Source organism: Hydractinia symbiolongicarpus, chromosome 2 (assembly GCF_029227915.1).
Source record: "Hydractinia symbiolongicarpus strain clone_291-10 chromosome 2, HSymV2.1, whole genome shotgun sequence".
Lineage (NCBI taxonomy): Eukaryota > Metazoa > Cnidaria > Hydrozoa > Anthoathecata > Hydractiniidae > Hydractinia > Hydractinia symbiolongicarpus.
This window is the reverse complement of record NC_079876.1, coordinates 11497553-11558275: the sequence shown is the minus strand read 5'-3', so window position 1 is coordinate 11558275 and position 60723 is coordinate 11497553. Positions and strand designations below refer to the sequence as shown.

At 33.1% G+C, this 60723-nt stretch overlaps 6 protein-coding genes and 1 long non-coding RNA gene across 9 annotated transcripts; 4 read left to right on the top strand and 3 right to left on the bottom strand.

The window, feature by feature from the left end:
- The first annotated feature begins 265 nt into the window (after positions 1 to 265).
- LOC130629767 (zinc metalloproteinase nas-36-like) lies at positions 266 to 3875 on the top strand. The gene is made up of 7 exons (XM_057443106.1): positions 266 to 353; positions 429 to 606; positions 1088 to 1192; positions 1820 to 1850; positions 2071 to 2201; positions 2299 to 2507; positions 3028 to 3875. Exons 1-7 carry the CDS (start codon positions 266 to 268, stop codon positions 3516 to 3518), a joined length of 1233 nt encoding a protein of 410 aa, XP_057299089.1. The 3' UTR covers positions 3519 to 3875.
- A 4768-nt stretch (positions 3876 to 8643) lies between these two features.
- On the top strand, positions 8644 to 11683 carry LOC130629412 (uncharacterized). The gene is made up of 5 exons (XM_057442592.1): positions 8644 to 10080; positions 10223 to 10350; positions 10425 to 10611; positions 10834 to 11028; positions 11200 to 11683. The coding sequence occupies exons 1-5, from the start codon at positions 9345 to 9347 to the stop codon at positions 11517 to 11519; spliced, it is 1566 nt and encodes a 521-aa protein (XP_057298575.1). The 5' UTR covers positions 8644 to 9344; the 3' UTR covers positions 11520 to 11683.
- Positions 11684 to 12093: 410 nt separating this feature from the next.
- LOC130629413 (uncharacterized) lies at positions 12094 to 13077 on the top strand. The gene is made up of 3 exons (XM_057442593.1): positions 12094 to 12234; positions 12352 to 12419; positions 12553 to 13077. The coding sequence occupies exons 2-3, from the start codon at positions 12389 to 12391 to the stop codon at positions 13071 to 13073; spliced, it is 552 nt and encodes a 183-aa protein (XP_057298576.1). The 5' UTR covers positions 12094 to 12234; positions 12352 to 12388; the 3' UTR covers positions 13074 to 13077.
- A 4-nt stretch (positions 13078 to 13081) lies between these two features.
- On the bottom strand, positions 13082 to 14416 carry LOC130629414 (zinc finger protein 18-like). Its single transcript, XM_057442594.1, has 4 exons — positions 14195 to 14416; positions 13885 to 13949; positions 13688 to 13798; positions 13082 to 13458 (listed from the first exon to the last, which is right to left on the bottom strand). Exons 3-4 carry the CDS (start codon positions 13787 to 13789, stop codon positions 13084 to 13086), a joined length of 477 nt encoding a protein of 158 aa, XP_057298577.1. The 5' UTR covers positions 13790 to 13798; positions 13885 to 13949; positions 14195 to 14416; the 3' UTR covers positions 13082 to 13083.
- Positions 14417 to 27361: 12945 nt separating this feature from the next.
- Positions 27362 to 39204, bottom strand: LOC130629411 (uncharacterized). 3 transcript variants are annotated; one of them, XM_057442590.1, is made up of 8 exons: positions 39049 to 39204; positions 37130 to 37157; positions 35783 to 36036; positions 33259 to 35695; positions 32765 to 33036; positions 29614 to 30095; positions 29176 to 29235; positions 27362 to 29073 (listed from the first exon to the last, which is right to left on the bottom strand). In XM_057442590.1, exons 2-7 carry the CDS (start codon positions 37141 to 37143, stop codon positions 29218 to 29220), a joined length of 3477 nt encoding a protein of 1158 aa, XP_057298573.1. In that variant the 5' UTR covers positions 37144 to 37157; positions 39049 to 39204; the 3' UTR covers positions 27362 to 29073; positions 29176 to 29217. The 3 variants fall into 3 exon arrangements, 2 of the variants coding, with proteins under 2 accessions (XP_057298573.1, XP_057298574.1); XM_057442591.1 differs by having other exon boundaries at positions 39044 to 39172; XR_008981958.1 differs by lacking the exons at positions 27362 to 29073; positions 29176 to 29235 and having other exon boundaries at positions 29911 to 30095; positions 31069 to 33036.
- A 7198-nt stretch (positions 39205 to 46402) lies between these two features.
- LOC130629410 (uncharacterized) lies at positions 46403 to 49003 on the bottom strand. The gene is made up of 2 exons (XR_008981957.1): positions 48762 to 49003; positions 46403 to 47667 (listed from the first exon to the last, which is right to left on the bottom strand). It is a non-coding gene; the product is annotated as an uncharacterized LOC130629410 (long non-coding RNA).
- Positions 49004 to 58830: 9827 nt separating this feature from the next.
- On the top strand, positions 58831 to 59718 carry LOC130629766 (blue-sensitive opsin-like). Its single transcript, XM_057443104.1, has one exon. The coding sequence runs from the start codon at positions 58831 to 58833 to the stop codon at positions 59716 to 59718; it is 888 nt and encodes a 295-aa protein (XP_057299087.1).
- The last annotated feature ends 1005 nt before the right edge of the window (positions 59719 to 60723 follow it).

Sequence of the window (60723 nt, the reverse complement as noted above, 5' to 3'; positions counted from 1 at the left end):
TACTTCTTTCTGTTGCTGTAGAAATAAAATAACACAAGTTTGACTTGAATAACACAAAGAGTTTATTAATATTACATATGGGAGATACGATGTTAATGGGCGTGGTCTTTCCTATCTAGACTAGCACGCATAACAATTACTAGAAATTTTAATGTTATTCGAAAATTTCAAAGTCGAATTGTCGTACAAATTTTCCTCATTATTATTTGAAAATTCTTTGTAACATTTTAGATGAAGGTTAACCTCAGAACAGAAAAAAGGGATCATGGATATCAATCAGAAGAGGGCCGCAAGAAAAACAGGCTTATGGACACAAAACACTATCTGCTACAAAATTGACCAAAAAAAATTGCGTAAGTACGACATTTTAAAAATGTAAACAATGAAAAAAAAGTTATGTTAAACTATTCAATAAAATTTTATTTCAGCCAAACACATGAGGAGAATCATAAAACAAGCAATAAAACATATTAAAACGGCATTGGAAAACTGTATAGAATTTATTAACTTGAGAAATAATAAAACATTGGAAGAAAGAATTAGTAAGGAAAAGTATCATGGTGGACCAGTCCCTCATATCTTCTTCACAAGAGGAGAAAAGAAAGGGTAAGTTGTCACATTTTTATTGTCAAAAAAATTTAAAAGAAAAACCTAATTTCTCTGTCTTTGTTGGAAGTTTTACAATCTCACAGGAAGTTAGTAAATGCTGAATCCTTCAATGAGTGCTTGTCTATCTGAAACGCCCTATTTTTATATAGGGAACTTTTTAAAGACTCCCTTATGTACAGCATTTACTAACTTATGTACCTACTTTAAATGGTGAAAACAAAATAAACTTTTTAAATGGCGCTGAGCTAATGTTATTATTAAGGACTTAATAATAATATTAGCTCAGCGGCTGTGTGTTTATGTATTTATACAATCTGGTCGGAGAATTCCAGCCAGTTCTTAATCATCTTCTGTTTTATTGTCTAGTATCCTTTTTTATATCTCTTTGTTTGTAATTCAAACTTTATAAACTAACAAGTGCCTCCCACTTTTAAGCCGTTTTCCCCCATAAAATAAGTGCCTTTGACATTTTGTAAAGAATGTACCGTGTTTTACCAGTTTTTATAGATATTTTAGAGGATTGGAGAGGAAAGAATAGGGAAAGAAAAAGAACTCTTTTGATTCTATTAAAATACAGCGCGAGGTTCTAGCAGATGACTGTATAGAAACTTAATTTGAAATTTTGGCAGTTGAGTGATTAAATTATTCGTAAATTGAAATCCGTAGTTATGATTGGTTTTGAGTAAACAATTACAGAATTCTCTGGTTGGTTAACTTCTGAATGAAAAAGTTTGCTGCTAAAGTGTTAAATTAAACTGGTCATTAGCCCGTGGAAAATCCACGGGTTTGCCCGTCCTTTTCATACCGCATTGCGTGCTTCTCGCTATTGCGCAGCTAAGCTACCTTTTGGCGTGACAGACAGACAGATGTATTCGGGTATTATAATATAGATGTTATGCAATAAAATAAAGTTGATCGGGCTTTTATTCAGTTTTGCTTTTTTTTCCTCAAAATCATCTTTCTAAAAAGTACACTTTTTGATGAAATGTGTTTGTTACTTTCTCCTAAACTCTTTTAATCTGTGTTGAACGAGTTTAATCTTCTACAGATAAAACACGTCCAACCTGTAACAAAATATCACTTTATTGTGAGCATGTTTCTTTAAAAGTTTAATTAATATCCTCGCACAAAATTTATCTTGAAACACTTAAATACTCTAGAAATACCTGTTTTATATATATCATTACTTTTGCGTAACTTTTATGATTAGTTGTAAACAGAATTTGCAATTTTATTGTGATGTATAATTATGTTGTTATTACAAACGCATAATTAGCAAACAAACAAACGTGCTACAGACCTTTGCTAACAAAAAGAAGAAAGTTTATATCTCGTTTCAAAACAACTTTCTGGAATTGGAACTTATTTTCAGTATATTTTCCATACAAATTTTAATCGACAGTGATGTCTCAGAACGAGATTTTACAGAATAAAGAAAGTCCACATTAAAGGACATTTTAGAACTTGGTCAATGTTTTGCTAAAAAGCACCTCGCAAACTGATTCGTTTGAAATTAAAAATAATAGAATGTGCAATACATTAAAAGGATACAGAAATGAAGTAGTTTTCCCTTACATTTTCTTTCCTCCGAGGTAAAAAGAAATTAAAATATGGTTTTGATGAAAGTTCCATTTTTATATTATCTATTACGAAGTTAATTTTAAACCTGCTATCCATGCTTTGATGTAGCGGGTGTTGGTCTTACATTGGAAGAGTTGAGAGTGAAGATAAAGTTCCTGGTCAACAAATTCTACATGCTGACGAGGGTTGCGAAGATAGTATATTACATGAGATCGCTCATGCTGTTGGATTTTGGCATGAACAGAGCAGACCAGATCGCGACAAATATGTGACAGTCATGGAAAGAAACATCATGGACGGTCAAAAAATACAATTCGGTAATAGGTTATGATATATTATTTTTGTTTACTAAATTCTCAACAAGTGCCTAAATTTTACTAGCGCATTCGGTTCAATTTTACCAGCGTTAAAAATTTTTACGAGGAAAAAAGTGCAAGATTAAGGACATAGACTTTAACATTTAAAAGCTAAAAAAAGACTCTTGCGACCAAGTTGTTTCTTAAAAAATACTTAATGGAGAAAAGAAAATAACATCAATTTTTGTTGCTTTCTCAGATACATAGATCTCCTTATATGGTCAACAAGGCAATTGTTTTTGTTTAGTAACTTTTTCCACTGGTCGCTACTTTTATTGTCGCTGATTATTGAGCACCCAAAGGATTACTACTTGATCGACAGAAAAATTTAAAAATTTCGCTATTTGAAAATTATCTGTAATGCTGCTAAAAATATATTTACGCGATTCTTTTAATCTCAAATGAATGTGAGTAAATGAGAAAAAAATAATATCAACAGTTTCAAATCTTTCCATCCCTAAATAAATCTTTTTCTGATTAGAACCAGAGTCTAAAGAATATGTTGACAGCATGGGTTATGCTTATGACTTTGAGTCAATTACACATTATGGCAAGTATTTTTTTTCGAAAAATGAAAGGAAAACAATAAAGCCAAAAAGGAAATATCGTAAGTTCGCGAAAAAAATGGGGCAAAGATCTTATCTGAGCTTAATAGACCTTGCCCAGATGAAAGCGATGTACAAATGTAACAAGATTCCAAGTGTGGAAAGCAAAAAAGTGTGTGTTAGCAAGAAAACTAAAGGTCGTGATTACAGAGGTAAGTTAGACTACACAGAACATGGAGTTATGTGCCAAGCTTGGCACCATCAATATCCACACTCCCATAATTATACTTGCAAAATGAAAAGAGAAGGGCTTGGAAGACACAACCATTGTCGCAACCCTTTTGGTCAGAAAGAACGGCCATGGTGTTTTACGACATTAACTGGTACTGTATGGCAGTACTGCGATTTAAAGCTTTGCGACGATTAACAATCCGTATACCGGAAGAAAAATGTGAAAACTGTTTATTTTTACTTGCTAGTAATAATTTACGGAAATATTATTTTATTTTATTTTATTTTATTGTAAGTAGGATTGTGCAAGAATGATAAGAAAAACCAAAATGAATTTTTTACTTACGTCCTTGTAAAGCTAACACACTGGTCAAATATGCACAACTCTCTCACAAAGATTCCGCCCTCCTGCTTTCTTGTAACAACTCTTCTTCGCATCGGGGCATGGTTACTTATTTTGTTTCATAATAATCTGTTAGGCACCTGTATGCCAAACATTTAGTTCCATACCTCTTAAAGCTTCAGATATTAGCAATTACTCAAAACTACCCCTAAATACCAAAGATAGGATAATGCCGATGTTAGGACAAAAGTGTGACGATCATTTTCCTGCAAATGCCCGCTGAATTTGACGGGTCATCTCAAAAACTTCCGATGTTAGGACAATTACGTCAAAATCATCGAGCACGTCCGTTAAATTAACGATATTTCGCTAAATCGCTAAATAGCAAAAAAATCCTCGCCAAATCCCACCGTGTTGTCCTATATCCCCCGAGCCCTGTGTCCCTCCATACCATGCTATACTATTCCTCTATGTGTCTATAAGGGCCCCTAGCGTATGTAGTAATACCATCAATGATGATTCTTTTGTCATCATCTGCATTGAGAGCGAGTTTATTTGTTTTTACGGTGTGAATATCATGCTTCATACTGTCGGGGAAACACAAAATCCATTCCCACCTCAGGAATGGATAATTGTCAAATAGCTATCGAAATGCATACCATATGCCAAAGGCCATTGTCATAGCCATCACAAGAGCGATCTTCTCATCCTCATGCGCGGTAGTATCTTTGCGGTAAGACTCAGGAATATGCTTATCGGTAATATGTTTATCAGGAATATGTTTATCAGGAATATGCTTATCGGGAATCTTTTTATCAGGAATCTTTTTATGTGATTCAGCTGTTTTTTCGGTCGCATTGACTTTTCGATTTATCCCAATCGTCAGATTTTCACCCGATATTAAAATCTTGTTGTTGTAACGTACCACCCCTGTTTTAATTTTGAGATTCATGTCACTGGGTAACATATAAATGCCCTGTCCAACTGAATAATCAACTTTGCTTCAAGCGTAATTTAAGGTATCCTGATTACGTTTAATGTCATCTTGAATATCAAATCTACGGTTAACAATGTCTTCAAATTTGTTCATAAAAACTCTTCGAGCTGTCAAAGCGCTTGAATTATTACCTAAGATAGAAGAACGGGCTGAGGCCTGCGAACTAAGAACAAGATAAGCATATGCTCTGACACTGTCTGAAATTTTTACAACACCTATTTTTGTAAAGCCCTCAGATTTTTCAATGTTCCATCGCGTAACGGAGTCGTCCGTAAAATAACTCAGACCTGGCGTTGGATAGTTTTTACGTCTTTTTTGATACGAGCTGAAAAAATATTGACCTCTGTATTTCATAGGATCAGAATCGACGCCATATTCACTACAGATTTTAAGAAATTCTTCGTTTGAATAAGGATTGTAATATTGATTAAAACTATCTTCAAAAGGCAGAGGTGTCTGAAAGCGCTTAATGATTCGTCTAATGTGATAATAGACATGAAAACGATATACTGATCTAATCATAGGGCGACCCTCTTTCAGGTGTTCAGAACCGACTCCACAAGCACTTGAAGCACACCAAGTGACAAAATTGAGTTGGGTTTGCCATAATTTAAATGGTTGTTTTTGCCAAATTTTCATACGTTGTTCGTTTTGAACCATTACGTAATTAGTAAAAGTATTGGGAAGGAACCATCCCCAGAGACAACGATCGTTTGTTTGTATAAATTTTTCCCATTCAATATCTGAAGGTCTTGTCCTCCATTTAGCTTTTAAGCCGCATTGGGATTGTATTTAAAAATGCTATCCATTCTTTTTACCTTAAATAATGCTACTCTCTAATATAAGAATGTATATCACAATAAATGACGTAAATAGTGAAAAGACAATCTATTTGTCTTACCCCATCCAAAACTTGGATGGGTCTAAGGAAATTGAAGTCGTTGAGATTTTTGCAGACAATGTTACGTATGAAATAACCGCACCCTTGAATCTGACTCCGTCTGCTGGTGGGGGGAAAGCAGAGAAACTAATACCTAGACGGGAATACACGAGCAGGGAATTGAATGCCTTTTTAGCAGGTAATGTCACCCTCACCCCATTAATCAAAGACCCTCGAGTAATCAAAACAAATAGGCTGGCCGACATAACAGAACTCCATTTCCATCTGAATGAATTGGACAATACAAACAATCTTAAAAATGGTGGACCTAGTGACGACCTGCTCACATATCATTTATCTGGGTATGACGATGTCACACGTTTTGAACCGAGAAACCTACAATATAAAAAACTCAAGAATGGTATCTTTCAATCACTTACGTTGAAAATCACCGATCAAAATGGTGATCCGATGAAGGATGGTCTGGAACCAACCATTGTTTTTTACATTCGCTAACTGAGATAAAAGTAAAATAAAAGTAAAATAAAAGTGAGTAAAGTAAAATAAAATAAAAGTAATAACAAACTAAACATTAAAACATGGAATACGAAAAAAAGTTAAATCCTGAACGTTAACTTAGAATCGCTCGCGGTGTAAAAGGCTCACGTCAAAAAGTAATTGTCACAAACAATCCAAGTGAGATTGATCAAAACCAGTTATTGTTGGTTAGGTTTCCTAATTTGGGTAGTGATGATGTTATTATCCCTGGAACGTCGAAACTAAGTTTTGACATTGAACTCGAGTCAAAAGCCGACACAAAAAGAACATTGGTCTCTAATATTGGAAGAGCGATTGTTAAAAAGTTGGCTGTCAAGTTTGAGAGTGGCGAGATTTTGAGCAGTGATGACTTTGATCTTTTTGGGTGCTACAGAGATTTATGGCTAACCAAGTCTGAAAAAAGAAATGCAATAAGACAAGGTATAATCTTCGATGAGGGGTGTACAGAAAACTGTATGAAATTGAGGATCAACGCTTCAGATAAAGACACCTCTGATGTCTCAGACAAAGCCATTCTTGATGCATACAAAAACAAGTTTATCATTCCTCTCGATTTTGAAATGTTAGATAGCACGATCCCATATTATCAAGCTGGATTAGGTAATAGGCTATGCTACGAAATCACACTTAACGACTATAACCGAGTTATTTATTCTAATCCTCCAACATCTGCTGCAGGTCAAAAAGTAGCCCCAGACGCTAAATATAAAATCTCCAACATATCTCTGGAATATGAAATTGTGACACAACCTACCCTGGCCAGATTCATTTCATATGAATACCAAAACATGGCTTTACTCTACGATACGTTTTTGAGACACAGAAAAATTAGGGTAAACAAGTCAGACACTACTTGGAATTGGTCCTTCAATACCCCTTGTAAATCTTTGAAGGGTATATTGGTTTTGAAGTCGAACAAGCCTACAAACGAGATACCGGTAAATTTTACAATCCGAAAATTAAAAAAATCTGTCATTGTTGAAGGTAAGCCTAACCAACTTTTTGCTCAAAGGATGCAGCCGTTTGAACATTACAATGAAATTTGGAAGTATTTTGCTGAAGGAAAACCAAAGGATGACAATGCCAACGAAATCCAAAAACATTTACAATTACACGATATAAAAGTCTCTGATTACTTGACAGAAAAATATGCTCTATGGTTAGATTTCAGAACCATAGATGAAAATGCTTTGCATGGGACCGGTCGACGTATTGAAAATGCAAGTGAAGGAATCACTTCACAAATTGAAAAGAACGCCGAAACTGCAGGCTCCTTAAACGCTTATATATATCTAATCATGGACGCCCAATTAAACATTCAAAACGGTGAATTTATGTCTATCTTGTATTAATAAAATGGTGAAACAAAGTAACACACTTTACATAAAAGAGCCTCACACAGCATTATTCAATGGTCCTACAGGTTGTGGAAAATCTAAACGTGTTGTAAAATTATTAGAAAATGAATACTTTGATCACTTTGATTTCATTGTGATTATATGTCCAACATTAAGATGGAATAAAACATACAGAGAACAAAAATGGTTTTGGACTGGTAAATTCGTTATTTTAATTGAGCCGGAAGGTATGTTATATGAATGGATTAAGAAAATGGACTTTTTCTGTACTGGATATAAAACCTTATTTCTGACTGATAACATCATCGCTGATGAAAAATTGGACAAAAAGAGACAGCCTTTGCTCGAGTTGGCAATTAGCGGTAGACATCGAAATCATTCAGTATGGTTACTTACACAGTCATACACAGCTATACCTAAAAATTTACAACGGCAAGCTAAAATATTATATGTGTGGTATCCAAAAAACAGACAAGATCTCGCAACTATTCATGAAGAGAATGATTTCATTGAATCACGATCAGAGATCCAGACGCTTAAGGAAAGGCTAAAAGATAGTAAATACACACATTTAGTCATGAGAATGGAACACCCAAGAACGTATGTGATTTGCTGAGCAGGTTGACGTTTTTTGTTACAAGACTCTTGTAACAAAGTCATAAGAAGATAGCAAGCTCCTGCGCAGCAAATTTCAGCAAAATTTCAACAAGTCTACAAGAAGATAGCAAACTTTTGCGCAGCAAATTACAGCACAGATACAAGAAAATCACAACAGATATAACAAAATGATAGAATATGTCAACTTCATGCTATTAAGCATCCTGCTGTGGTTTTGCTATTTTTGCTTTAAAAAATACCTCTCCCTAATAAAAATGGCGGAAACAGCAATCGATAATTTAATTGGACATGATATTCCAGGTGGATTTCCACCACCGCCCGAGGATGATAAAAAGCAAAAATTGCTTGAGTGTGTGTTGACCGGAAATAGCAAGCTATACTTAGGGAAAATGTACACGGAAGAACAAATTCAAAAGCTCAAAGATGAAGAGGTAAAAAAACATTTTAGTATCTATGAAGCTAAACTATCAGGTCAGATGGTGAAGTCCTTAGGGCAATCAATCATTCACATGTATTCTATGGGGGCTTGTGCGGTCTTGGGAATAAACAATCAAAATGCATTGAGCAATGACCTAGAAAATGACCCCTTCCTAAACTCTGCCCTTCAAAGATTCACATGCGATTTGTATTATAAATTCGGCTAATTGTTAGCACCGCTCAGTGTCGGTCTTATTACCGGAAGGCATTAAATCAACGGCAGAAATTTAAAATAAAAGGATAATCTTGCAATATATAATCTCACAATGTATAATAACATGGACAAGAAAAGTATCGTCAACGATTTATATCACGCATCGGTCGTCTGCGTTTTCGCTATCGGCTATGCAAATTTTTTTTCCGTACACGGTAGGCAGTATCATTGACCGTGGGCAGTATCATTTTAACCGTTGGCAGTATCATGCCGAAATAGCCGAAAAAATCAAATCAAGATGGTAGTTTAGCAGTGCAGAGCGGACGAACATAGTGTTTACATTTTGTCTTCTGAGTAACCTTATAATGAATATAAAGCGCAGAAGCTATTCAATATCAGTTGACGATTTTAATAGTTATGTTAACATCTTTTGACATATTTCTAGCTTCTTGGTTCCATACTCAAAACTCTCTCATCTTGTTGTTTCTGAAGTTTTGTACATAACAGACACAGTTTGTTTACAACTCATTTTCTCACTGTTGCTGGTATTGTTATATTCTTGCTGTGTGTTATATCGGATTATACATATCTTAAAAATATTCATTCATTTTTATAGTTGCTAGCTAATACTTGAAAAATGTCTGCAACACTTAGATCGTTTCGTTCCCGTTTTATAAATGTTGAAAACACTGATGAACTGAAAGCTGTAGTATCAGATATTCTTCCTTTTAATGAAAACGAATTCAAGATTAGTAATATACAAGGATCAGTCAAGAAATTTAAAGCTGTTGTTGAGTGTACCATATCTTCTGAGGAAGAGTTTGTGAAAAGCTATCAATCCAACACAAATGAAACGTTGAGAAAGCTAACACCAAGATATACTGGTGAGAAAAGCCTGTATAAGCAATTTACATACTTCAGATGTCATCATAACACACGGTATCAAGCGACAATGAACAGTAAAATGAAGATGAAATGTAATCCCAGTCAGAGATTCAAAAACACTGATTGTCCCTTCAGCTTGGTGCTGAAGTATAAAAAAGAAGAAGGTGATAACAATTGTTTGCTAGAAATGGAATGGACTCATAATCACCCAGTAAATTCTCTACAGTCATTATCCTTTAAGGATATCAAGCCAGATGTTGTGGCTGAAATTACTCAGCTATATGAAAGAGGCTTCACTCCTGGGTTAGCTTATCGAGAGATTTGGACCAAAACTAAAAAGTCGTATGAAAGTGAAGTAGCTTTTCACAAGTTCATCTCTGACCGATCAGTGTTTCCCAGACGCACAGATTATAATTATTTATATACAGAATATCATCGAAAAAAATATGGAACACAAAACACAAGTACAATGTTTGAAAAGTTGAATAGTATGTTCATTATATGCTTTCGTATATTCTATTTTTGTTATTTCAATGATACATTTTATGTATTTTTCAATGTTGATGTCAGTTTGATAACGTATATATAGTATATATTCGTGAAATTTTGAAATTTTGTTATATTTTTTAGCTTTGGTTGAGCAAGAAACTCTCAAAGATTCGGATATTTCAATAAAAGCTCAGAAATTTGATGCTGAACAGAATGATCCCTTTATCCTGGTAATCATTACTCCACTTATGAAAAGAGTACACGAGAAGGTTAGTCTTCAAAATTTCTCTTTTAAAGTGTCCAACATTGAGCATGAAAATATATGATTCTTATTTGTATTTAGATCAGAAGTTCTGGAGAACTAGTATTTCTTGATTCAAGTGGTGGTATGGAAGAATACAATCTCCGAGTATTCCTCATGGTAACACACTCTTTTGTTGGAGCACTGCCTCTTGGAATCATTGTCACTAGTGATGAAACAACAGACACAATAACAAGAGCATTAGAAATCTTTTCAGCAACACTGCCTGGTATGTTTGATACAGCTACATTTTTGTGGTTCTGTTATGTCAGTCAGAACTATATACTATGGGGGCTGGGGGTAGTTGAGTATGACCTTTGATTGTACCCTCTTTGTGACTTTTGACTGTTAGATGACTAATGAAGATCTTTTCATATACCATTTTGTCAGAAATTTTATGCTATGTTAAATATCTCCATTTGTAAAAAAGTAATAATTTTTCTAAATTTAGATGTTGCCTTTTATGATAAAGGACCATTGAATGGACCCGGTGTCATTATGACCGACAACTGTGATGAGTTGAAAGACGCTTTACATGCTGTTTGGCCGAAGTCACGCTTATTGTTATGTATTTTTCACCTAATGCAGCAAGTTTGGAGGTGGCTTTTCGATAAAAAACATGGGGTATCACAACATGATAGACCAGGTTAGATTTAAAATGTTGAAAAATTTTAAATGTCGAAAAATGTTTCAATGATTTCTAACTATTTCTAAGAAGCCTCCAATAAAGTTTCAAGAATGTTTCGATAGTTTCTAAATATACTTAAATAAAAATCTGAAAGTGTTTCTATAGTTTCTCATATATATCTTCATTTAGTTATTATGGCAAAATTCAGAAAAGTAGTTTATGCTGAACTTGAAACCGAGATGGAAGAAGTGTACGATGAACTTCTAGATAGTTTTGGACCGAAGTATCCCCAATTGACGTCATATTTGGAAAACGTTTATGATATGAGAGAAAGGTGGTGTTTGTGCTATCGAAGAAAAATGACCATAAGAGGAAACAATACAAATAATTTTGTGGAAGCTCAATTTTTGGTGTTGAAAAATAACATTTTAAACAGAACAAAGGAGGTACATAATAATAATACATTTCTACTGAGGTCAAACTTTTTTTCCTTGAGTCAAAGCTGCTGAGTCGAAGTTCACCTATTGGTATTTATATCAGAGATCTATAGTTAAAATATTAACATTCAGTAATATTTCAATTTTTCAGATAAATATAAATGGTTTGTTCGAGAAGCTTACAAAAGATTTCAATGATCATTACAAGTCTAAGCTTTTGAGTGTTGCTAATGGAAGGTTCGATGGCATATACAGTAGAAGATTCATGGGTAGGCAAATATTAATGATTCATTTTCCAAAAACGTCTATTAGGGGTACTGAATTAAACTGTGCATCTCGTTTTTCCCATGTCTTACTGCAACAAAAACTTTTGATTTTACGCTTTCATTTTATATTCAGGAAAGACTAAAGAAAAAGGAGAAGGTGTTGGATATAAGCTTCCACCAGAGCCTGTTCTGCGTGAAGTTGCAGAGAATATCATAAGCAACGGCAGCAACATCTACTTGGTTCCCAGTTTCACTGATCCAAGTGTACATTATTGTGTTGACATGGAACTCGGATTGTGCGAGTGTGATGTTGGTAGTGATGGATGCAAACATCAATACGTAACTTGGAGACAACATTTGAAAAGCGCAAATTTCATTCCATATCTCAGTTCAGAAGAAAGGAAGTAATGCTCGTATATTGCAATAGGCGAATCGCTTCCTGATGTTTATTATGAAGGGTTGCGTGATTATTTGGATGCTGGAACAAATGTGACTGAAAGCTCTGGTCAAAGCGTTCACTCGTAAGCTTTCATCATTATCCTGGCACCTTCAAATGTTGAGAATGTCTATTTCATTAAATACAAGATTGTTTATTATCAATCAGTAATAATTTCAAAATGTCTTTTTTCCATATTTAGCGACAGCGAAAGTCACGATACTATTCAACAAGATCCGATGGATGAAGGATCCACTTCAAATGTAACAGGTAACATTTTCAACCTTCTAGCTTAATTTATAATTTTATACGAGTATGACCATGGTGGAAATATATTTCGAATAAATTTTGAAACACATAGCTGTTTATCATATTTTAACAATGTCAGAATATTCCCATTTAGATGAGCGTAGAAGTGTCGAAACAGTAAACTTTCAAGAAATTCAAACTGAGTTCACGGAAGCTAGCGAAAAAATATTGAGGATGATCGAGTTAAACCGCAATAACAATGATTTTTTACGAGGAGTGTCAAAGTTTTGTGACAGAATTTCAAAGTACGAAACTCAGACTTCAAAACTCTGTTCTGCATTCCACACATTCGCAAGTGATATTCACTACAGTAAAAAAGTTACCAACCAAACTCATTCTAAAAGTCGAACTGGCAAGAAAATAAAAGTTCAACCAGAGGCTGTTAAAAGACGAAGCACAATTTCCGGAAGCAAGGTTGCTATTCAAAAAGGGATGACGAAACGTAAGAACCCGTTCAACGTTGAACCAAGTTTGAAACGAGGTCATTCGTTTACTAAAAATGTTAGTAATAACGAACCCGTTGCGAAAAAAGCCGGCCGAACAATGGGTTCTAAAACAAAGTTTTTAACTCCGCAAGTAAAGAGACCAGCCATTAAAAAGGACAGTAAACAGTAAACAAATAATTTTACTTAGAATGTATTTTCTCATGACGTTTCAGATTTCCATGAGTCGAGAATTTTTTGGTACAAACATCACATGCATAAGTTTGTGTTTCATGTACTGAATGGGTATGTCTCTTCAATGCTTGTTGTGAAGAGAACGACTTTTCACATAGAGCGCACGTGATTATGTTATCGTGAATCTTCCTGTGCTTTCTCAAAGAAATTTTGTTGCTGAATTCCTTTTGACAAATATCGCAAGTACATAGTACGCAATTCTTGCTGTGATAGTTGAACTCCTTCTGTCGCGTGAAGGTTTTCTTGCATTTTGCGCAAATCAACGACTCAGTTTGACCACAGTCATCTTCTTCTCGCTTCTTTTGCCCTTTCTTGTTCCATTCCTACGATGAATCAAACGTAAAATTTGAATTAATCTAGTGTATAATTTGAAATAATATGTCACAGAGATCTGAGTACGAGGTTGTTATTCACTCTGAGTACGAGGTTGTTATTCACGTGTTCCTACATTTGAACGTTTACTGTATGATATTTGCCTTGTACATTGTATATTTTGTGATTAGTTAAAAAAAAAAACTTAAAACGAACGTGTTATTTTTAACACAGACACACCTTTCTCGAAGCATCGTCAAGTGCCTTCCATCTTTCTGATCCAATTTTACTCATCTCTGCCAGTTCTGGCGGGGCATCATCCGCAACAGTCGCTTCACTCATTAAGGTGTTCTGAAGGAAATAATGTTTCGATAAAATCTGTGAGCATTGTTTATACGGAGTTGACTCATGACACAAAAGTAGGGGATTGTACTTACCACTGTTTCGCGATAAAACAAATGAAAGCCATTTATTTTGCTGCTTTTCGTTTTCTCGTTGGATGCTAAAACAGACAACAAAGTTTCAAAAGTTGATTATATTTTGGGTCTTTACGCATATAAGAACAACCTTGGTATAAATGCTGTAGAATTCGATGGTGTGAAAAAACCTCTCACCAACATTGAAATCAATATTCTCTTCTGACATGTTGTAAGTAATCACAGTGAGAAAAACTCGATCAAAATAAAACTTATATAATCTTTGAGAAACAAGCATCTATCTTAGTATATAAAGATTAATGGTACTTACCAGCTACTTTCGCTTCGAATAAGTTATTCCACACTCATATTCTGTATTTCTCTTTGTTTTCGGTCAAGTCAAAAGTTTCCACGGGCATTTGCGGTACAAACACTTGAGCATGTCAAAGGACCGGTTTCCGAAAAATATTGAAAAAATTAATAGATACTGCCAACGGTTAAAATGATACTGCCCACGGTCAATGATACTGCCTACCGTGTACGGAAAAAAAATTCGCATCGGCTATTCGATTCTAGGAAAAAAGGTGTTAAAAATGTCACCTCCCTCAATTCAAAAGTTTGATTTGGAAGATACTGGAAAATTAGTTGCTATTGTTGCCGCTAGTGAAATATCAAGGGAATACTTAATTAAGCAGAAGATTTTACCTGAAACTATCAATATCTAAATATGGCTTCAATTGCAATGATGTTGGGAGGGGCCTTAGCTAACGCTTTGGCTTTTACAGGCTCAAGCTATCTCTTTTCAAGCTTATCCAAAGACAGAATTGATAAGGAAAGAAAGCGTCATGATTTGGCCATAGAACAATTACAAAAAGCCCAGGTTTTATGGCAACAGAAAAGACAAGAGAGAATTGATTTTATCAATAAGCAGCTCAGACTTGAAAAGAAGGCCGATTCAAAATTCATAGAATTAAACGATGCAATGCGCGAATATAGCAGAGTTTTTGGAGATAAACTTGAACCTTTACAACGGGGGCCCGTATTGAGCGACTTTTATACACCGAGCCTTTCATGTTGATCCTGATCAACATGAAAGGGAATTAACATTTATTACTTTGAGTATGATCGGAACTGGTGGAATTGTGTGGTATTTTGAAAGATAAACATGGGGAGCAAAAACTATGTTACATGTATCATGTAACATATAAGCAGTAGGAGCATTAACGTCTTGTCATGAGATAGGTGTATATCGGACCTCCGATTCCAACTACCAAAGCCCACAGGTTTTGACTCAACCAACCCACCACCTCTTTCGCTCGATTGAGTATCCATGACACGATGGATCCTAATATACCCGGTAGAGCCACAGCGGCCTTACCCGCCAACCTTTCCAAGAGGGACCCCAACGCCTCCAACTTGTTTTTTATCCATTCCTTTGCACCGTCCTTTTTATTATCACCTTTGTCAAGATTTTGTGAGTGATCGGCGGATGACCCCCCACCTCGAGGTAGCAAAGCTTCCACAAGGACACCAATAGCCATGCCAAACGCTGTTAATATGCTGACAACAGTGATACCTTGTTCACGGAATAGTGTTCGTATCTTTTCACTCAATGTAGTATCTTTGTCAAGGAGTTTAGTAATCGTCTCCTTGATGCTTGTTATTTGACTGTTAAGTTCACCTTTGAAATTATCGATACTCTCTTGTCTAGTTTTCAACTCATGTTGCAAACCTTTCAACCTTTTTTTGACTTCATTTTGTTGTTCCTCGGTCATATTTGGTGTGTTTTCAATCTCTTCCAACTTGTTTTTTTTCTATATCAATATGCTGTTCGAGTTGAACCTTTTTTGCAACTGAATCTTGAAGACTTCCTCGTATATTTCTCAATGATTTATCTAATCCTAACAATTCACGCATAGGATATTCAAATAGATCACCGGTCCGGGTTGTTTCATGATCGATTGATGATTGGCTCACCAGATGTTCTGTGCTATCACTTATATTTTCAATAATTGTAACTAGCTCAGTGTCAGTTGCATTTGTTTTTTTAGACGTTGGAGGTAACTCATCTTTAGCTCTTAATAAAGCTACAAATTGTCGGGCTGTAATCTCACCTTCTGGTATATCATACCCTAATTTGCGCAGCCTTTCTTTACCTAATATATCTGCTATAGTACCAATAGCTCGCAGTTTTCCTCCTCTTTTTGTCAATGGATTGCTACTGTCTTTGTAGTATAATTCCCCATCACGCAATATAAAAAGATCAGTGTGAATCGCATCCGTAGACTGACCAATCTTCTCTCCTATTTCATTATACAGCCCTTCAACCATTTTCTGCAAAACTCTAGTATTCAGACTGAGACCTCCGAATGATGTTTCCTTTTCACCTGATGTATGTATTTGTACACTCGTACGGTCTCCAGTGGTATGAGAGGAAGCGTCTCATCTGTTGTCTCATCTGGCCTCCCATGGTCTCCAAAAGGTTCAAAGTCAATGTCTGCCATTTTACTTATTGAGAAAAGTTTAATGGCGGAAATTCAAAATCTAAAAAAGACGTTAAATCTAGAACAAAGTTTGTAATGTGTGCCTGTGTACCATTCATATATTTCATGTGCTATTTGAAAAATTAATATTTGAAAGTGGTATAAAGAGACATAATCGTAAACATATAAACAAAACAAACAATGGAATTTCCAACAGCTGAAACACTTGAACAAAACATGGAGAGAGCTACCTGAAAACGTGATTTACCTTGTTAAATCTGTGAGAAGGATAGCCACACCCGTGTCCAAGTATGCAGAGCTCCGAGACATAAACGGAAATATATACAGGACGGGGTTGCCCTCAAAACTTTGCGTTGAATTAAAAGATTATGATTGGGACTCTAGGGAAGCCTTTGTCAGATCAAAAGGTCTCGAGCATTCTCAAAAGAATCACGAAAGACAGTTTTTTAATTATGACATTATGTGGCGCTAAACCCTGCAAGACAAAATCACAATCATCTTTACTAGAAACAAATAAAGATACTTTTTATGTATCGTCCCCTTTTTCACCAACCTTGCACATAATCAGGAGGTAATTCTGTATCTTCAGGTATTAACACCAATTCCTCTTTTACAAAAGCTCGTCTAGGTCCGTCCTGAACATAGTACATTACATGGTTACCAGATTGCACTATTACCTCACGCAATCTATATATGTGTTTTGACCATATTCTATCGGTTGCTCGTCTCCGCCCATCATCATGCTCTTCACCCGGTTGTAGTAAATATCTATACAAGCCATCTTGAGGTAATTCTACTTCAAGTGGATAATTCTCTCGTTTAGCAAGAGGCACCTCTTTCATTATATTAGCATCTTTTGGTTTCATACCAATCATCTGCGTCTTTGTATCGTTTAGCCTATCAATCAGTTTATACAAATGCCTAACCCATGTAGATGATACCTTTTCCGAATCATTCAGTTCTTGAGCATCTTGTATTTTGAATAAATTTTCGGCAAGTACTTTGTTCAACGCCTCAACAAAAGCTGTGTGGGTATGCTTATATTTTGTAGTCGCTCTTTTAATTTCAACCTTATGCTTCTCCAACAATTTTGATACATCTGCTTTGAATTCTGAACCGTTATCACATTGGAAAGTTTTCGGATAAGTTAATGGTCCAGCCTTGTAGATGTCTTCAATCATAGCGGCAACCTCTTTGGCTTTCTTAGTCCTCAAAGGTCGGGCTACTTTGTATCTGGAAGCAGCATCGATTCCTGACAAAATGTACTTATATTTATTACCATACAGTATGTCACCAGGCATGTACAATAAATCGAATTGATGTAATTCATTAGGAGTAGTAACTTCATAATGAGGTCTTTCAACATGTTTTGGAGCAGGTAAATGTAGTTGCAAAAATGCTTGTTTTGATAGCCACTTCTTAATTTCCTTTAGTCTGAGGCCGAATCCTCTTAAATTCTAAACAGCCTTTTGTCCTTTTCATACATTTTGAGGTTGATAGTAAATCTCTTGAAGTTTAGAGTTTGACATTTTTTTATTTATGCACACCTTTATTTAGCTCATTTTGTTATGATGTGGTACGACAAAAGTGCCTTAAAAGTTTTTTATTCCTTATATGTAAGGAATAAAGATGTCTGACAAAACAGAATTACATTGCGATAATCCCGTATCAGACTACAAATCAATGAAAGTTAAGGAGCTACGAAAATTATGTGCGTCACGAAAAATAAAATATCCTCACCAAATGAACAAAACTAAATTGATTGATGTGCTTGAAAAGAATGATTAGGATCCGTCTTATACTCTTGATCCTGATACTAAACAAGCATGGAATAGATACAGTTCGAACTGGATTCAAAACAACAGAGAGAAATATCTCAGATACAGCAAACGTTATGATGACAAGAGAAAGAGGCCTTCCTAAAAATAAACCGACCTCGCTTGTTTGTTACTTAATGCGAGTAACAAAACCCGACGGTGGAAAAGTGAAAAAAAAGATCTTAAAGAGAGTTATTCGTAATAGTATATCACAAACATATCAAGACTATGGCTTCTCAAAATACTGTTCTTGAATTAACGCGAAATACCGTTGTTGAATTAAGAGCTCTCGCTAGAGAACGCGGCCTACATGACTACTCAAGACTCAGAAAGGCTGAGCTGATCGAATTATTATCACCCACTAGACCTGTGCCAGCGCCTAGACCCACTAGACCTGTGCCAGCGCCTAGACCCAGTAGACCTGTGCCAGCGCCGAGACTGATGAGGAATGTCAAACCTGTCACAATTATTCTTAGCCAACAAGATATGGATTTGTTGGAGCAGCAAGAAATGGCTTAAACTAGACCTCAGGTAAAAAGTAAGTTGAATGAATGGAGAGACTGGCTAGTAAATCATGTACCGAAAGTTATAAAGGGGAAAACAACTAAAGCTTTCAGAACCTTGAAGGATAAGGTTCTGGGTTTATATAAAAAGGGTAGTGGAGAGAAAGAGGTGGAAGAAGAAAAAGAGGTGGAAGAGGAAAAACCCTATACCTCTATTGAAGAAGCGTTTGATGGTTCCTACAAAAGGTTCAAGATAAACTCCGATGGGAAGAAGAGCGTCAAAGTCTTTTTCAAAAAGGTTCAACCTATCGTTAAGAGGTTGATGAGTGGTGTGCTCAAGCAGAAAAAGACCCAGGCGACCTTATGGGTGAAATGGGTAAGGGAGGAAGACAATAAAAGTATCTATGTCGATAAAGCGTTCAATAGCCATATGGAGATAATCCATAACAAGGATGACATTTCTGATGTTTTCGATCGGATGCGTAATAAGATAATCGAGCAGATTGAAAACCCTGCGCTACCCAACAGTGGATTCACAATCGATAAAATCTTGCATATGCATGTGGACTTTCATAAGCTAAAATTAACGAGAGGTAGCTCTTATTTACCTTTACCTGTCAGTTTCAGTGGAAAGTGATCTGTGATTAACCCTCATAACAAGGATGATGATGAATGTTTCAGATGGGCTATTATCGCTGCTCTCAATCATGATAAGATCGATAATCATCCTGAACGAATCTCAATCCTTGCATGATAAGTATAACTGGGATGGTCTATCTTTCCCGATGGCGCTAAATAAAATAGATTTGTTTGAGAGAAGGAACCACGATATCGCTGTGCACGTTTTAACAAAAGACGGGGTAGAAGGTGTCTACATGTGCCGTAGGTCGAAGCATCTTGATCGCAAAGAAACGGTTGTTTTGTTTTTACTGTGTGAAGGGGATAAGAGACATTATATCGCTGTTAAGAACTTGAGCGGTGTCCTGAGCAAGGCCAACTCGAAGCATGAACATAAAGAGCATTATTGCTTGAATTGTCTCTCTGGTTTTCCAAGCGAACAAAATAGGGATGAGCACTTTGAGTATTGCAAGAATAACGATGCTGCTAAGATTCAACTCCCTGAAAAGAGTAGCAGCCTTAATTTTAATAAGGGTCAGTATCAGCTCAAAGCACCTTTCATAATGTATGCTGATTTCGAAGCTTTCACAAAAGAGTTGCCTGAAGAAGAGACAAAATGCGGATCATCCACTGAGAAAGTTGGTAAACATGTTCCCACAGGTTTCTGTTGTTATAGCAAATATACTCATGGTAAAGTTCCAGACCCTCTGACGCTTTACCGCGGTGAAGACTGTGTTTTACGCTTTGTGAATCATATAGTTTCTGAGGCGAAAAGGTTGTATAACATGTTTCCCAAGACAACAATGACTCCTCTGACAAAAGAAGAACGTGATAGCCATGAAAATGCCACTAAATGCCACATTTTCATGGAAGAATTTGATGACAAAGATGACATCAAGGTTAGAGATCACTGTCATTTTACTGGCAAGTTTCGCGGAGCTGCTCATCGAGAATGTAATATCCGATACAAAGTGCCTAATTATATTCCAGTTGTCTTTCATAATCTTAGCGGATATGATGCGCATCTATTTATCAAAGAGCTTGCGAAGCAGAATGGAAAAGAAAATATGAGCGTCATCGCTGAAAATAAAGAGAAATATATCTCTGTCTCAACGGATGTTAAGGTTGGTGAATACATTGACAAAAATGGGGAGACTAAAGTCAAAAAGATACAATTGAGATTTATTGATTCGGTTCGTTTCATGGCTAGCAGCTTGGATTCGTTGGTAAACAATCTATCTGATGATCAGTGTAAAATTCTTCGAAAATTCTTCAATGATGATGAGCAATTCAAAATAATGAGAAGAAAGGGTGTATACCCATATGAATATGTTGATTCATTCGATAGGTTTAATGAAACTAAGCTTTCGGTGAAAGATGATTTTTATAGCAAGTTGAACGTGAGTGATATCAGTGATGCTGATTATGCACATGCTCAGAAGGTATGGAAAGACATGAAAGTTGAAAATATGGGTGTTTATCATGATATCTACCTCAAGACAGACGTTCTATTGCTTTCTATTGTTTTTGAGACTTTTAGGGAAACATGCTTGACAAACTATAAACTGGATCCTTCACATTTTTACACTGCTCCCGGGTTAGCTTGACAAGCGTGTTTGAAAAAGACCGAGATTAAGCTAGATTTGTTTCATGATATGGATATGTTTCTCCTCGTAGAGCAAGGTATTAGAGGAAGTCTCTGTCAGGCTATTCATAGACACGCCAAAAAAAACAAATGTACGGGCGAAAAATATAAGACTTCTGAAGAGACCACCTATCTACAATATCTCGATGCGAACAATCTGTATGGATAGGCCATGATTCAGAAGCTACCAACAGGGAAGTTCAAGTGGGTTGATGCTAGTAAATTTACCGCTAAACTCATTTCAAAGTTGGCTGCGGAAAATGGTGAAGAGGGTTACTTCCTTGAGGTTGATGTGATATATCCAAAAGATCTACATGATACTTATATCGATCTTCCTTTCATGGCGTCGAAAATGTCATTTATATCCGTGCGCTTGATCAAGCGTTGAAGCATGGCCTTGTTCTTGAGAAGGTTCATAGAGTGCTTAGATTTAAGCAAAGCGAATGGTTAAAGTCGTACATAGAATTTAACACTGATTTGCGTACCAAATCAACGAATGACTTCGAAAAGGACTTTTTCAAGCTGATGAACAATTCAGTCTTTGGTAAAACTATGGAAAATCAACGTAGGCACAAAGACATACGCTTGGCTACCAAGAAAAACAATATGAGAAGCTGGTGATGAAGCCCAACTTCAAGGGTGCTATCTGCTTCTCAGAAACACTGATGGAAATGCAGAAAATCAAAGTCGTATTGAACAAGCCAATCTACCTAGGACCGGCGATCCTCCATCTATCGAAGATGTTTATGTATGAGTTTCACTATGATTACATGAGACCAAAATATGGTGACAGACTAAAGCTCTGCTACATGGATACAGATTCATTCGTTTATCATATCAAAACCGACGACTTTTACAAAGATGTCGCCGACGATGTAGCTTTGAGATTTGACACATCAGGGTACGATAAGAAAGATGGTAGATCTCTCCCATTAGGTTTGAATAAAAAGATCATTGGTCTGATGAAGGATGAGTTAGGTGGCAAGGTAATGACGGAGTTTGTTGCTCTAAGAGCGAAGAATTATGCGTATAAACAGCTAGACGGAAAAGAAGACAAGAAGTGCAAGGGAGTCAAGAAGTGTGTGGTGAAGAAGACCATAGGGTTTGATGATTATAAGAGATGCCTGTTCGATGGTGAAAATGTTTACAGAGAACAGATGACCTTCCAATCGATTAAGCATGATATTCACACCATAAAAACAAATAAACTCGCTCTCAATGCAGATGATGATAAACGCATAATTTTAGAAGATGGTATCACCACATACGCTAGGGGCCATTATAGACACATAGAGGAATAGTATAGCATGGTATGGAGGGACACAGGGCTCGGGGGATATAGGACAACATGGTGGGATTTGGCGAGGATTTTTTTGCTATTTAGCGATTTAGCGAAATATCGTTAATTTAACGGACGTGCTCGATGATTTTGACGTAATTGTCCTAACATCGGAAGTTTTTGAGATGACCCGTTAAATTCAGCGGGCATTTGCAGGAAAATGATCGTCACACTTTTGTCCTAACATCGGCATTATCCTGTCTCTATACCTGCGTGAAATCCTTATAATTGATAAAATATAGTAACTCTCGTTAGGTTATATCTTTGGTTACAATGACACAGTTATTTTACGAATACGGTGAAAAAAAAAAGAAAACAATCATCAGAATAAACAAGCAATAAACAATACATAAACAATAAATTCCTGCATACAGATAAAAATAAAAGTTATGGATTTTAGAATGTAAGTCACTTTTGTAAACCAGGAACAATAATGGTCCAAAGAGAGATCCTTGAGAGACTCCGTATGCCTCCAAAGGATCACATCGGACATAGGTTGTTCATCAAGGTGACTTGGTGTCTGTTAAAAAGACTGTAACCAATCCAAAGAACTATCCGAAAACCATAACAGTATAAATTTTTTAAAAGAATCTTATGTTTCACTATATCGAAAGCCTTTTTAAAATATATCAAAACTGATCATCATCAGGCACACAAGAACAGCACTAAAAGTGAAACGCAATTTTCGAAAACCAGATTGTTTAGTACTAGTAAATCATTTTCTCATGAACAATTCTTTTAAATACTTGCATGACAACCGAAAGAATAGAATATTGAAATAAGGGAGTTATTCATTTACTCTCCCAACATGATTGAACATAACAAGTAGGTAAAAATTTATTACAAAAATGCGGTAAAACGGGTGGAAAAACTTTGAGACCAGCTTTTAACACTTCTATACCAACCTGTACCAGCGACTTTATTGTTTTTTGCACTATTTATTATAATGGTAAGAGCATTTTCATCAACGTCTTTAAAGACAAAGACTATATCATTGACCAATAATAACAAAAAAAGTCCAAAGTATTGGAAATAATTTTAGGGCAATTTATTTCCATGTTTTTATCTCTTTATTGGGCACAAGTTTCTTCCGTGCTCATTCACTTTATTGCCATAATGATGCCATTTCAATTTTCCCGTCATTTTATTGACCTGATTTTATGATGATTTGAATTTATCACAGTCAGAAAATGATTTTGTTTTTGAGGATTCTTTCTTTAGAAAATTCCTTACTGCTACAGCATGTATAAGGTCATCTAGTGATTGTGAGCAATTTTTATTTCAAAAAAAGAGCATATGCATCAATAGACCTAATTTAATATCGCATTTTCATGATCAGCCATGGTTGCGAAAAATCAAAACATTACATGAAGACGAGGTTAGTTTAGATAAATTTCAGGACGCCAAGCTGTTTACTAGCTGTTCTGACCTTAGTTATCAACAAATGTTGGTTTTATAATTTTCAACTGCCATATTGAAAGAATCGTAGTGGATAGAAGTATATTAAGGGTATTAGTAGTGGTAGTGTGAAAAAAATTATGAATATTTATTGATATTAAGTGTGTACTTATGGTAACTTTAACGTTGGCTGGCTAGCTATAGAGCTAGCTAGCCAACAAACGTCTTGTTTCTTACTCTTACAAAAAGTTTATATTTTATACTGTAAGTTATAAAATGTCTAGTTTACTGAAACTTCATATAACTTATATAATTATAATTTATAATTTATATATATTTATAGTTATATAGGTTATAATTATTTTCCTAAAAATATTACCCAGGTTTTCATAGCCAGATATTATAGGTTGGATGTTATAGCTAGCATGTACTCAGGGATGATGTGCTGCCCAGCTGTGTATCGTTATTATTCTCACACTCCTCTGCTAATATACTTTAACCTTTCCACTTAGTATACATTTATAATAAACATATTTTGGCTAAACCCAGTGTACTCAGTAATCACAAATTGTTTATTGTTTTTGTTCTGTTTATATTCATATTATGTTCAAGAAATGAAAAACCTATACTATTAATCACAAATTGTTTATTTTTTCGGTTCTGGCATAAACCAATTTCTTTCAGAAGATGAAGAAACAACTGAAAATGCTGCTGCTCTTACGAAAATGTTTTTATCACACATTTACATAAATAAAAAATACTTAGTAGGCTATTCTCAAAGAAAATAGACTCAAGGTTCTTAAAACTGTTCTTATTCTCTTTGGAATTAACTTGACAGCAAGATTAGGCCTCTATCAACTATTTTGAAAATGACAGTGTTAAACTTGTAAGGTTATGTTGTTTGGATTATCCTCAAAAAAATAAAACACACCCATTTATTGGTTGTAAGGCCGTCTGTATATATTTAAAGTCTGTTATAAGTTATTGTGGTAAATTGATCAGTATTAAACATATCTAAGGGAGTGCTTCCCAGCTTAACTGGCTAAACGTTATTGCATTGAAACAACATGTGACTTATAACAAATCATGAGCGGTTTGTTCATCTACAATTCTATTAGCTTTTAAAGAAATCATCCCCGCTCCCCCAAAATGTCTATTGATTATTATTTCATTAAAATACATAGTTTTTTGTTTAAAGAATATATTGCCCCCTTACAGTAGCTTAACCCTATTCGGTCCGGGTTTTTTCGAACATACTATGCGGAATCCGCCCATCCCCCCTCAATAACTTTTCATAGGGTTGTTCAAATTGAATCAAACTTGGCACACTTATAGTACGTCATAAAAGGAACAAAATAGCAGCAATAAGTTTATGCTTGCGTCAGCACATTTTCTGTGACGTTATCAGAAGCTGGAAATTTGTTTAAAATGACACTATCTGCCTAAAATTTCAATTACTTTTGTTCCAGATAGAATTTTTGCATTCTGTTTGAAGTTTCTGAAAGCTAAATAAAAGTTATATAACATATTTTTCGTTTTTTACGTGGATCGCATAAAAAATTGCCCAAAATTGCCCGATAAAATCCGTTTTTTCCCGATTTTTGGGTAAAATCCGACAAAGTCAAGAAATCGGATTAATGAAGTGTACAAATTATGCAAAATGATTCTTCCTAAGAAAACAAAATTGTGTAGCAACTTTCAAGTTCTAAACATAATCTTAACAAGAGTTATTATATTTTACCCATTATAAGGATTTCATAGAGATTTTTAGGGGTAGTTTCGAGTAATGGCCAATATCAAAGCCTCTGAAAGGTATGGGACCTAAAAATTTAGCATGCAGGTTTCTTATGGATAAATATTAAAACTCAATATGTTTCATAGCCATATGACATAGCAATAAGGAGTTATTTTTACATAAGTTGTTGTTCTTTGCTTTTACGTACAAATAAATTACAATACCCATAGTTCTACCTGATGTGGAATAACACTCTGGTAATACTTATAGAAATACTACTTATTGACCGAACATTTTGGGAACTTAAAAAAACAACAACAATTAGCTAGCTGCAACGGTAACATTCTTACAGGCCATAATTTTTAAATAATCAAGGCTCAAGGATACTTATGAGTATTACCTTGAGTGATTGCATTGCTCTTATTACATTTTGTTGAATATATAACATGATAAAGACCAAAATTCAGTCTAATACCACCAACCCAACATGTTTAGGAGGGTAGCCAAGTCTTAATGTTATTTACAGATGTTTTAAAAAATAGTAAAAAGTGTATATATATGTCAACAACATAGGTTTAAGCTCCAACTAGCTAGCTAGTAGTAATCAGTGCTATGTGCTAGTGTAGCTAAATATAAAATCCAAACCAATTTCAACCATATCTAGCCAGCTAAACACTAGAAAGAAATATAAACCAGCAATTTCAATAATGTATATGATGGTATAAAATAAGTCCCATGCTCTATTTTCTTACCAAAAGTTCATAATTTGCCCATTTGACAAGTTAATACACTTTTACGATAATTCAATTGTACATGAGTTCGTACGGCTCTCCATCGTTTTACAATACCGGAAAAAAGGAGGTAAAAATCGTGTTTTTATGAGAGTTTGTTAGAGGCAAGATTTTGTTTTCTCCAGTTTCCTAACTTCCGTCGAATCAATTTCTTTCTAATTTTTAGGAAACGTTGATAATAATAAGATGCAACTTATCTGTACTTTCCATTAAAAACAAAACGCGGCAAGAAAAGTTATCACGAAAAAAAGTGTTTTCTCCCTAATAAACTCTTATAAAAGTGTGATGTTTACCTCCTCCGATCGCAAAATAAGCTGCGATGGAGTGTTAGTTTTCCCGAATTATCGTAAAGGTGTATTGGAGAAATAATAAAGGTAAACAAACTAGATGTGCATCACTTTGCTGACAAATTAATAATGTCTCTAAACTAACCCCCGTTTTCATGTCGGTGTGTCTATCCCGGCTGTGTATTTTGCGGAATGGAAATGGATATTGAAATAGGTCTATTATATTAGTACCAACTTTATCACAGATATTACAAACTGTGCCGTATAGTCTTCATTTAAGGTTTGCTAAAACTTATTTAGCAAAATTATACGACTATTTCCTTTGTTACGACGAGGTAACAACAGGTTGAAAACTGTGTTTTATTTCGGTTAAGGTTGCAGTAAAGTTATATACCGTTGTGATATTTTGGATTTTTTGCGTGGGTGCTTAATCGAAGGGGGTGCTTAAATAATGCTGGTCGCTTATACATTTTTCCTAATTTTGTACAAATTAAAGACAGCGGTAATTTTTAATTTTCTGAAAAATAAAACTGAAGAAAAGATGTAACAAAAGAAACTTTAGTCTTTCTAGAGTTCTCAATATAATGTCAATGTAATGAGGATGGCTGTTTAAAAAAAATAAGAAGAGTCGTTGTCCTCACCAGCTATTATGATCGGTGTAAATCATATTATCTGTAAAAGATGGAAAAACGGAAGTGCTATGGATAAAAATTCACCTGCACAAAGTGATTCTACGCCAATATGATTTAAACAGTGATACATATTGTATTATTGAATTTAAGAGAACCAGTGCACTACAAGGTGAAATTTGCGGTTTTAATCATTGCAGCCGAATGTTAATAGAATAAGTAAATCTATACATACAATAAAAATTCATTTATTTCACAAAGCTCAACACAATAACATATATATAAAAAATAAAATTCTATACTTAGCTATAGAATAAAAATATTAGGTCACATAATACTTAAATAAATTTAAAATTGTGTAAATATTAATGAATACTACTAATGCTAATACTACTTGAGCAGAAAAAAATTTGCACAAAAAATAATAAGCGAGAAAATTATTAGGCGCGAAAATTCTTACGAATATATAACGCTTTAATGCAAAATTATTTTTTAACCCTTTGTCTTAAAAGAAAACAAAAAAAAACAAACAAACAAAAAGAAAAAGGTATTTATTTTCAATTTTTCTTTTCTATTTTAAAAACTAGTTTCTTTGTCTTTTGGGATTTACTGAGCCCTATTAAAAAAACAATTTGTTTTTATGAAAAAAATTTCTTTGTTGTTAACGGACCTGCATTGTGTTCACGAACAATCCGAAGATATCAAACGCTATCAAAAGCAATCCTTCCTTGGTATGAGACAGTTTAAAACAGCATTACATTATTATTGTTTTTTTCTTCAACAAAATCCGAGGCCGCATTTTATCGAATTATTGTGATAAAGGATGTAATCAAACAACGTAACATTGAATTAAATTATATTTCCCACTGCCAATTATTAACAAGTGTGATAGAATTGTGTTTATGTTATTTCAGTTAAAAACTTTGGCACTGCCAACATAATTCCAAAAAAGAATAAAAACAACAACAAAGAAATCTTTTAAAAACGTCAAAAGTCAAAGTTACGCTTACAAAAATATTGAACCAAAAATAATCTTGCACGTGAAATTTATTGTCGTATGTATTTAAAATATTTTTGAGTGTTTAATTTGAGTAATTTGGAATAAATTAAAAGTTATACTAATAAGAAACGATTTTTTGTCTTCATCAAGAAGAATATTTTATTTCTAACTATGATACACAAAACGATTTTTGAAAAATCGAAATTTTTATTAATATCGCGCAAGTGTAACTCTGCCTTTAGTAATTTTTTTGAAAATTTTAAACGATACATATCTAACTCAGCGAAACCACACTATGAAAGTGATGTAATACACTCTTTGTTCTTATTGTTTTCAATTTACACAATCTAAGCTTTATTGTTTTTATAAGGTGGGTTCTTATATAAAAATAGTGCATTGGTTTTTTAACGATGTCCCGGGGACGAGGTTGATAAAACTCGTAAATATTTCAGTTTTATATTTATTAATTTATTTTATCTCTCATACTATAATATAAAATCATACTGCTCTACTTCTAAATTAAATGATTAATTTTTTCTCGAAGTGTTGGACACGAGACAATTTGTATGCAGTCAAACCACGTGACTTTAAAATTTTAAACATGTATCTTTCCCTATGAAAATAAATCGAACAAATTGTTTTCTGCATTGAAAGAAGTTTTTCTTCACGTTTTGTTGTGAAAAAAGAACTTTGTTTTTATTTTTTAGCCACTTCCTGCTTCATTGTTCTTATAAAATTTCTTCTAATAATAATAAAAATATTTAATAAGAAGAAACAATAAATTTCGAAAAATAACATGGCTTTATATTTACAATAATTTATATATAACATATAGATAAAATAAATATAAATAAAATAAATATATATATATAGAATAAATATATAATAATAGTGTATCTACAATAATATATTAAATAACTCGAGCTGCAAATTTTCTTCGACATCTAAAAAATATATCATAAAAAAATGTGAAAGGTACTTAAACCTCAATTAGATTGGCGAATATTGTTTTCATTCTCCAAATTTACACTACACAAATATCTCACCTTGTAAAGCGATTGTTGTTTTACAAATTAAACAATTGATGTTTATTTTCTTTTTCCATCCTGAAAAAAAATATTGAAAAAAATGAAATAAAGCTCGCATTTCTATATTCTCAGTTCGTCTGGTCGATAGAAGTGTGTAAAATGGTCTGGGTACGAAGTTTTATTTACTCAGTACTCAAATTATTTTTATAACTACATATTTTTTCTTAAAGTTTTATTTATTCCTCCTTCTATTTTATCTACATAACTCAAAACTATTATTAATTTTTTAACTTTTATAAAATATCATCATTCCTTCCTATTTTATTTTATAATATGTATATTTCTTTTATCAGTTAAATATTTAAATCATTTTTATTCCTTAGAAGCGATGACTAACTTAAAATAAAATACAATTTTATTCTTCTTATAATTTATTAAATAAACTTAATAACTTACTTCGTATTCTTTTATTTTTCGTCTTATTATTTCCCGGTTTTGTTCATTCTTCAATTCTCCAGCATAATCATAAGCTGTTCTTCCATATTTATCTTTAATCGTCACATCAATATTTTCATGACGCAACAAAACATCAACGCATGAGATGTGACCAAACAGTGCAGCAACATGTAATGGTGTGCATTTGTGAACATCTTCACGGTTGATGTTTGTTACATCATGTCGACATAACATATCTAATATTGTGTGACGATCACGATATGCAGCCGAATGATAACTGTTTTGTTTAAATCTATCTTCCGCCCAAACATCACTCCCATATGAGATGAGTATTTCCACCATTGATGTATTGTCGGTGTTCCATACTGTCCACATCAATGGTGTGTTTTCATCTTCATCTCTCATGTGAACGATGTTTGGATGAATGGATAGTAAATTTTTCAGTTTCTCGATATCGTTAGATCTAATAATTTTCACGATATCTAAAAATAAAATGAAATAAAAAATAAATGAATGAGTGAAAAGATGCGAAATTTATAAATTGGTGAAATATGTTAACGCAAAAAATTATGACATCAATTTTAAAATGATTAAAAAATAAAAATAGTAAGACGAGAATATTAATATATTAAACATTCGCAAATAATTATCATTAAATAAATATAAAAGCAAACGAATTTGTAGTAATAATTTTTTCTTTAATAAAAAGTATTTTTAGAGGGCAAATAAATATTGAAAACAAACGTAAAACGATTGTACAAATTAATATAAACATTTATAAACAGATAAAATTAAAATTTAACACTTATTTAATGACGTCACGATGTATGGGATAATTTTCAAATGGAGACAAATTAGAAACCAAATTAATTGTCTAAATCATGATGACATCCGCATGTTTGATTAACAAATACATTCTGTGTCACAAAAACGTTTTATGAGAAGTTTAGTAAAGCCAGATTTCCATTCAGCGAAAACTGAGCTGGCGGGGAGGGAAAAACCCACCAAACAAAAACAAAAAGGGTTATTTTAATTGGTCGATTCATCTCAGCGGACAACTTGACCATTTTCAACTTGTCGGCTGAAGTATTTGTCCGCTGACTATCGCTCGATATTTGCTAAATTTAGAAACATTCTTTTCCCGCCTGCTCGATCAGTTTTCGTTGAATGTAATTCGGGTTTAAGAGAAGATAATCTAAATTTCAGGTGAAGGCTTTTATGTCGAGAGAGAAGAAGAATTTACTAGATAATAACAAATAATACGAATGATATGTTCACACAGCGTTGAAAATGCTTTAGCATTTACCATTCAAAAACATTTAAAAATCTGTATTTATAGAAATCATAAAATCTTTCTTAGGTTTCTTGAGCTCGTGAATTAAGCTAGCATCATCAAAAAGTATTTATTCACTTTTGAGATTAAATTCATCACGATTAGAGAAAAACAATTCTCACCTTATTCACGTCCTGTTGTTATCAGAACTCGTTTTTGAATGAAACATATTCGTTTTGGTTGAGTATGATATAGTGATAAAAATAGAACAAATTGTACTCAATATATTCGATTTCGTCTGCACGAATATTTCAAAGATGTTTCTTTGACACGCGATCGGTTTTTTATAAGAACATTTTTTAAAGAACACGAGACTTAGGTACACAGCTCTTAGTAAATACTCCGTTACTTGTAAACGGGTTTCTCATGAAAAAAATAATGTATAATAAAAACTAGCTGCTGCTTTTATCAAAATTAAATTTTCTCTCACCTCACACGACCTATCAACATTATTTGCTGAATGAAACATATTCGTTTTGGTTGAGTATGATATAGTGATAAAAATAGAACGACTGTACTCAATATATTCGATTTCGTCTGCACGAACATTTCAAAGATGTTTCTCTGACACGCGATCATTTAAATTTTTAAAAATATTATATCTTTTACTGTCCAACCTCGTACCCGGGGCATTTTTACTGTATATTATCAATTCTTCACGTCGTCTCTGAATGTGCCAAAAAACGAAAAAAAGGCTCGTGGAACGTAGCCTAGTTAACTAAGCGTTTTTTGAGGATATCAAATTCAGTTTCTCTGAAATGATGGATGAAGCGCAAACAAATGTCAACACAAATCCCTAAAATTTTAATTCACCTCATGGCAAACCCCGAATTACAATCAACCAATCAGCACACTGTCGGCGTGGTCACGACTAACCCTCTTAAAGGGGCTATGGAACGGCTGTTGGTTTTCGGCTTTAGTGACTTACACGAAAGTCGAGCTCATGGCGGTGGAAAACAAAAATGGCTATTTTTCCGGCATGTATGCAATTTACAGACTCGAACATATAGATACACATAGAATTTTTATCTTCTCCAGCCTTGGTCATGTTTTCATCAAGAATGAGTCTTCTTTGTAATATACTTTTCAAAAAATAATATTGAACCAAGGAGCAAAGTTGCACAAAACGCGTTTGCTAGATTTTTAATATATGCGCGGGATATACGGAATGTGAGCATTTTAACAGGCCCTTTAAATACTTTAGGAATTAACTATATTTGATTGGGTGAGTGAGGCCAAAACAAAGGTTTTTCCGAAAGAATTAACAAATCAAAAAGGACGGTCATTCTGACCGCAGAAAAATCGTTTGAGACCCAGCGTAATTCCGAATTCCTCGTGCTAAGAAATATTATGCCGGGTCCCTTGCTAAACGAGGTCGGATCCTTATGTTAAAAATAATTGACTATAATCCTTTTTTTAATGTTGAAAGAAATAAAGATATTTAATTCTTTTTTTTTCAAAATAAATTTAAAAAGATAACAAAAGACGAGTTTCAATATAAGAGAAGAAATACAGACGAAAATGATAAATATCTAATGGGTTACCAAGGCCATAAATTTAAAACTTCGTACACCAAAGCAGACAAAATTTGTGATCATTTTTAGCTCAATTAACAAAGATTTCTTTAGGGATATTAAAATTCAGTTTCTCTCATTAGACATAAAATTCAGTAATAGACACAAAATGATTTCTCAAAACAAACTGCAAATTATAATCAACCAACCAATTTAATAGACTATTATGGTATTTTGATAATATCAACAAAAACAAGAAAAAGTGCTCCGTAAGATATGCAAATGTTTAGTGTGAACAACCTACCTTGAAAAGTAACAACGGAATGTGGATAGGATAAAATAATTTCTGATTCACCAAAGTTATTACTGGCTGCAACACGAAACTTGTATGTCTTTCCAACAACTAAATTATTGATAACACATCTACCATGTGTGGTCATACCTTCTACGTTCTGCCATTGTGATCTGTCGTTTTCCATTTCAATCACGTAACCATATCCTTCATCATTCCAACTAATTGTACATGAATTGTCGTTTGTAAAAATGCAGCTCGCGTTAATTGTTGGTGGTTGAAAGCTAGTAAATAAAGTTGGAAATTATAAAGGTATAAAAGTTTATATTTTTTGTGAAGGATGGAAGTAGTTTGATGATGACGTTGTGGCTATTTACAATATAGCTAGTTTACAATATGGAAACATAGAACATTTTTAAAAAAAGAGTTCCTAGAATTACGAATTTTAATATATAGTTATAGCAACTGGTAATTTTCTGGTATACTAAGAAATGTGATATATCTACCTTGTACGTATGATTTGAGCAAAATCAGGCTTGTCCGACTCATCTTTTTCATATTCGATTTTCTTTATCCGTTCCATGAGGTCTTTATATCTGCGCGAATTTGTGTTCACATAACCTATTGATTTTTGGTCATTAACTTGCGTTTTAATGTAATTTTCGTTCGAATTCCTGCAACATTCAACAGAAACTTCATTCAGGTACTCTGGTAACAGATCTTTAATGATATGTCCAGTTGATGAATTTGTAGTAGCAGACTGTATGTTACATGTGGAAACAATTATCAGGCGTTCAGTTACTCTGGACATTCCTTCTAACGTCTTGTGTCGCAACATAGTGTCATTTACGTCAATACAGCATACGGTTTCACAAAATTCTGTTCCTCTACTACCTTCTAGATTAGTTATTAGATCATAACCTTTGTTTTTTGGAAAATTGGTAACTTCGTTGTTGTGGTCGATGATGGTCCATTCAGTTTGTTTGTTATAAACAAAATATTTTTTTCTAATTAAATCCAGAACCCTTCGAAACGTGATCATTTGTTCCACAGTGTTATGAAAAAACAAACGTTTAATATTAACACGATCTAGGTAGTATTCCAACGAGAGAGCTAACATGACAATACTTTTTTCTTCTGTTTCATTTTCATAATTAAGATGTATCAGTATGGGCTTTGTACCTACAATGTTATGTCCAACTTCTTGCGCAGAGTTGCATTTCACTTTGGTCAAGGTTTTGATATCATCAGAGACATCTGGGTATTTGGAGATAGCTGCAATTTCCTCTATATCCATTGGCTTTTTTTCAAAATTCTCTTTACTTTCTTCAAGTTTTCGTTCGACTTCTTGGACACTAAAACGAGTTAATTTTTTGACAGAACTTGTCGCTGCAGATTTCTTGATTGATGTTATACAAGCACTGCCTTTAACAGGGTGTTTGATAACTGATTCAATTCCGGAAATTCGCTTCTCAAATTCTACTAAAAAGTTAAAAATTTTCTTCGTTGTTCGCATTCCTTTATTGAGATGAAACACACGCATACCAGTTTCTTCGTATTTGTATTTATCATGGTCTTTTGATTTTCCAGATTTAACCAATCTCCTGTGCTTTTCCAAAGACTGCAGAAACAGCACGATCAGAGAATTTTGTAAAGCTTCTTCCCTTTCTAAAATCTGCTTTAACGATAAAGCTTCTTGATTGTCAAACATCTCACCATCTACTTCGTCACTTATAAAATGAAAAGGCATGGCACCATGTTTTCTTAGCAGCAACAGTAATAATTGTGATACTGTTGGAAGTTTAGAGAGATTGAGCTCTTTTGCCAATTCAATCATATTTATTACTTTCAAAGTGATATTTCTGTTGCATTGAAATTTTGAGACGAATTCTTCGACAGCTTTCAGCAGTATTGTTTTGTCACTCCATATAACATAATATATTATACATTTTCCTCCACAACAATAGTAAAGATGTTTTAGATGAGATAAAGCAAGAAGCGATTTACCACTTCCCAATGGTCCAACAATAATTTTCTTTTTAGATTCGTCAAAAAAAATATGTAATTGTTCTGACGACAACAGGACAGTACTTACTTTCTCATGAATGTCATCTTTGATTGTTGGAACAGTGTTTATAGTCTCCATGGTAGCCATGAAACACATTGCTTGACCTACAATGTTCATATACTGCTCTTTGCTTTTCTGATCAAGATCCTGTCTTGATAATCCAAGAAAAAGAAGGAAATTTCGAACCTCTGTGTTGTCTGGGAAAATAGACTGATCTAACAATTGACAATTTGCACAGACGTCAATGTTCTCTATGTTTTGAAAATTTGGTGCAGCTACGACATTTATAAATCTGGATTTACTATCCGATATAAATTGTCGATTGATTGCAAACAAATGTGTGATATCTACCTCACCTTTTTGAAATTCTTCTTGAACGATTGACGCACTGGTAGATTCAGTGTATCTTATATTGACGAAGGTATTTCCAGTTGGATGAAGTAGTAAAATTCTATGTTTGAATTCTGGAGCATCATCAGCATCAGTATTTAAATTCAAAAATTTTAGATTGTCCATGGTATTGTAATGTGTGAAAATCACAAACACGTGACCAATTTCGCTTAGAATTGACTTTAGTCGAAATGCAAAGCTGGAAATCTCTTCATTTACAATTGGTGGTGGAAATAGAAGAGCTTCTTTCAGAAAATCATTGTTGGATGTGCAGTTTTCATTTACATAATTTCTTGAAAATTTTAAGTATTCGCTTCTACTTTTTTCATGTACTTCTCCACAACAGAAGAGCTGAATGTTAGTTTCGATAAGAGGTTTGCTGATAATTGACTTAATATATGCTGCAACTTTGTCACTATTATGTGTATGGAGGGAAAATTTACTTTCTTTGTTGGTATACTTGTGAGCACAGGCAATGTTGACATCTACAAATATTAAAGACAGAAATGATAAGAAAGGGTTAAGTGCATATGTTAAAAAAGCACTAATTTAATTCTAATTTGATTACTTACTGTCAACTACAAATAATTTTTGCTTTCCTTCCATATCAAGCAGTGCTATGGCAAGCTGTGCAATACATTGGATAGCTCCTCTGTACATCGTCAATACCAGTTTATTGTCTTTTCTTTCTTCATGGTAATCTGTTTCTTGCAATTCTATCATTGCATCATCTCCTTCCCGTTTTATATTAATTCTTTGCACCCTTTGGAAGCCTCCATTAAGAAATTTAACAATCATATTTCCTCTGTCTTTATACATCCAAAAACTAAAAATTAAATGTATAATTGGTTATAAGCCTCAACAAAGATTACTTTTTCAAAAATTATTGCAATATCAAAAATTATGCCATAAATCCTTAGTAATTTTATCTATATTATAATGGAAAGTGTGTGTGACAGGCATAGTGGATGTGTTCATCACCGCAATTTTGTTTGGCCATTTCGCGTGTAAAAATACCGCGGGTTTACTTTGTTTAAATTACGTGATTAAAATGACGCAACTTGATTTGCTGAAATAATTTTAACGGCTGACTTTGGAACAGTGTTATCCACGACACACACGAAAAAAATTAAAGCTCTCTTTGCCTTAAAAAAGTGCGAAAAGTGAAAAAGTTTTTTATTTCGTAGCACACTTTTTTATTTTACTGCGTTATATTATGAAATAAAAAATAGCCAGTTAGCTATTTGTGCATTGTAGCTAATGTTAGCTTCAATCTCCATGGGTAGCTAGCTAACCTATGTGTGATGTTTTTATTTTTTTTTTTCAGCTATGTTTGAGCACAAATTACATGTTCAATTTAGCAATTCTCTCCGTTGCAACTACCCACACGACTCAAAATTTACCTATCCTCCTTAATAACATTGTGTGATTAACGCGCTAAATGTTACAAAGTATAAATTGACTTAAATTCGTTCACGTTTTCTTATAAAAAACTTTTTTTACCACCCCGATGGGATCTATTAAGGAAACAACCTTGTCCAGGGTTCTTGATATTTCCTCGATTATAGTACCAAATGTTGCTTATGCAGTCCAATAAAAGGTATATTTACCATGTATAGATTGAGTGTGCTGGTTATATTTCTTCAATTTAAAATTCAACGTATCAAATACATAAATTATATGACAACTTGAATTTGCAGTCAATGTTTTTTTTTAAAGTTTTGTCAAAGAAAGTGCGATTATAACGTACATTAATCTCATGCTCTTCACAGAGGATGAATAAGCTAATTATTTTAAAGTTCCTAGTATTGGCCTTATTATAAACCGGTCACTTAAAAAAATTGTTAACAAAATAAAAATTACACGTAGCAAATATTGCTCAAAATACTAAAAATTTTAGCAAAATATTAGTCATTTACCTGCAAGCAGACATCTTTTTCACAGGATCTACAAAAGAGAAAAGCAATGTGAACAGTTGAAATCATAAGTAGAAAAATACAAATTAAACTGGTTTAGATATATATGCTCTTATGTGATAGACTAGTTGTTAATTTAATTAAATGGGCTAGTTGTAATGCACAGAAACTTGCCTGACACAATTCAATAAAAATGCAATTATTGACTAAGAATATATTGCATGTGACATTGTCTTGTTACATCATATTGATATAATAACTCTGGAAGAATTCTATGAAACTGCTAATTATTTTTTTTAATTCTTTAAAGGTATAATTGTTGAGATTCCTCTTGTAAAATATAAATAATAAGTGATTAGGTATTTTGTTGGAAGTATTTAAAAAAATAAGGGACCCAGTACCGCACCCTCTTCTCTTTGTTTAACCATTGGGATTTTGAGTAGCAATTATCGCGTTATGGCGCTTTGTCTTTATATATCTCCATGGTTACTGCTAATACTGTTTTAATAAATAGTTTTAAAAAAAATTAAGAAAACTTCAAACTGTTTATACGTCTACACATACTATAGTTACATAGCAACCAAAATGTGTTTGTTGACTTTTTTGTTTGAAATGTAAATATTTTCACACATTTGTTTACTATGTAAAGTATGTCATGAGACATTTAAGACGTTTGCACTTTGTACTTTCATATCTCGGCAAAATTTAATTAGAACACTTTATTTATATAGGTTGCTTTTAAAACATTTTCTAGATAAAAAGCAGTTTTTTTTGGTGTTTAACCAAAAAATATTTACTAGCTACTTAAAAGTTACAACAAACAAGCAACTAAAACAAATGTGTCGATTTCTGTTTTTGTAATGCAACAAAAGCAGTAATAACCAAATTCGTTCTAGTTGCTCAAAATGAGAATTGTTTAATTTATAACAAGACTTACAAGACTACAAGTTTCCTAAATACAAAAAAAATAATTTGCCAACAATACTCCATAGTATATATTTTCCGATGTTTTTTTATATTTTTCCTAGAAGAACGGAATAATAAAAATATCAGTTTAAACTTTTCCCTAATTCTTTGTTATTATTTAGCCATTTCCAGCCTCGTTTTTGTGATAAAAAAAATTGCAACCCTACTCAATGAGCTATGTAAACTGAATCATATATAACTCAGCTGCATGAAAATTGTAGTGTGGCCAAAATAAGCAGGATAATTTAAAAACAAAGTTTTGAAATATATTAATTCCAACCAAATTAAGACATGTCTTGGTTTTTTTGCTAATAGGAACTCAAGTGTGATTCTGCTAAAAAGTTGGACATTATATGTTTTCAAGGTGTTAAAGCTAAAAATGTCAGGCAAATCGGAGAGTAAGTTTATTTCGAAACTTGTGTCTTTAAACTTTTTCTCTTTTGTTTTTAACTTTTACAACAACAATTGAAGTTCTCGTGATTGATGAAAACAAAACAAAGTAACAAAAAGTTGAAAAAGAAGAATATAAAACATTACACAAAACGAAATTCTTGATAAACATTTTGTGAAATAATATTTTGTTACCTTTTAAAACTTTTTTGAAGACAGTACCATATTGTATTATACATTTTTTTAGACCGTGTTACGTACGTGAATATTTAGAAATTGAGGTTGAAAAAATATTTCATTTGAATGAGGATTCAAAACAAGTTACGAGCACAAATATTTTCAACCAACAAACGTGCTAAACTAAAAGTATTTCAATTATTTAGAAGTATTCAAGTATTTAGAATATTTACATTTGAGATATGAAGTATAGTTCTTACACAAGTAAAAAGCGTGTAATAACAAAACGTCGCGTATTTCTTTGAAAGGGGAAACATCAAACTTTTTCCGTTTCTTTTATAGAGTGGTACAGTAGAGAGTAACAAAAATATTTTGTTTACTTACATTACCTTCAACAATCAGTAAAACCGTCTTTCAATTTAAATCAATCTTTCAATCTTCCGTCTGTTTTTGTTAAAACTGAACTTCTTAAGTGTCTAGCCTTTACGAGGTTTCAAAACGCAATGAGAAGGCGTCGTGTTTACATGAGTTTTTCATCCTGGTGTTGTCCAAACTGCGCATGCGCTATAGGCTAACAAATAAGAGTTGTAATTACGTAAGCATGCGCGGTAGCATTGCGCGACAGTTCATATGCTTGTGCACATGCGCAATAAGATTTCTTTGTTTATTGTGTTTGCATGAAAGTTCCGTAAGAGAAATTAAATTACTTTTTGTTGAACCTTTGGATTAAATGAAATCAGTAAGTTCAATTTCACCTAAAACTATGTGAGCATCTATTACAGTAACGCCCTATGTTATTCTCACCTTTTAACAACAGTTAAAAGTTTAAAAATGTTTCCGTCATGGAATATCGTTACTGACGTCATAACTTTTTTTACCGGTCATTGTTTATCTACACAACAAAGATGGTAGCTGCGACAAGCCACAGATAAAGATTTTCTGCAAATTTTTTGCCTGGTAAATTCACGTGGATTTTCGACTGGCTTAAGACTAAAGTATGAAGATTATACTATGAATTTAAAATTTATTAAGTGAGGTATTAATATTATACTGCACAGGACTTCACTAAATTTAAAAATCGTAGTTATGTCAATTCTTTTTATTTTCCTGACATGATATCTCACTTAGTAATATCTCATTTGCTAAGAATAGCGTCTTGACGTCAATCACTATTGTTAAGTGCTGTCTTTAGAACTTTGTTAATTGCAAAACAACTTATGTCTGTTTTATGGTTTTGTATTTTTATTGATATAGATGAGTTTATATTCTTTCGTCAGTAAGCAATTAAAAATGAAAGTAAGCAATTAATTACTGGCCACTGTATGAGGTCATCATGTATGATAGATCTTTATCGATCTTCTCGTGTCAACCACTAATTTTGAGGAGAACATTAACATGAAACACAAGGTGTCCATACACCAGTTTGTTTCTTAGAAATATTTACATGACTTTTCATCATCTTGAGAGACAAAAAAATAACTACGGGTGGCAATTCATTTTCTAAAGATTATATTATAAATTCGAATGATATTTCACATCAACCTCGATCTCAGGTCTTTTTTTTCTCTTTTTGATATAAGGGACGGCAAGAAAGAAAAAATATTTCGTCTCGCCGTCCCGTTAAAAAAAAGAGACAATGAGATCGGAGGTCGAGATTGATTTCTTATAATTCTTATTTTTGTTCGGTCTATGCCCTAATTCATTCAGTGAGGTATTAATATTATACTACACAGGGCTTCACTAAATTTAAAAATTCTACTCTCGTTAATCCTTTTCATTTTCTTAACAATAATATCTCATTTGCTAAGAATGACGTTTAAACAGATGTATTCGAGTATTGCAATTATCCAGGATAAGAAGACTACAAAGAGTACTTGTGTATTTTCAACCATACATTTCGAAATAACTGTGATGAAATGAAGTGAAAGTAAATAACAACTGTCTGAGTTTAACATTTTTTATGTCTTGACGTCAATAGTCAGTGTTTATCAATCTTCACGTGTCAACCGTTAGATTTTAGGAGACTTTCTAAATAAAACAGAATATGAACATAAACCAGTTTGATCGACTTCGATTTACAGTGTGTTTTTCAGAAATGTTTACACTTTGAGAGACATGAAACCCACTACGGGTGGCTATTCACTTTCGTCAAATTCACGAAGTAAATTCTCAAACTAATGGGAAATTTTAATGTAAACAGTTCACTTTGAAGTAAAATGAGCTTTTTGATCAGTGCGCATGCGTGAAAGTCAGGAACACAAAATATTCGGTCCTGTACAGATTTGGTCCTGTAATTAAATTCAACCTAAAGTGAAACTTGATATAAACAGCTGCACTTTTCACAACAATATGGAACATAAATTCACTTCATATAATCATCCTCTAGGATGTTATTCTACGATAAATTAGAAAGAATAGTATTATACGAAAATCAAACTACGAGAACAAGGTCAAGCCATTCTTACTTTTTTTATAGCAGATTTATTTTCGTAGGAAACGCCTTCTTGACAGTTGTTACGCAAGTTAAGCATTTGCACAATTAACCATTTCAGATGTACAGACAGTTTTGAAATTATTGAGGCTGCAACGGAAGAATAACCTAAAAAATCGTAAAGCATTCCACACATTGTTGTGTGGGTAGTGATTATGTGGTCTGATCGCTATAATGAAGGCTGTGATGAAGGTTCTAGAAATTGCTCTTTTGTAACGTATTAAATAAAAGATAGAAAAATTAAGAAAATTAAAGTCTTGTTTACTAATGGAGAGGCGAACTGCTCACGGCACGGCTGCGGAATAAAAGTTTATGATGACTTTGTTGATTTTAAAGACCAGACCGACGTGCATACTTCGCTCTATAATAAATCAATTTACATGTTGCAGCCATCATAACAAAAAAAACTAAGAATGTTTTATATTGAAATTAAGGTTATAAAAATTTGTTGTTTTTCACATAAATGTTTTTCACATAAATTTCATGTAAAACTTTGCAGAACGACATCACACTAAACCTAAAACAGTGTTAAAAATAAATTTGGTTACATCTTTGTGAGTGCTGATTTTTTTATGATTCAGTATTTTTACATTTGTCAAACGGGTGCCTAAATTAAAAAACATTGGAATATGTTTCAAATATTGTTGTTAATCTTGACAGATATTTCTTAAGTTCAGAGAAGTTTAAACGAAGGTTATAAAATGTTATTATTATAGTAAGTAAAATATTCTTGGTTATTTTCAGTGAAAGATCTTATTTTTAATGTTCACTGGTAAGTACATCCAAAACCTACTTATTTTCTTCCTGTATAGCCATGAATATTTTGTAAAAATGTTGTTTGGAAGATATACAGATACTTAGTTATGAAATATAGTTCCTTATTTGTTATTATAGTAGTTATCTTAGTAGATTTTAGGATTTAGAAATCTATAATATTTTTTCTCTCGCTTAAAATTTATTTTCAGGCTGCCACGAAGTAGTTTTTTGTTCGCCTCTCCTTTAACAAAGTACCAACAGTGTCTGCTTATATGCTTGGAAAGTTTATTTCTTAAAAGATGAGTCCTATTTTATATATAAACTTTTTAGTATGAAAAATTTAACCTTTTATTTTATCTTCTTGCCCATTTAGCGAAAATGAAATTTAAAGGGATTTAATAGTGTGTGTGTAAGTATATTTATCAATTACCACTGCAAAATGTCCATCAAAAATTATCTTTTAAAACAGAATAAAAAAAGTTAAATTTGGGGCAAGTTTCACAGACCCAACAATACCAAATAATGATCCTGCAATATGAGTATTTGTGTGTATTCTTGTCAGCCATACATTTCGAAATAACTGTGAGAAAATAAAGTGAAAGTAAATAACAACTGTCTAAGTTCAACATTTTTTATGTCTTGACGTCAATGGTCAGTTGTAAATTGTTTACTGCAAAATTTTAATAAAGACTACAAAGAGTACTTGTGTATTCTTGTCAACCATACATTTCGAAATAACTGTGAGAAAATAAAAGGAAAGTAAATAACAACTGTCGAAGTTCAACATTTTTTATGTCTTGACGTCAATGGTCAGTGCTACCCTTTGTAAATTGTTTACTGCAAAATTTTATTAAGATTTATAAAAAAGCTACAAATTTATAAAACAGCCTCAAAAAACAATATCAACGCATTGTAAGGTACGCAATCTAAGAAGAAAAACAATATCAACGCATTGTAAGGTACGCAATCTAAGACGAAAACTTTGAGTAACAGATCTGAAATTATTGTCTTAACTCTTGGAGGAATGTATGCTTAACTATAATCAACAGAAACAAGACGTATGATATACGCAAACAACCTCGCGAATAAAGTTTACAAAAAGCTGTCTATCAAATTGTGATTTTTGTTACGAAGTTAGGCACGACATATTTTACTATTCAGATACGCAATAATACTACGCAGTAATATTTCACAATTGATTTGTGAGATCTTCTTGAACGAAAAATTCCTCGATATTTTAATTTTCGATGGGTCCGTCTTGGGTGAACCCAGGAAAAAGAAAGACCACAAACCCTACCTAAAATTTGCTAAATTCAGTAATTCAGTTAATTCTGCCTACATTCACTTTTGAAAAGTTTGGTGCAAACACCTTTACTTTACCAGTTAGTTAAATAAGGCTTTTGAACCCTTTTCTTATCTTTAAAAAAAAAAAAAAGGAAAAAAAAAAGAAAAATAGTTACCAAGTTGTGATTCGAACACACGACAACTCCCGTGTCGGTGCTCAGAGAGGCAAAAATTTCCATTCTTGTAGGACATATTTGCGTTTTAATACAAGCTCACGAGCTTGTAATGATAGATATGCACGAAAACATACATTATGCTGCACCTGAACAAAAAAGAAAGTAAAAAATTTTCATGCATTCTTATTAGAGCTATTGACAAGTGTTGATTAAATGATCGGACATACAAACAAAATACTATATTTACAAGAGATTGTCAAATTAATCAATTCTTTAACGGTGATTCAATTGAATGAAATGGTTTTAAACGTCCCTGATGAAGATGAATTTTCTATGTTAATGACGGATAGTTAGACTACGGAGCGTCTTTCTTTACTACAGATTTCAAAATAATGGGTATTGAAGTAATTCTTAGATTAAATTGAGGCTAACTATACTTCAACGTAGCTACGCAGGTTAATACCTGATTCATACAATAATTTTCATCAATAACATAATTCTAGTATTGAGAAATAGACAAACCAGTAAAATGATACCAGTTATATAACGTCTGTTTGCCAAGAAGACATGTTGGGGCTGTTTGCTTTGTGTAGAAATGTTTCTTAAGCGTTGAGACAAGAAAAAAAAACTGGACTTCTATTGGTTGAATTTTTATTTTAATTCCATAATAGACGAATAATTATTTGGGTTAAACACACTAGGCTTTACGTCTCTCCTATGAACTCCCAATTACAGCTTTTTATCAAACACCACAAAAAATTCTAAGGTCGTTTTTATTAGAAATGTTGTCGCAATTTCTACAGTTGTAAAGCGCTTAAATATTTTGTTAATTTTGTTTTGACGCCTTGCTTTACTCCATATTTAACCATCCATGGCTAGCAGCCCTCCGCATAAGTGAGCGTGGTTTCTTTCCAAGGGTCAGTCATTTCATCCGTGACATTCTTTCCTTCAGCTAAAAAAACAGATAAAAGGGAATGTATGCTTTTAATTCCTCGAAACTCTAAAATGTATTCGTCTGTTTAAATTAAACATTGAAGTGTCATTCAAAAGTTTTTAAAAGGATTTTCGCAATGCGCAAGAATTTCTTCTTTCTCTTTTCCTCTCTAACAAACGAGTGGAAGAAAGCATAAAAGATGATACGCTAATCCCAATAATTTCTGAAAAAGAAATACAACCATTTGTGAAGGGTTGCTGATTGTGTTCAATGAAAGGAAAAAATGAAAGATTTGCAAAAGTAAATTTCTATTTTCTACAATCCAGTGAATATCATGGACGTACAGTTCATGTGACTGAACGAATAGTAAACCAAGGAGACGAGAAATGCATGAAAGGCTTTTTTATGGTAACGTTTAAGGGAAAGGAGTATATTAATATATTAAGCAAGGAAACTATTATCCAAAAGAGAGGATGACACAGGGATGTTCTGAGACTTGCATTTACGACCCATGTGTAGCAAGTATCGTCTAGGTGTTCGTAGATAATCTAAATCTATGCCTTTTTTGTTGATAATTTTTCTTTTTCATTCAATTTTAAATGATATGTTTCGATATTTTATGATCCTTTTTGTACTTTTGCCATTTTGTCAATTCGCTTAAACATGAGGTATTTTACTGTAATTGGTAGTTAGTATCTAAACCTAAATACAAACATAATGTCTAAATCAACTGCACTAACAAAATGTCTACGCAAGGAAAGCGATATTAAAAGTAAAAAAAACATTAAATATAAAAAAATTAAAGAAAAGGCCTGGAGAGGTTGGCGTACAAAATCCCTCTACAGTTTGGACTTATTTATTTTTGGAAGTAAATAGCTACTCATCACAATATTTTCAGTACCTACTTTTTTATTGCTTGAGTTACACTGGTAACGCTATCAATGTAGGCTTTATGAAGTTTGTATTAATAAAGATGCAGTATGGCAATGCAAGATATACCAATGCAACATATATCCAAACAACTTATATCCAAGCAACATGTATCCAAGCAACATATATCCAAGCAACATATATTCAAGCAACATATATTTAAACAACATATATCCAAGCAACATATATCCAAGCAACATATATCCAAGCAACATATATCCAAGCAACATATACCGATGCAACATACATTGTTGAAACATATACCGATGTAACATATACCGATGCAGCAATGCCATGAAAAAAAATACCAACATATTTCCTTAAGTCATACAAAAAGGTTATCACAGAATTTCCACAATGAAGAGTTTGCAATGCATCATACCCAAATCAGAGACAATCTATGCAGTCTGTGTAAATCAACAGTTAACAACACAAAGAGAAACATAAAAGCTTGAATCATTTCGGTATATTGTATATCTATCGTAAGATTCCAATCCAAAATATTAAAAAAACAGTTGGCCGTACAGACCCAAACTCATAATTAAGAAATTCAATTATTTTGACTTGTTACAAGCTCGTGAGCTTGTATTAAAACGCAAATGTGTCCTACAAGAATGGAAATTTTTGCCTCTCTGAGCACCGACACGGGAGTCGTCGTGTGTTCGAATCTCATCTTGGTAACTATTTTTACTTTTTTTTTCTTTTTTGAATTTTCGCGCCCGAAGGCGTAGGAAATTCTTTAAAACCGTCGTTTTTTTCTTTCGGAGCATTTTTTGAGAAAAAATCGACCCTGGGATTTCACGTTGCTCCGTCACAGATGTAAACTTCGTACCTAAGCTCCTTAACTACTGGGAAGTCTCGTATTGACGTTTCAGGCTAAAATTGGTATTTGTTTTCGACAAAATTTGGCACAGTTAACAAAAAAAGTATTCTGAACATAATGGTGACATAATAATTTTGATTTTTGTCACCTAAATGTCATTTTAGGTCAAAATTGTTCCAAAAATTAGAACTACTTTATTTTCAACAAAATTTGGCACAGTAGGCACTTTCGGGAGTTTTAAAGCTTTGTGTAGGAGTCTATAATGTTCTTGTTTTCAGAATGGCTGGGCCATTTGAAATTCAACGAGGGGTCAAACTTCCTTCTACGATAAATAGTTCAAAAGTTATGGCTATTTTAGTATGCGTAATTGGTAGCAAAAATTAGAAAAAATAAGTGCATTCCAAGTAGAACATTTTTGGCACCAAAACGACTGTTTTTAAACTCATTTTGAGACCTTTGCTACGTGTACAATAACTTTGGTATAACTAAACATTATAGAATGAAAATTTTAGGGTTGGTAAAATTTATGCTAAGAAAGACATTTGCAATTTTTTTTTCATATCTGACGTCATTATGCCGCCATTTTTACTTTTTCCATATATGGTAAAATATACATAACATTGGTAAAATAACTGTAAAAACTAACATAAAAATGAAAAGTAATCCTATCACGTAACTAGAAATAAGTAACTATAAACGTCACTAGAACTTAAAAGAAGAAAACCTATAAAATTATCACGTGATATGATGTGTATTTTACAGGCCAGACTGTTAACAGAGAAAGACGGGGGTAAAACTAAAAAGAAACCAGTAATAAATAAGCCATTGGCGAAGTTGCATCAAATTAATAAAAAAAAAAAAACTGTGATAAAACAGTATATAGTTCAAATTACAAAAAATATCATGTGATAATATGTGTATTTTACAGACCAGACAGTTAAATAGAGAAAGACGGGGGTAAAACAAAAAAGAAACCAGTTATAAATAAGTCATTGGCGAAGTTGCATTAAATTGCTGTGATAAAACAGTAATTAAAACTACAAAAAATATCACGTGATAAGGTGTGTATTTTACAGACCAGACAGTTAAATAGAGAAAGACGGGGGTAAAACTAAAAAGAAACCAGTTTTAAATAAGCCATTGTTGGCGAAGTTGCATTAAATTAAAAAGAACAGAACCATGGTAAAACAGTAATTAAAACTACAAAAAATATCATGTGATAAATATGTGTAATTTACAGACCAGACTGTTAAATTTAAAAAAGACGGGGGTAAGAACTAAAAAGGAAACCAGGTATATAAGCCATTTGCGAAGTTTGTATAGGTTAATTAACAGAATTGTGATAAAAACAGTAAATTAAACTATAAAAAATTATTGATGTTTTGCAGACCAGGCTGTTAAATACTGTAGAGAGATGGGCAAAAATCCAGAAAGAAACAAATATCAAAATCATAAAATTAAGCTAAATAAAAACTTTAATATAAAGTCATTGACATAATATAAGCATTTTATAGTCATGCCAGAAATACCATTTTTTATACAAAGTATATAAACACGTTTAACTGTACAACCACTGCATTCAGATGTTTGGCCAAGATATCTTGAAGTCAAATTCTAGTTAGTAATAAAAAAAGCATATAGGATAGGCAGAGCGGCATATTTCAAAGAACAAAATCTCAGAACAAAATCTCATACAGTCTACAAATGCCAATACAAAACTTGTATATACTAAAATTAAATGGACTAAAATAGACGACTTTTTCCCATTAAAATATTATATATCAACAAAACTAATGTATACCATGTGAACATAAACTATTATTATATACCAAATTAACGACATAATAAGCGAACTACAGCAATATCAAATCTCCCTTTTCAAAATCCAAAAGCAATGGAAATTTCCAAACGTTATCAGGTTCAGAAGCGTACAGCACACAATACTCGGATCTTTTAACATTCTTAGCAATCTTACTTAAGCTCATAACTTTTCCCTGTTTCCAATTTACCTCATCACTTCCCTCCTCTCTAACTCGATGACGAATATCCTTTCCAACAAGTAGGTTTGGATCTGCTAGAAATTCTTTCAGAAAATTACGTTATTTGCGACATTCTCGCTTCTCTAATGTTGAACATAAGTTCACTTTTCTGAACAGCAACAACATTGTCACGAACATCTTTTTTTAATAAAAAATTTTAATCTATAAAAAACACTAAACAAGCTGTGAAAACTAGCTAGACATACCTTATGCCTTAGCATCCATACTAGAGGTAATTATAGTGATAAAATAACAAACACAAAGCTTAACTAGCTAGCTAGAATATAACCCCAAATACCACCTAGCTATATAGTCGCTTAAATCTTTGTTTTACTATCTCTCACTATCTAGCTAAACTATAAATATATGTAACTATAAACATTGAACATCTCTTATTGTGAACAGTCTCTTATTAATATACAAAAGTGAACTAGTAGCTATAACCCCATAAACTTATTTTTGAGATTTAGTCCGCCATGTTTGTAGCTGTTGTTAGCTCTGTCTGCAAGGGGTGATCCAAAAGTGTCAACAAAAAAATGTGAAATCCGACAGCTTTTCCTTTTTCTAACTAACTATTAATTTGATAAGAACAATTCTACATACTTTAAACTTTACTACTTGATATGATAGAAGTTTAAATAACACATACAATACAAAAATAATCGCAACCTTAAAATTCAAAATCCTGTAACTCTTCAACGTTAACAGCTACAAACTTCTATCATCAATCAAAACAAACCTCGGCCTATTCTGTGCAAAGAGGTGTCTATCGAAAAATGCCTAATAAGGAAAAACATAGTCGGAAAATAGCTTTGGATGGGCACATACGTATAAAATCTCGGGAAAATCTGTCTACGGTATGCGAGTTCGCTACGGCAAAAAAAATTCTACGGCTTTTGATCACGTGACTAAACAGCCTAGGCACAGTTAACAAATAAAGTATGCTGAACATGATGGTGACATCAAAATTTTGGTTTCTTGTCACCTAAATGTAATTTCAGGCCAAATTTTATCCAAAAATTAAAACTGCTTTATTTTCGACAAAAATTGACACAGTTAATAAAAAAAGTATGCTGAAAATGATGGTCACATCAAAATTTTGATTTTTTGTCAACTAATGCCGTTTAAGACCATAAACGTTTCGATCGCAAGACTTTCAACCAAGAATGATAGGCTGTATTTTTTGTTAACAATTTCTTTTAAAATGTGAGTTTATTATGACACGTTTCGTTTTGTTTGCGTTTGTTGTAAGATATAATGTCACTGGTGTGCTTTATTTTCAGAGGTTCATGCACCAAACCCCTTCGAATGTTTGGCACAATAACACAACGAATTAGCAGGTTTTTATCAAATATTTTGGTAGCGCGCGGAAATTCTTAGAGCCCCCAGGGCTTCTTGTTCTTTTTTAAAAAGATAAGGCAAGTGTTCAAAACACTTGTTTAACTAACTAGTAAATAAAGGTGTTTCCACCAAACTTTTTAAAAGTGAATGTAGGCAGAATTAACTGAATTAATGAATTTCGCAAATTTTGGGGTTTGTGGGTTTGTGGTCTTTCTTCTTCCTGTCAGTCGGTTCACCCAAGACGGACCCATCGAAAATTAAAAGTTAGAGGAATTTTCCGTTCAGGAAGGTCTCAAAAATCAATTTTGAAAAATAAGTGTGTAACAAATATTATTGCGTATCTGAATAGTAAAATACGTCGTGTCTAACTTCGTAACAAAAATCCCAATTTGATAGACAGCTTTTTGTAAACTTTATTCGCGAGGTTGTTTGCGTATATCATACGTCTTGTATGTATCAAGAAAACAGCGCGTGTCATGAGTGATAACAATGCAGTGTTTTCAAATTTAAAAATCGAATATATTTCAAACGATCATAACGTAACAGATATAAACATTGATTTAAGTTTGTTTACATTGTGTTATATTTATAATAACGATATCAACACTGAATCACCGACTTCGTAGCGTTAAAAACATTAACAACAAAAAAAATTACTTTTTACTGTTTATAAGGATAGGATATACACCTTGTATTTTAAAAGAAAAGTGTTTTTTTATTCGTTTCAGCCTCGATGTTCTCTAATTTTCTTGACAAATACTATCCTCATTATTCTTAATAAATTCTTAGCATGGCTATGGCCTGAAAATATATAATGCCTTAATAAAATAAAGCTTGCTATAAGTTGCTAAAGCTATTGGTAAATTTTATGTTTAAAATCGAGGTTGGACAAAGGTTGGACATATTCCTATGATATTCTGAACTTCTGACCCAGAGTACATTCTTACAAAAAAGTGCCTAAAGAAAATATTTCATTGCTCAAGACATAAGGAACTTAATATTTAAGGTAAATTTTAGCTCTGAAAGTTAAACGGCTAAAAAATCGTTTGACACCTAAATTAATTTTTGTACCAGATACTCTAAACTTCCGCTTTCTCAGTAGGTCGCTAGCTAATTTTTCAGTTTTTTGCTTCGATTACTAAACTTCGCTTCATCCCAAAGAGAACGAATTGATTTCTCCAATCAGTTCTCTTTTTGACCTTATATCATCGTACGTTTTTCTTCCTTTTAAAATATTTTTCACAACAACATTAACTTTTTATACTCGACAACAACAGTTTTGTTTTTACATTTTAGATACGAATTATTCATATTCGAAGGCGATAGTTGTTTTATAAAAGTAAGCAACCTCGGTCCCAGAAAACAACAATGGAAAAAGTATAGAAAACCAAATAAGCGTTAAGCTACCTCGTGATAAGTGGCCTGCCTTGTTTAAAATAACTTTATCCAGGATTATTTTGAAAAAGAGACAAAGTCTCACTTGATAAAGTGAGATACGGCGCGCAAATGGTAAACCGGAGGTAAAATTAATTTTTTCTATTCATAAAGACTCCGTACTGCTTTTAATATAAACAACAAATAAACCCCCGTGTGACGATTATTTTAACTTAGTGTCCCCAAATGTATTTTACTGCTAGCAAAATTAGAACTATATTAAGTGGCCGTCCTGACAAATTTAAAAAATATAACGGTCTACACGGCGTTGCCACTGTTATCGTGGTCGGTTGTGATGTATGGCGAAATATTAAAATCATATCCAATTTTGAAATCTTTTTTTAAAATTGGATATGATTTTATTTCGGTTTACACACCATGAACAAAAAATTTTTCCAATGCTTTTTTTTATTTTCCTAAAAAAATATTTCCCAATGCATTACATTTTGATGTGAACTTCAATTTTGGACATTTTGAATCTTCTTTAAAGGAACTCATTATTTGGAAATAGTTTTTAAAGAAAATGTAAAGAATTAAATGTGCAGAAAATCATCATTGTTTTTAATAAAACTTTAAATAAACGTCTTGTACATAAATTGGATGAGTCAACAAGGATATGAAGAAAATAATTGATGAAAAATAATTGATGATGTTCACGAATTGTTTATTTTATAAAAAACACTCTTGTATTTCTGACGTTGTTGCAGATGATAGAATATATCTCACCCTTGATTTGTGGTTTTGAGATGCATTAATCTGACTTCCTGGATTGCAGGTTTAAAAAAATATCAGAACACTAGCAAACTTTCAAATGGGTATTCTTCCAGCCGTTAGTTTTGTTTTGCTTACTTGTGGATTGTGTTTTCATCTTCTTGGAATATATTGCTTGAAAAAATATAAACCGAACAACAACAATCAAAAAATTATTTTATTAAATTTAAGTTTGGTTGAAGTTATGTTAATTCTTGCTTGCGGTACCAGCGAGATATCGGTTGAGTATTTCAAGACGAATCCATTCTATGAGAGTTCCAATAAAGATTTACTTGGTGTGATACTCTTTTGGTTGACGACTTTATATTGTCTGATGATGGTCTTTATAATCATCGATCGTTTAACTTGTGTGGTTCTCCATATCAAATACAGTTACCATGTCACTTCCAAACGTTTGATCATTGTTCAAGTATTAATATGGTTTTCAAGCACAACTTTTGCTATACCGTTTCTTTTTCCAAATCAAAATGGAACGCAATTAAAGCAATATTCCGACGTTCTTCTTCCGACTTTATATAATTTGTATTTATTACTGGCTATCTTTGTGTATGTGATGATTAACTATAAACTCAAAAAGAGAAGACGAAATCTTGGCATTCAAAGTGGAAGGGAAAAGAATTTTCTTTTGCAAAAACAAATTTTCATTCCATTCTGCATTATCTTCTCCTTTCTGTTGTTGTTAGTATTACCTGGATGCATTTCAACATGGGCGTATGATCGATTCAAGGATACCTCGACCGAAAACATTGTGAAATCAGTTATCAGATTTCTTTGGTACATCTGTTTCATTACAGATCCTGTTATTTATATATTTCTTAACAAGAAAATGAGAAACATTTCAACAAACCTACTTTTCTGTAGCAAGGAGAATATCACAAGTAATATCACTGCTGTCGCAAACCAAGCTAATATCCTACCCGTTGAAACCTAATATCTCAATATCACGCGACGCAGAAAAGAGTTAGGCATGAACTATCTACCCAGAGGGATCACATCGGAATTATTTCCCAATTTTAATAAATTGTTAAACCACTACATTCAGTTAGGTCAAGTTCCTGTGGATGATGTCGTTAGTGTATGTTTGGTATTCTAATTCTAACTATAATTTCTTAGCTAAAACAAAAAAAAAACATTTAAATTCTTTATGAACACCATTTTTACTTGTAAATATGTCTAGCCTAGCTAGCTAACAAAGAAATCCATGTTTCAACCTAGATATTAATTTTAATACAGTTGTTTTATAATCAAGGACGTGTTCCTACATCGTGAACGAAGTAAATAAAAACTTTGAGATTTATCAAGATTATATCTTTTATATATCTTGTTATGAAAAAACAAAACTTCTTCAGTTTTATTTACCTGTCAATGCAATATTTCCGAACAACAGGGCGGTTTTTAATACGCTTGGATAGACAACAAAGCTTTAGATAGACAATAAAATAATTAGGGCATATAAACAACAAATTTCGAAATATTTAAGAAAAAGATAGTTCATCAACTATTTCTTGAAATGACTAAACAGCATCGCTTGGTCAGTACTCTGCACCAGATAGGCATTTCGTGTTTCCGTAGCTTAAGATTTCTTGATTTAAACATTAACTTACGATCAAAAGAGCTCAGTCCGCTGTGAAAATTGACAATTGAACCTTGAATTAAGTGTATAATTAAAAACAGTTTCATTATGACTTAATTCAACAGTCTCTCAAAATTATATCTTATTCATTTACATTTATAAACCTTACCTTAATCACTCTTGTTGATGACAACCGATGTTTCTGGTCCTCTTTCCGCATATAACGGGAATTAAAAGATCTCATTACAACAGTACGAAAACCAAAGGTTTGAGATGGCACTTTGGTTCATAGTTGTTCGTATTATACTCCTCTCTGTTGCCCTTTGTTTACATATCATTGGGATAACTTGCTTGTTGAAACACACGCCAAAAAATAAGAACCAAAAAGTAATATTATTAAGTTTCAGTATCACAGAAATTTCGATTATTATCATCAATGTATGTAGTGAAGTTTTTCACTTTGTGGAACACAGAAACCTCCACAACACGAATAGCAGTGTTTTCTAACATGGTTCGTGACGTCATTTTGCATGGTAATGATTGTACTTGTTGTCGATCGCTTATTAGGCGCAGTGGTTTGTGGACAATAAGTGCGTTTCCGTCCATTCCACATTTACTTTATAACCAAACTAATCCAGAAATGGCTCTTTGTACTAAAATATTTCCACCAGCTTTAATCTGCTTCTACACATTGTTACCTATATTTGTTTATGTTGTCATTAGCTACAAACTTTACAAAAGGGAAAATGTGCTACAAAGAAACAGAGAATCGCAAAAATCCTTTTTAAGAAGAAAACAAACATTAATACCTTTATGTATTATTGTATCTTTTATTTTACTCGTTCTTACTCCAGAGTTCGTCACCATTTGGAGTGCAGATATATAACTGATTCAGGAAATATAGAAATGGTTATAGCTTTCCTTTGGTATTCAGGTTTTATAGTGGATCCTGTTATATATGTTTTTCTCAACCAATCATTGAGAAATATATGTTTTTCTAAACCAATCATTGAGAAATATAGCAGTTGAGATGTTTTGCTGCAGCAGAAGTATAAGTGAAATGACTAGTGGCCAAAGAACGGAGAACAAAAACAAGTCTCCAAGATGAAATGCACAATCATTAGAGGTTTATAATTTGAATCAATAATGATTCAAGTGATATGCTAAACTTCGCCAAATTAGCAAATAGGAAAGCTGCAGTAAATAATTTACACAATCAACATGGTTTTAAACTGTTCTTGGACGTCGTTGTTGTCGCGTAGGAGCTTTTAAACAACAGCAACAACCATGGATAGACTGTACCTTGAGGTGGATGTTGTTGGAGCTGATTTTTTGATCCAAACTTTTTATTCTATGTTTTTTTGTATTGTAGAGATATTTAAATTTATGTTTTCAAGATTATTGTTATTTTTTCAATTTAATGCAGCCGAATAAAATAATTATTTTGAGCATGCTGCGCTAAAAAATAGAAGGGATAAATTGCCGTCATATCATCAACCCAAGCTTGCACAAAAACTAAGGGGAAAATTTGATCATTACCGCACTAAATTAGATGGAAAAACGTTTCATCATTTTTCCTATTTTTTTGTTTTGTTTTTGTCCATTGTTTTCAAGCATCCTGAGGATGATACTGATGTCGCTAACGATTCTTTTACATTGTAAATTTGTGTAGTAGCAATATAACCCGCAATATAATTAGAGGAAATTTTGACCTTAGCCTTAAATAAGAGGAAAATTGAAAACTGCCCATACTTTACTCGCACTATTATTTATAAGACAAAAAATTATTCAATATTCGTGAAAATGGCTATCCACACTAATTACAGGCCGCACTTAATTAGAAAAATTACGGTAATTATTTACTCACATTTTTTGACAAGTATTTTAAAGAAATCAATTCTTGTGTACAAACTTAGATCGTGTAAGAAGCCTAGCTAACAAATCAGCTGGCCAGCCAGCTGTAATAACCCTGTCCTGTTAAAGTTTTTACTCAGTTTTGCATAAGTGCTTTTTATCGTAGCGAACAATATTGTTTCTCTTTGTATTATCTCTGAAAATCTGATTCACAACGTGGTTGATTATTTTTCACGTAAATCCGCTTAATAATGACTAGAAAACGAGCGAATCCGCTCAATAATGACTAAAAACGAGCGAATCCGCTCAATAATACTTCAAAACGAGCGAATCCGCTCAATAATACTACAAAATAAGCGAATCCGCTCAATAATGACTAAAACAAGCGAATCGGCTCAATAATGACTAAAAACGAGCGAATCCGCTCAATATTGACTAAAAACGAGCGAATCCGCTCAATAATACTACAAAATAAGCGAATCCGCTCAATAATGACTAAAAACGAGCGAATCCGCTCAATAATACTTCAAAAGAAAGATATCCTTAAACACTACTTACCTTTACAAATTATCCGATGCTTCCAGCTTTGTGATCCTTTTAATTTATTGTTGACAAAAATGCTGCCCGTGTTTTAAGTAAACACGTGGGATACACTCGCTTTCATCATTTTCGCTCGTTATGAATGATTATTGAGCGGATTCGCTCCTTTTGAAGCAATATTGAGCGGATTCGCTCGTTTTGAAGCAATATTGAGCGGATTCGCTCGTTTCGAAGCAATATTGAGCGGATTTGCTCGTTTTTAGTCATTATTGATCGGATTCGCTCGTTTTTAAGTATTATTGGGCGGATTCGCGTGATTACAAAAAATAAAACGGGCACGACTTTTTTGGCAGATACATGCCACTGTAAATGCGGGCTTTATATACTTGATCTTAGAGAATGACTTGACCTGAAAAATAAAATTACTTAGCTACCCTAACAACCTCAGGTCCGAGTAATAGCTTTAGAATAAAATTTGGTACAATAACACTTCAATACAAAATTTGAAAAAAAAGGTTTTTGGTTGTGACTATCTATGACGTCATTTTAAAAAAATGGGTGTCCATAAGATTTAGCGTTCTTGTTTTCCTCGGGCTGTTTTGATAAGAAGTGATTGCTAAGGTGACGATATACCTTTGAAGCAGGTTTTTTTAATCGCAATTTTTTCAGCGCTAGTTAATCAAAGTTTATTCATTCATACATCACCAAAAAGCATTTTTAAGTACCTATCAAATAGTATACTAATAATTTGAAAGTACAGAAACATTTTTGAACCATACCCTGCCTTCAAAAAAGTGACTTCATTTACAAAACTAATTCGTTTCTAATTCTCATAAGATGTTCTTTAGAATCGTGATAGATGTATGTAAAAACGATTTTTTAATTATTTTCCACAAAGTCCCCGTTTTTGATTTATTGTACTTTTTCTAAAAAAGCCATTTTTTAACTTAAACTTTCGTCCTTAAGATGTACTATCTAAAGAATCGTTAATTTTTTACAAATAAAAAAACGCTTTTAGATAAACACGTTGGCTTCAGCACAGTAGCACTCTCCCTTATAGATCTTCTGTACTTTTGTAAAAGAGATTTGAAATGTAATAGATTGTATTCGAGAAAGTACGAAACTACGAAAAAGTGTTTTAAAGAGTTTAAAATATCACACCTTTCAAACATACTCATAATGATGGCGATACTTTATGATAATATTCAGAAGGTTGTCCCTGCGTGACGGAGTATACCATGGAAATAGAACTTTTCTAATTCGTTTAACATTTTTCTGTGACTTGCAGAAACAGAACAGGATGGCATACACTTTTAGAACTGAAAGATTTGAGGTGTTTTTTTTCAGATGGTCATTTCTTTTTGGAAAGGAAATATAATTTATTTTTAAAAGTTATACTCAAGAGGATGATAAGTGTTAAAAACATTCACTCTTAACTCTTATTCAATTTGAGGTATGAAAGACCGATCAGAAAAAAAAAAGTTAGTTATTTGGACAAAATCAATATTCCCTTTCGAAAAATAAACAAGAAACCCTGCGGCTTACAGATTTCCGCCATTAGCAATAATCTTAAAAAAGATATAAAATCGTGACATACATGTCACGATTTTATAGCTATAATGCATTATCTTTCACCAAAAATATCTAGCCTCAACAATTTCCTCTTTAAATTAAAATTCATTGATAATTAATTGGTTCTGCTGAATATAGCTTTAGTCTACGTGCTTACAAAATTGTAGTACAAAAGGAAATGACGTAGTTATATAACAACAAAGATGGCGCATTATAAGACGATCTTCATTATGCTACACTGCACGAGCTTTTTTTATTATAAACTTTAAAATAAAGTAATGTTCATTGGATAATAAAACAATTTGTTGCACTGTTAGGATTCTTATTGGCTTAAAACTCATTTTAGCCTTGTTCTCAGAAAAAAATCTGTCCAAACGAGGATTTAAGCTTTAGCCTGGATAAGTTTTAGGCGTCCAGGCTCTGGGCTGTCTCCATCTATCTCTCTCTCTATCTTCCCAGGCGTTTCACCATTGCAAAGATCGTCGTTTCTTCAGTAAAATAGAAAAAAAATCAATTTTTTGTTACAATAAAGGTATACCGCCACCTTAAGATTAAATTGTTTTCCAAATGTCGTAAATAATAAACCCGTGAACTTCAGCTACCAGTTAACAAACAACTCGCGCAAGATTGGAATTATGTATATTTGTGTATCATGACACGGAAAAATATTGCTTAATTTTCATGCATAACTTACAATGCTGTTTTCGAAGCTTTCTCAAACTCCATTGTAAAAAAAATGAACTTTGTGAGCACTATACAAAGACTGTTTTGTTCTCTTGAGAGCTTGTACACTGAATGCTGTCGTTTCTTGTATATGTTATACACAACGAAAATTTTTAATCGTCGTGCAGCAACATGCAATATGAAGATTTGTTGAAACAATAAATGAACGTCTGAAGATCAACAGTAATGGCATTAAACTGAAAAACGATTTGATATACCGTATTCCAACTGAACTATTATAAAAAAAGGTTAAAAAATGCGTTAACCTGTCCCTACCATTGTGCAAACTTGAGTCCATATAAAGAACTGAACGAAATAATGAGAATGTAGTTAAGACAACTAGCCGGATGACAGGGCGTTTTGACTCCAGAAGATACGCCGTTTCGACACTGAATCCCGCAGTTTACTCACAATTAACTGTTTAACTCGATGAAGACGGCTCGATGAAGCGCCTAATCAGAGCTGCAATTTGTGCTACACATCCAGGTGGAGCGCTTCAGAACAGGTATTCAGTATGTCGTATATCCACTGAAGGCCCCACAGTATTATAGCTAGTGTTTCAGGTGAAATATTAGAAATTAAAACACAACCTGTTGCTACTCCATCGTAGCAAAAACTGTGGGCCAAATTCTTCTTATTTAGTACTGTTTCTAAGGAATAAATAATTTATCATAATAAATAAATGAATGATGCTATATCTACTGTCATTAGACAAGTTAGTTTTCTTAAAAAAATTATTGTTAGTCTATGCTTGTGATAACGCATTGCAATGCACCGAGGGAGGGTGTTTCTTGCAATTACAAAAGATAGCCTTTTTAATTATAATAATAATACGCCAACATATTCAACATTGCTTTTTGATTGATTGTATTTTTAAATTTACATGGCAAGGAATTCAACATACATGTCAATGTTACACATAATTTAAAGATGTCGACAGATTTGTTTATCATCTGTAAAATCATATTATTATTATGTGGATTATGTTTTCATGTGTTGGGAATATATTGTTTGTTAAAACATAAACAGAACAACAACAACCAGAAAGTTATTTTGATAAATTTAAGTTGGATTGAAATAACATTAATTCTTACTACTGGAACGAGTGAATTTTTTGAATGGTATGATGATCACGGCAAACGTGAACCAATGAGTGAAAACATACTGTACTTTGTCCTTTACTGGTTCATGGCAGCATACTGTATGGCTATGGTTTTAACAGCAGTCGATCGTTTGATTTGTGTAATGTTACACATCAAGTATACTTACCATGTCACTTCAAAACGTTTAGTTATCGTTGCAACATTAATGTGTGTTTCTAGCGCAACTTTAGCTATACCGTTTCTTCTTCCAAATCAAAACGAAAATCACTTGAAGAAATATTCTCAAGTGTTTCCTTCTATATTGAGCTATCTATACGTGCTGTTGGCTATCTTTGTGTATGTGATGATTAACTATAAACGCAAAAAAAGAAGACGAAATCTTGGCATTCAAAGTGGAAGGGACAAGAATTTTCTTTTGCAAAAACAAACATTGATTCCATTCTGTATTATTTTATCCTTTCTTTTACTTGTAGTGCTACCTCAGTGTGTATACCTATGGATACTGGACCGACTCAGTGCTTCTGCTAAAGTGAATATCGAGTCAGTGATTACAGTTATTTGGTACACTAGTTTCATTGCAGATCCTGTTATTTATGTGTTTTTTAACAAGAAAATGAGAAACATTGCAAGAGATCTTTTGTGTTGTATTAGCAAACGGAAAACACGCACCGAATGTGCAGTTGTTAAAGATCTTGCGGTGGCTGATGCAAGCTGAACAATGAAATTAATTTTACTTAAAAAAGAATCCGTTCAAGATTGAAAATATCTTGAATCTGCAAACCGCTAATAGGAGAAGTAGTCGTGGGCTTAACTGTGTGGATTGCATGTTATCATCATATCTGTCCAAATAAAAGAGAAACGAAACAAAATATTTTTTCTGTATTAATGTAAATTTTGTATTAGTTGTTTAAAGTAGTAGAATAACTTCATCTCCAGTAATCATTGTTTCATATCATACACTTCATTGTCTATTATAATTTTCCCTACCTTCCACACACTTTTTATGGTGTAGTAAGACCTCCTTTAACCAAACATCCTAAACAGAAGCGTTAAGAGCTATTTTGGGGTGGATTAACGTCCTTTAGTTTCAGCTATATGCAGGATTTCATACTCGTATATTGAAGACTCGTGATGCAGAAAGTTGTTATTCGCAGAACTTTTAAACATTCTTCTTCGAACATTTTTAATCTATTTGATTTGATTTTTGTATGTTAACTGCAACCTAAAAAAATGGAAGTTATCGGAAGAATACGAAGACTTTTGCAGCTGTATCGGCCAAGTTAACTCTTTCTGAAATAATGCGCTGAATTACAACAATTTAAAGGCAGCAAAAAAGAGGGTCGCGCTTGAGTAGTATTCCTTGCGGAGGCAAGTTCAAAATGTATGCTTTCAATAAAACCTGAGCGCATGTGTTCAATAAAACCTGAGCGTATGCGCTGACTTATGGATATATTCATAAATTGTTTGCCCATTGACAAAAGAATAATCTAGGATTGCAATATATTTTAAAGGGAATTAAACTTTGCCAATTATGAGCGCATCTATCTTTCCGCTTCACAAACTTTGCATTGTACGAAAAAGTTATTTTGTTGAATTTTAATAACACGACAACATAACTACAGTAGACTCCCGGTTATTCGAACCTGCACTTATTCGAATAATTCGGTTATTCGAAGTGAGATGGCGTTCCCCTTGGATCTGCTTACCCAACTCAGGCAAA

Bases quoted from the DNA above. Each gene is read 5' to 3' on its own strand.
- LOC130629767 (XM_057443106.1), top strand. From the start codon at position 266: ATGGATATCAATCAGAAGAGGGCCGCAAGAAAAACAGGCTTATGGACA. The intron at 1,193-1,819 runs GTTCTAGCAGAT...TTTTATGATTAG, and splicing joins CTATTAAAATACAGCGCGAG to TTGTAAACAGAATTTGCAAT. The intron at 1,851-2,070 runs GTATAATTATGT...AGGACATTTTAG, and splicing joins ATTTGCAATTTTATTGTGAT to AACTTGGTCAATGTTTTGCT.
- LOC130629412 (XM_057442592.1), top strand. From the start codon at position 9,345: ATGTCTGCAACACTTAGATCGTTTCGTTCCCGTTTTATAAATGTTGAA. The intron at 10,081-10,222 runs GTATGTTCATTA...TATATTTTTTAG, and splicing joins AATGTTTGAAAAGTTGAATA to CTTTGGTTGAGCAAGAAACT. The intron at 10,612-10,833 runs GTATGTTTGATA...TTCTAAATTTAG, and splicing joins CTTTTCAGCAACACTGCCTG to ATGTTGCCTTTTATGATAAA.
- LOC130629411 (XM_057442590.1), bottom strand. The intron at 33,037-33,258 runs GTAGATATATCA...TTTATTTACTAG, and splicing joins GCTCAAATCATACGTACAAG to CTTTCAACCACCAACAATTA. The intron at 30,096-32,764 runs GTAGGTTGTTCA...TTTTATTTTTAG, and splicing joins TTCCGTTGTTACTTTTCAAG to ATATCGTGAAAATTATTAGA.
- LOC130629413 (XM_057442593.1), top strand. From the start codon at position 12,389: ATGGATGAAGGATCCACTTCAAATGTAACAG. The intron at 12,420-12,552 runs GTAACATTTTCA...ATTCCCATTTAG, and splicing joins ATCCACTTCAAATGTAACAG to ATGAGCGTAGAAGTGTCGAA.
- LOC130629766 (XM_057443104.1), top strand. From the start codon at position 58,831: ATGTCGACAGATTTGTTTATCATCTGTAAAATCATATTATTATTATGT.
- LOC130629414 (XM_057442594.1), bottom strand. From the start codon at position 13,789: ATGAGTGAAGCGACTGTTGCGGATGATGCCCCGCCAGAACTGGCAGAG. The intron at 13,459-13,687 runs GTGTGTCTGTGT...GATTCATCGTAG, and splicing joins TTGACGATGCTTCGAGAAAG to GAATGGAACAAGAAAGGGCA.